The 70,457-nt window shown below is 38.2% G+C and overlaps 8 protein-coding genes across 9 annotated transcripts; 4 read left to right on the top strand and 4 right to left on the bottom strand.

The window, feature by feature from the left end:
- Positions 1-6,648: 6,648 nt before the first annotated feature.
- On the top strand, positions 6,649-7,310 carry LOC110226971. Of its 2 annotated transcripts, XM_021020075.1 has the most exons (3): positions 6,649-6,857; positions 6,927-6,981; positions 7,222-7,310. In XM_021020075.1, exons 1-3 carry the CDS (start codon positions 6,708-6,710, stop codon positions 7,308-7,310), a joined length of 294 nt encoding a protein of 97 aa, XP_020875734.1. In that variant the 5' UTR covers positions 6,649-6,707. The 2 variants fall into 2 exon arrangements, with proteins under 2 accessions (XP_020875734.1, XP_020875730.1); XM_021020071.1 differs by having other exon boundaries at positions 6,927-7,310.
- A 5,064-nt stretch (positions 7,311-12,374) lies between these two features.
- Positions 12,375-13,197, top strand: LOC110226961. Its single transcript, XM_021020005.1, has 2 exons — positions 12,375-12,703; positions 12,774-13,197. The coding sequence occupies exons 1-2, from the start codon at positions 12,554-12,556 to the stop codon at positions 13,191-13,193; spliced, it is 570 nt and encodes a 189-aa protein (XP_020875664.1). The 5' UTR covers positions 12,375-12,553; the 3' UTR covers positions 13,194-13,197.
- A 9,543-nt stretch (positions 13,198-22,740) lies between these two features.
- On the bottom strand, positions 22,741-30,572 carry LOC110227092. Its single transcript, XM_021020309.1, has 2 exons — positions 30,444-30,572; positions 22,741-23,124 (listed from the first exon to the last, which is right to left on the bottom strand). Exons 1-2 carry the CDS (start codon positions 30,570-30,572, stop codon positions 22,741-22,743), a joined length of 513 nt encoding a protein of 170 aa, XP_020875968.1.
- Positions 30,573-45,757: 15,185 nt separating this feature from the next.
- On the top strand, positions 45,758-47,927 carry LOC9299263 (oleoyl-acyl carrier protein thioesterase 2, chloroplastic). Its single transcript, XM_002863231.2, has 6 exons — positions 45,758-46,384; positions 46,527-46,660; positions 46,752-46,865; positions 47,022-47,117; positions 47,192-47,348; positions 47,435-47,927. The coding sequence occupies exons 1-6, from the start codon at positions 46,055-46,057 to the stop codon at positions 47,705-47,707; spliced, it is 1,104 nt and encodes a 367-aa protein (XP_002863277.1). The 5' UTR covers positions 45,758-46,054; the 3' UTR covers positions 47,708-47,927.
- A 50-nt stretch (positions 47,928-47,977) lies between these two features.
- On the bottom strand, positions 47,978-49,477 carry LOC9299262 (putative F-box protein At1g47790). Its single transcript, XM_002863140.2, has one exon. It carries the CDS (start codon positions 49,471-49,473, stop codon positions 48,076-48,078), a length of 1,398 nt encoding a protein of 465 aa, XP_002863186.2. The 5' UTR covers positions 49,474-49,477; the 3' UTR covers positions 47,978-48,075.
- Positions 49,478-52,731: 3,254 nt separating this feature from the next.
- On the bottom strand, positions 52,732-54,555 carry LOC9299261 (uncharacterized CRM domain-containing protein At3g25440, chloroplastic). The gene is made up of 4 exons (XM_002863139.2): positions 54,164-54,555; positions 53,690-54,086; positions 53,115-53,519; positions 52,732-53,041 (listed from the first exon to the last, which is right to left on the bottom strand). The coding sequence occupies exons 1-4, from the start codon at positions 54,220-54,222 to the stop codon at positions 52,871-52,873; spliced, it is 1,032 nt and encodes a 343-aa protein (XP_002863185.1). The 5' UTR covers positions 54,223-54,555; the 3' UTR covers positions 52,732-52,870.
- A 515-nt stretch (positions 54,556-55,070) lies between these two features.
- LOC9299353 (putative xyloglucan endotransglucosylase/hydrolase protein 1) lies at positions 55,071-56,568 on the bottom strand. The gene is made up of 4 exons (XM_021020302.1): positions 56,379-56,568; positions 56,189-56,289; positions 55,900-56,093; positions 55,071-55,455 (listed from the first exon to the last, which is right to left on the bottom strand). Exons 1-4 carry the CDS (start codon positions 56,566-56,568, stop codon positions 55,071-55,073), a joined length of 870 nt encoding a protein of 289 aa, XP_020875961.1.
- A 4,957-nt stretch (positions 56,569-61,525) lies between these two features.
- Positions 61,526-63,682, top strand: LOC9299260. Its single transcript, XM_021020870.1, has 2 exons — positions 61,526-61,612; positions 62,292-63,682. The coding sequence occupies exon 2, from the start codon at positions 62,299-62,301 to the stop codon at positions 63,580-63,582; it is 1,284 nt and encodes a 427-aa protein (XP_020876529.1). The 5' UTR covers positions 61,526-61,612; positions 62,292-62,298; the 3' UTR covers positions 63,583-63,682.
- Positions 63,683-70,457: the final 6,775 nt, after the last annotated feature.

Genomic DNA, 70,457 nt, shown 5'->3' with positions numbered 1-70,457 from the left:
GCCGAACTGATGCGCATACTTCCACTCTCCGATCTGTTCTTCGTTCCGGGTGGTTAAAGGGCCTAGAGAGCATTGCATGGACTTGCATATAATAAGTAAAACGGATACTTATGCCTCTTTGACTTTCAGGAAAGGATGGTGATCGTGGGAAGGACTTGGCTTAGGCGTGAGAGACTCAAGGCCGGGAAGATGGGTGGTGATGAATCGGGTAGAATAGGATCGATTATATGACTTGTAATAGCTTATATGCAAACTCATAAGTTGTATCGAATCCTTTTAAGTATCTAATAAAGTATCCGATTCTTTGTTTACTCTATTATCGCATATTGACTCTAAGTAATGAATCTCAGAATATCGTAAATCGGACTGTCTTAAGGAAATGGCCCTAAAATTTGACTAAGGATCGGATCACTTAATGATTTGGTCGGAGAGAACCTCTCCGGACTTAGGCAGTCCGGATCGGGGTCTTTCAAGTTGGTATCAGAGCATGCTTGGTTCTAGGACCATTAGTGCGGGTTTTGGGAATCACCACTCATCGGCTTATGAGTCCTCTCGGTAGTTGTTTCTTACTCTCTTGCGAATTACTATGACTTACCGTAACTAACTTTGAAGTTATTCGCAGATGGGTAAAGATCAACTTGAGTCGGATTCGGGGACGAATCCAATTCAAGGGGGGGAGACTTGTAACGCCCGCGATCCTCAATAGGATCGTCGGATGAGACTTGGTCCGAGAAAAGGAGGAGAAACTCGGACAAGTCTAGATTGGAGCTGCCCATCAGCTCGGATAAAGAGAATAATGAACGTTAAGTAGCCAAACCAGCTCCCGTATAGCTCAACTAAGCTCCAAGTACTTCCGGGTAGCTTAGCTAAGCTCGGGTAACTGTCGGGTAGCTCAGCTAGCTCGACCAGCTGCCGGGTAGCTCAGCTAAGCTTGGGTAACTGTCCGACGGTTGGACGGTTGGGCGGTTACGGATGACGGTTACCAACGGGCGGTTATGGACCGAATGGGCGCCTTCTAGAGAACGGTTAGAGAAACGGTTTCTGAACGAAACTCTATAAATACAAGGCGTTTGGGACGATTTCAGACACGGAAAAACTTAGGGAAAAATACAGAAACTCTCGGAGAACATTTTCAGAGAAAACACTTAAGAGAGAGTTACGATCGGTGCGATCGAAGGTGAGACGGTTCTAGACTTTGTGTCCGAACCTAAGGAGATTTGATACGTACGATCTAGCCTAGGGATTGTTCCGATGACTTAGAAGAAGTCCGGAATGATTAGGGTGATATTGTAGTATCGGGGAATCATTCATATCATGCATAAACTTGGTTCGAATGGCGGATCGGTTGAAATGGGGATGCGGCTCGGCGGAGGATCGGCGGATCTGTGAAGATCTACCGTGAATCGGCCGAACTGATGCGCATACTTCCACTCTCCGATCTGTTCTTCGTTCCGGGTGGTTAAAGGGCCTAGAGAGCATTGCATGGACTTGCATATAATAAGTAAAACGGATACTTATGCCTCTTTGACTTTCAGGAAAGGATGGTGATCGTGGGAAGGACTTGGCTTAGGCGTGAGAGACTCAAGGCCGGGAAGATGGGTGGTGATGAATCGGGTAGAATAGGATCGATTATATGACTTGTAATAGCTTATATGCAAACTCATAAGTTGTATCGAATCCTTTTAAGTATCTAATAAAGTATCCGATTCTTTGTTTACTCTATTATCGCATATTGACTCTAAGTAATGAATCTCAGAATATCGTAAATCGGATTGTCTTAAGGAAATGGCCCTAAAATTTGACTAAGGATCGGATCACTTAATGATTTGGTCGGAGAGAACCTCTCCGGACTTAGGCAGTCCGGATCGGGGTCTTTCAAATCGGCCCAAATATTCTTAAACCGACTTAACTGTGACTTCGACTCCGGACTTATGTTGAGGTGCAGTCACTTCGGACTCACTTCGTGGTGATAACCACTTCGACTGTCACTCCGACTCACGGATCTAATGGGCTTTATCCTTCGTGGGCCGTTACCTTGATTACGCGGCAATCTTTGGTTGGTCCCGAACTACTGGTGCGGGATCCGACACCAACAATTAGTCCCCCAAGTCTTTCGAAGTGCTATTCCAATTCGGAGGACTTTAATGCTTTAATGACCAAAGATTGCGTTTTGAGGAATCTTCTGATTTCCCGCCAAGATCCCGTCTGTCCTTTGATTTCGGCGTTACCCATATTTGGCCGCGTGACATCTGGCGCCATTATGACCGTATATTAATTTTTACTATTAAAGCGAAAAAACTTCTCCACTTCCCCCACGATTCCCGAGGCGATTTCATCATTATCACCTAGCTTGCGTGAGGTAACTTCTTTCATCATCATTTTTACTTTTACTTTTAAATTTGCGCTTTACTTGAAACTTCTCTCTTCTTTTCCTTCGCCAAATTTCTCCTCGTCGTATCTTGAACCTTTCATTTTCCCCAATGACTTCTGATTCTGAAAGACCCGAATCTCCGTCATTCGACGATAGGCGCTCTAGTAATGACGAGTGCACTCGCCCTGATGATATTGCTGGTCCGCACTATAGATCCACTTGTACTCTTCAATCCCTCGAGCGGTTGAGAGAGCTTTGCCGGATTCCGCCGGAAATTATGGCGGAAGCACAAATAGCTGACCCCACAGAATCCCCAGAGAACCATCGCGATGGTTACTTCAGTGTGTACGAGATTTATTTCAAGGGTTGCGGACTAACCTTCCCACTTCTGGAAGCCCTAGTTCAGTACTTGGCGGTTCTCGAGATCGCTCTTCCTCAATTAACCCCCAATCTCCTCCGAACCATACTCAGAATTATAACAGTAGTGGCGGAAGCCGGATACATTATAGGTGTCCCCGAGCTGAATGAGCTTCTAAGCGTGAGAAATTCATCGAAGAAGACAGGGTATTTCTCAGCATACCCTAATGCTAACAGGAACGTCATTTCACATCTTCCAAACAAGGATGAAATTGGCATCACCCTTGGTTCCTGATTAAGAAAACCCCTGCTTCGATTGGAAGTCTATCAGATTTACTCCCATCGAAGTGGTCCGCGAAACCTGGTAGAAATTAGGTCGCATACATTCCTCCAATTTGTTTTATTATTCCTATTGATTAAACTTGTTATTTTCACTTCGCAGCTTTCGTCGCTCCGACTCTACCAACTGAAGAATTCTTCAAGATAATCCTCGAAGGGGAAACCCTTTGGAATTCTTTCACTCTCGAACGGTTCATAGAAGCCAATCGCAAACTCAGGATGAGCCCTCCCAATCAACTTCATCGTCTTCCGCCTCCTCCCTCAACCCAGGGAATGTCAGCTCGGGCTCTTACTGCCCAGCGAAAAATGATCTCCAAGCTGATGGCTGAGGCTTGTGATGAGAACAAGGCGTTCCTTGCGACCGCCATTGACAAAAAAGATTATAGCAAAACCTTGTTGGTTGACGACGGTAGCACCGAAGGAGCCAGATTCGTCGCCGTTTTCAGATTGACACCTCGACGTGAACGTCACGACGACCGTCCACCCCAGAGGCCCCAATCTCCTAACCATGACTCTCCTCGTTCTTCCGGAGATGACTTTAGCAACGAAACGCTTAAGGATTTAATTCGCAAAAAGAGGGACAGGTCATCCCGCAGTGGTTCTTCTCCGCGAAGAGAGAAGTCAAGGGCCCGGACTGACCGTTCTCCTCGATCGTCCCCTCCTACTAAAGCAATGGGTCCTCCTCGTCCTGTCGATATGTCTTCTTCTTCTCAACATAGTGGCGAGAAGATGAACCTGGGTGCAGCTTCTCAGAAGGAAAGTTCTGAGTCTCGAGATGACTCTCCGAAGACAAGGCCTGCTCTTGTTCCTCAGATCAAATCGCTCTCAGATGTTGGTGTCGGATCCCGCACCAGTAGTTCGGGACCAACCAAAGATTGCCGCGTAATCAAGGTAACGGCCCACGAAGGATAAAGCCCATTAGATCTGTGAGTCGGAGGGACAGTCAAAGTGGTTATCACCACGAAGTGAGTCCGAAGTGACTGCACCTCGACATAAGTCCGGAGTCGGAGTCACAGTTAAGTCGGTTTAAGGATATTTGGGCCGATTGCCGAAGCCCATGAAGATCGGAATCAACTCAAATTCGAGCGTTAAGCATTAAAGTCAAAGATCAAAACGGACGCATTTAAGAGAGAATAATTGTACTTAATTAGCCATTTAATTGATATTTTTCTATGTATAAATAAAAGGGCAAATGGCCATGTAAGGGGAGTCTCTCTCGAAGAAGAAGAAATAATATAGCAATTTTTGTAGCAATCCATAAGTTTTTTTTTACACATTTATTTTTTGTCCTTCAAGAGTAATCTTTCCTATTTAATAAAAATACTTGAGTGTGTGAATCCGACTTCCACATTTTGGCGCCGCCTGTGGGGATCGAGGATTCTTGAGTGGTCAGATTTTTCTTTACTACATTTCCGAGATAAGCAACAATGTCCGGAGGAGACGCTGCTGAATTATCATTGGCCGAAACCCTTAAAGCCATGCAACAAACCATGTCGGAAATATCGCAGAAGTTCTCGAATGTGGAAAAGGCTGTCGACATGTTACAAATATCCCAGGTATCTCTTAGTCAAAACGTCAGTACAATACAAACTCGTGTTCGCTCTTTAAGTGCAGGAAACCCTGTGGGAATCCGAAGAAGGATATTCAACTCGCCAAGTTCCGTTGTGCGAAATGAAACAAGCGGACAAACAACTCCTGGTGCTACTAATAGTGTAGTTTAGCCATTGGAGGGAGAGACACAGCTCGAAGATGAAGTTCAACTTGCAGATCAATACGAGCAGGAAAACCTCGACCAGTTCGAGACTATGAGGAAGGTTAGCCAGGAACTAAAAGAAATGAAGTCAAAGTTCCATCAGGCTACGAGTTCGGAGCCGGATATCAATCGAGTCATTGAAGAAGCTAGGCGAACACCTTTTGTTCCGCGAATCGCAAGTTTAAGAATCAAAGATTCTCGGAAGCTCAAGTTGGACCCTTACAACGGATTGGAGGATCCAAAAAGCTATCTCGCAGCTTTCCTGATAGCTGCCGGAAGAGTCGAATTGGATGAAGCTGATGAGGATGCAGGGTACTGTAAGCTCTTTTCGGAAAATCTATGTGGCCAAGCTCTAATGTGGTTCACCCAATTAGAGCCGGGTTCGATCAGCAATTTCGACGAACTATCAGCCGTGTTCTTAAAACAATATTCCATCCGTATGGACAAAAGTGTTTCGGATGCCGATCTTTGGAACCTATCACAAGGATCAAATGAGTCACTTCGAGTTTTCATCACCAAGTTCAAAGGAGTGCTGTCAAAAATCCCAAGAATCTCGCAGCAATCAGCTTTATCTGCCCTACGAAAAGGATTGCGACATGATTCAAGGTTTAAAGAGGATTTAATAGTTCATAAACCAGACACAATTCAGGACGCACTCTTCCGCGCAAACAACTGGATGGAAGTAGAAGACGAAAAAGAAAATTTCGCCAAAAGAAATAAACAAGAGAAGCCAGCAATCACCGTCCCTATCAAGAAGTTCGAGTCTAGGGAGAGCAAAGGACCAAGAAAATTTGGGTCTCAACCCTTCAACGGTACTGTCGGAAAGCAATTCCAAGGGAAAGGAAGGTCAAACACTTGGGTCCGTGATTGTAGTGTCCTTAAGAGGCATCTCGCGGAGCTTTGGGCCAGTGGGGATCTTTCCAAATTCGATATAAAAGATTTCGTAAAGGAATACCACAAATCAAAGGATAACTCCAAAGATCAAAATTCTAAAAGACCAAAGTTATCCAATGAGGAAGAGCCAAGGAGTTCGAAGGGTAAGATCAATGTGATTCTAGGAGGTTCTAAATTTTGCCAAGATTCGATAAGTTCCATCAAAACACATAGGCGAAATGTTTTACTCAAAGCAAGTTTGAGTGAAGAAGTCGATTTTCAAGGTGCATCAATATCATTTGACGAAGAAGAAACGCGGCACCTCAAGAGACCTCATGATGATGCATTAGTCATTACCCTGGACGTTGCCAACTTCGAAGTATCAAGAATTCTTATCGATACGGGCAGTTCGGTCGATCTAATCTTTTTAAGTACTTTAGAAAGAATGGGAATTAGTCGGGCAGACATAATAGGGCCTCCATCTCCATTAGTGGCCTTCACAAGTGTTTTTTTTTTTTAAACAAGATATTTGCCTGAGGAGGCTTTTAAACCTTTTTAGGTCATGATCCCAAGAGGGTTTGGTTAAAACTGTGTGCGGGTTTGCAAAGTCCGCGTTTAACCTTTTGTGGCCTTGTGGTTATGCCTTCGAGATTTTTTAGGCTGATCAGACCTTTTTCTTTAGAATGCGAGAACTGAGCTCGGCTTAATGCGAGTTTCCCATTTCGGGTTTAGTCAACTCGGTAAATTTGTTGGGCCTGGGCCTTAAAAACTTTTGTAGTTAATGCGACGGTTGCTTTTTCCCTTCTCATTTCTTGAAAGTAGGAAAAGCGGCTCGCCTTTAAGGCGATAACTGCCTTTTCTCGATTTCCAAAAATGGTTTAAGTTACTAGGGCACGCCACCATTAATGATTTTTCGTTTCCAAGATAAACCCTATTCCTATTATAAATAGGAGATTGTTTACCTTTGATCTCTCCTCAAGAAACTTCATAATTCATTCGATAAGCACCATATCAATGGAAAACGAAAACGTAGTCCCCATTGATCCCGGCAGCCCGCTTTTTATATCTGGCGATGGATTCGAGCCGACAGGTGTTCTCTTCCCGCACGCCGTGTTTCACTTCCCTTCGAAGGAAAAGAAAGAGGCTTGTGATTTCTTGGATAAGGTTTAGTACTTATCTCCTCCGATCAAAACTTTCCGCTTTCTTCTTTTTACTTACTTATCTTTATTCTAGGTCGTTGACAAGCACCGTTGCTTGTGTGACGAGAGGCAGCGGCTAGGTCTCAAAAGACAAACACTAGAGGCTCGCATCGCTCGTGTGGAGAGGAAGATAAGAGCTCTGGAAAGTGACCCCTTTCAATGGGAATGGCGGAACTTTGATTCTGTTGCTGAGATCCCGAAGATGCTCCGGATGTATCTCCATGCTAAGGGAGTTCCGGGGCCCGTGAACGCCCCGGTCTATACCGTTCCATCTGATAGCGAAGAAGAAGACGAGGAGGATGCTAGCACCCGTCGGAAACGCGTTCGGGATCGGCCCGAAGTGGATGCTAAGAACAAGGCGTCCACTTCGGAAATTAAACCAGCGATGAAGGAGCCTGTTTCTGAGCCTCTTCCTTAAATGTTCCCTAACTCTTCTCCCATTTTGAACTCGTAATGGTCTTTGGCCCCTTTTTTTTTTTTTATGGGAACATTTGCATTTTTCCTTATTCTTCAAAATATTCTCGGAGATACGTCTTTTAATGCAGGGTTGGTTTAAAATCATAAATCTCTCCGCGAATCACTCCAAGGGATACGACGTTCTTATAAATTATGGTCTCAATTTCCCTTTACTCTTCACCACTCTTTTTCATTTTAGCAGGTATGGAGTTCAACCTTCGATGTTCAGAATCCATGCCCGACTTCTCCAGGATCGGAATGATAAACGAAGATGTTTCGAATGAGCCAAACAGGCAGCCTCTTTCACCTCGCGGCTCCTTCAGGTCTCAGATCCGAGCTCCGTGCGCTTTGATCAGGGATCTCCCAATCAGAGACCAAGGAACAGCGATGGCATTCATAGAGGCACTTGCGCTTCAACATCGGAAGCTTACATTGGAAAAGAGGAGACTCCGGAAGAGGATTAACCGGATGCAACGCAGGCTCTCACCCCGGAGAATGGATCGAGCTTGGAATCTTTGACTTCGCTCGAATTCCAGACTGCATGATGCCAATCCTCGATCTTACTGGTCAAGGAGTTGAAGTGTTTTGCTCGTCAACAAGATTTCCCTAATCCGAAGTGTACGATGAGGGACATTCCGTCTTATTTGTTTGAATAAACGCTCTATTTCCAATCTCCTGTATGTTCGCATAGCCGAACCTTTATTTGCTTCACTTGTTCGCTCAGTCGAACCTTTTCCTTTAATAAAGAAATAAAACAAATTTTTATTAATAGTTGAACTCGTTTCCGAGCTGCCTACGTACCCATTTCGGGATCAAGCCACACCGTAGTTCATGTACATAAAAAATGCATGTAGCTTTAAACATAAAACATCTTTAGGTTGATCACATTCCAAGGTCGCTTGACTGGCCTGTCTTCTAAGTCTTTCAGCCTATAAACACCATTCCGAACCACTTCGGTAACAATGTAAGGTCCTTCCCAATAAATACCGAATTTACAAGCACCTTCTTCTTTTTTATTGTCAAAGACGCGCCTTAACACATAATCTCCCACGAAGAACGGCCTACTTTAACTTTAGAGTTGTAATATCGGGCTGCTGCCTGCTGGTAATTTTGAATCCGAATCAAAGCCTTATCACGCCTTTCATTTATGGTATCTAGTGAAACATTAAGCATTGCTGAATTTTCTTCCTCATTTAATGGTGCTTCTGTTCGGCGTAGTCCGGGCACGTTGAGTTCAGCCGGTACTACTGCCTCCATGCCATAAACCAAAGAGAATGGAGTTTCTCCGGTAGGTCGCCTAGGGGTTGTACGATAGGCCCATAGGACGGGTTGGAGTTCCTCATACCATCCTCCCTTTAGTTGATTTAAGCGTTTCTTGAGATTGCTCAATATCGTCTTGTTCGCGGCTTCAGCTTGATCTTTTCCTTGCGGATATCGTGGAGTAGAATAACTGACTTTGATTCCCTAATCCGCACAAAAGGCATCGAACTCGTGTGAAATGAATTGTGGTCCGTTATCAGTGACTATTTTGTACAGAACTCCATGTCGACATATAATGTTTTTCCAAATGAAAGTCTTCACCGTCGAGTCCTTGATACCAACAAACGCCTCAGCTTCAATCCATTTCAAAAAGTAGTCCGTCAAAACCAAAAGGTATTTTACACCTCGAGTTGATCTGTGTAATGGTCCAATGATGTCCATTGACCACCTCATAAACGGGTATGGGGCGGAAATGGAGGAGAATAATTCCGAAGGTTGATGGATCAATGGTGCATGGAGTTGGCAGCGCTTACATCTTTGGGCGAACTTAACACAATCCGTAATCATAGTGGGCCAATAGTATCCCATTCTTTTAACTTTAAAAGCCATAGTCCTTCCTGATGAATGACTTCCACATAATCCCTCATGCACTTCGCTTATAACGATTTCGACTTCGGGCCCAAAAATGCATAATAGGTAAGGGTCACTAACACCTCGTCTATATAATGCGTCCTTTGATAGACAAAATTCCTGGCCTGCCACTTATTCTTTGGGAGCTCGTCTGTCATGATGTAGCGCTTTATTGGCTCCCTCCAGTCAGCCCACCAGTCTTTAGCCGGAATTTGGTCGACCCTGTGAAATACTCGTGGCTCTGGTTCGGGATGCTTGTTTGGTTCAAGAGTATCCTCCTCGATTAATGGCTCGGTCTCTAATACTGTTTCTGGAATCGCATCTTCTGCTAAAACAACGGGTTCCTTGCGAGATGTGTTTGATCCCGTTGATTTCCTCCGTTTGATGGGTGGAGGTTCGACCTCTGGTTCGCCACGGTCACGTGCCGCTACTCGAGATCTTGTAACGACGAGGGTTTCTTTGTTGTCTTGAATGCTTCGCTCCGAAATGCATTCCACTGGAATAACTCTTTTCAACTCAGGATCTGATGTTGATGCCAACGCGGTGTTGGTGTCGGATCCCGCACCAAAAGTTCGAGACTAACCAAAGATTGCCACGTAGTCAAAATATTGGCGCATAAAGGATAAAGCCCATTGGATCCGTGAGCCAAAGGAACAGTCGAAGTGTTTATCACCACAAGAGGAATTCGAAGTGATTGCACTTCGATATGAGCCCGACATCAAAGTCACGGTTAAGTCGGTTCAAGGACATTTGGGCCAAAAGGCGAGGCCCATGAAGATCGGAGTCAACTCAAATTCAGACGTTAAACATTAAAGTCAAAGATCAAAACAGACACATTTAAGAGAGAATAATTGTACTTAATTAGCCATTTTAAATGTCGTTTTTCTATGTATAAATAAAGGGGCCAATGGCCATGTAAAAGGGATCTTTTTCTCGAGCAAGAAATACTATAGTAATTTTTGTAGCAATTCATAAGCTTTTTACATTCTTATTTTTTGTCCCTCAAGAGTAATCTTTCCTACTTAGTAAAATACTTGATTGTGTGAATCCGACATCCACATTTTGGCGCCGTCTGTGGGGACAGAGGATTCTTGAGTGGTCAGATTTTTCTTTACTACATTTCCGAGATAAGTAGCAATGTCCGGAGGAGACGCAGTTGAACTGTCATTGGCCGAAACCCTCAAAGCCATGCAACAAACTATGTCGGAAATGTCGCAGAAGTTCTCGAATGTGGAAAAGGCTGTCGACACGTTACAAACATCCCAGGTATCACTTAGTCAAAACGTCAGTAATATACAAACTCGTGTTCGCTCTTTAAGTGCAGGAAATCCTGTGGGAATCCGAAGGAGGATATTCAACTCGCCAAATTCCGTTGCGCGAAATGAAACCAGCGAACAAACAACTCCTGGTGCTACTAATAATGTAGTTCAGCCATTGGAGGGAGATATACAGCTCGAAGATGAAGTTCAACTTACAGATCAATACGAGCAGGAAAACCTCGACCAGTTCGAGACTCTGAGGAAGGTTAGCCAGGAACTGAAAGAAATGAAGTCAAAGTTCCATCAAGCTACAAGTTCGGTGCCAGACATCAATCGAGTCATTGAAGAAGCTAGACGAACACCTTTCATCTCGCGAATTTCAAGTTTGAGAATCAAAGATTCCCGGAAGCTCAAGTTGGACCCTTACAGCGGATTGAAGGATCCAAAGAGCTATCTCGCAGCTTTTCTGATCGCTGCTGGAAGAGTCGAATTGGATGAAGCTGATGAGGACGCAGGTTACTGCAAGCTCTTTTCGGAAAATCTATGCGGCCAAGCTCTAATGTGGTTCACCCAATTAGAGCCGGGTTTGATCAGCAATTTCAACGAGCTATCAGCTGTGTTCTTAAAGCAATATTCCATCCTTATGGATAAAAGCGTTTCGTATGCCGATCTTTGGAACCTATCACAAGGATCAAATGAGTCACTTCGAGTTTTCATCACCAAGGTCAAAGGAGTGCTGTTAAAGCTCCCAAGAATCTCACAACAATCAGCTTTATCTGCCTTACGAAAAGGGTTGCGACATGATTCAAGATTTAAAGAAGATTTAATACTTCATAAACCAGACACAATTCAGGATGCGCTCTTCCGCGTAAATAACTGGATGGAAGTAGAGGACGAAAAAGAAAATTTTGCCAAAAGAAATACGCAAGAAAAGCCGGCAATTACCATCCTTACCAAGAAGTTCGAGCCTAGGGAGAGCAAAGGACCAAGGAAATTTGGGTCGCAACCCTTCAACAGTACCGTCGGAAAGCAATTCCAAAGGAAAGGAAGGTCAAACACTTGGGTCCGTGATGAAAGTTTATATTGCGACATTCATAAAGTAACCGGACATTTAACCAAGGATTGTAGTGTCCTTAAAAAGCACCTCGCGGAACTTTGGGCTAGTGGAGATCTTTCCAAATTCGATATAAAAGATTTTGTGAGGGAATACCACGGATCAAAGGAAAGCTCCAAAGATCAAAATTCCAAAAGACCAAGGTTAACCAACGAGGAAGAACCAAGGAGTTCGAAGGGTAAGACCAATGTTATTCTAGGAGGTTCCAAATTTTGTCGAGATTCGATAAGTTCCATCAAAAAACATAGGCGAAATGTTTTACTCAAAGCAAGTTTGAGTGAAGAAGTCGATTTTTAAGGTGCATCAATATCATTTGACGAAGAAGAAACGCGGCACCTCGAAAGACCTCATGATGATGCATTAGTCATTACCCTGGATGTTGCTAACTTCGAAGTATCAAGGATTCTTATCGATACGGGCAGTTCGGTCGATCTAATCTTTTTAAGTACTTTAGAAAGAATGGGAATTAGTCGGGCAGACATAATAGGGCCTCCATCTCCGTTAGTGGCATTCACAAGTGAATCAGCCATGTCCCTCGGAACCATCAAGCTACCAGTCATTGCCAAACGGGGGTCAAAGATCGTGGATTTTGTTGTCTTCGATAAGCCCGCGGCTTACAACATCATCCTCGGAACTTCCTGGATTTATCAAATGAAAGCAGTCCCCTCTACATATCATCAATGTATCAAATTTCCAACTTTTGTAGTTAATGCGACGGTTGCTTTTTCCCTTCTCATTTCTTGAAAGTAGGAAAAGCGGCTCGCCTTTAAGGCGATAACTGCCTTTTCTCGATTTCCAAAAATGGTTTAAGTTACTAGGGCACGCCACCATTAATGATTTTTCGTTTCCAAGACAAACCCTATTCCTATTATAAATAGGAGATTGTTTACCTTTGATCTCTCCTCAAGAAACTTCATAATTCATTCGATAAGCACCATATCAATGGAAAACGAAAACGTAGTCCCCATTGATCCTGGCAGCCCGCTTTTTCTGTCCGGCGATGGATTCGAGCCGACAGGTATTCTCTTCCTGCACGCCGTGTTTCACTTCCCTTCGAAGGAAAAGAAAGAGGCTTGTGATTTCCTGGATAAGGTTTAATACTTATCTCCTCCGATCAAAACTTTTTCGCTTTCTTCTTTTTACGTACTTATCTTTATTCTAGGTCGTTGACAAGCACCGTTGCTTGTGTGACGAGAGGCAGCGGCTAGGTCTCAAAAGACAAACACTAGAGGCTTGCATCGCTCGTGTGGAGAGGAAGATAAGAGCTCTGGAAAGTGACCCCTTTCAATGGGAATGGCGGAACTTTGATTCTGTTGCTGAGATCCCGAAGATGCTCCGGATGTATCTCCGTGCTAAGGGAGTTCTGGGGCCCGTGAACGCCCCGGTCTATACCGCTCCATCTGATAGCGAAGAAGAAGACGAGGAGGATGCCAGCACCTGTCAGAAACGCGTTCGGGATCGGCCCGAAGTGGATGCCAAGAACAAGGCGTCCACTTCGGAAATTAAACCGGCGATGAAGGAGCCTGTTCCTGAGCCTCTTCCTTTAATGTTCCCTAACTCTGCTCCCATTTTGAACTCGTAATGGGCTTTGGCCCCTTTTTTTTTTTATTTATGGGAACATTTGCATTTTTCCTTATTCTTCAAAATATTCTCGGAGATACGTCTTTTAATGCAGGGTTGGTTTAAAAGCATAAATCTCTCCGCGAATCACTCCAAGGGATACGACGTTCTTATAAATTATGGTCTCAATTTCCCTTTACTCTTCACCACTCTTTTTCATTTTAGCAGGTATGGAGTTCAACCTTCGATGTTCAGAATCCATGCCCGACTTCTCCAGGATCGGAATGATAAACGAAGATGTTTCGAATGAGCCAAACAGGCAGCCTCTTTCACCTCGCGGCTCCTTCAGGTCTCAGATCCGAGCTCCGTGCGCTTTGATCAGGGATCTCCCAATCAGAGACCAAGGAACAGCGACGGCATTCATAGAGGCACTTGCGCTTCAACATCGGAAGCTTACATTAGAAAAGAGGAGACTCCAGAAGAGGATTAACCGGATGCAACGCAGGCTTACTAAGGTATCAAGAGATCTTCACATCCTTGGCTCTAACCCCGGAGAATGGATCGAGCTTGGAATCTCTGACTTCGCTCGAATTCCGGACTGCATGATGCCAATCCTCGATCTTACTGGTCAAGGAGTTGAAGTCTTTTGCTCGTCAACAAGATTTCCCTAATCCGAAGTGTACGATGAGGGACATTCCGTCTTATTTGTTTGAATAAACGCTCTATTTCCAATCTCCTGTATGTTCGCATAGCCGAACCTTTATTTGCTTCACTTGTTCGCTCAGTCGAACCTTTTCCTTTAATAAAGAAATAAAACAAATTTTTATTAATAGCTGAACTCGTTTCCGAGCTGCCTACGTACCCATTTCGGGATCAAGCCACACCGTAGTTCATGTACATAAAAAATGCATGTAGCTTTAAACATAAAACTTCTTTAGGTTGATCACATTCCAAGGTCGCTTGACTTGCCTGCCTTCTAAGTCTTTCAGCCTATAAACACCATTCCGAACCACTTCGGTAACAATGTAAGGTCCTTCCCAATTAATACCGAGTTTACAGGCACCTTCTTCTTTTTTTATTGTCAAAGACGCGCCTTAACACATAATCTCCCACGAAGAACGACCTACTTTTAACTTTAGAATTGTAATATCGGGCTGCTGCCTGCTGGTAATTCTGAATCCGAATCAAAGCCTGATCACGCCTTTCATTTATGGTATCTAGTGAATCATTAAGCATTGCTGAATTTTCTTCCTCATTTAATGGTGCTTCTGTTCGGCGAAGTCCGGGCACGTTGAGTTCAGCCGGTACTACTGCCTCCATGCCATAAACCAAAGAGAATGGAGTTTCTCCGGTAGGTCGCCTAGGGGTTGTACGATAGGCCCATAGGACGGGTTGGAGTTCCTCATACCATCCTCCCTTTAGATGATTTAAGCGTTTCTTGAGATTGCTCAATATCGTCTTGTTCGCGGCTTCAGCTTGACCTTTTCCTTGCGGATATCGTGGAGTAGAATAACTGACTTTGATTCCCCAGTCCGCACAAAAGGCATCGAACTCGTGTGAAATGAATTGTGGTCCGTTATCAGTGACTATTTCATACGGAACTCCATGTCGACATATAATGTATTTCCAAATGAAAGTCTTCACCGCCGAGTCCTTGATACCAACATACGCCTCAGGTTCAATCCATTTCAAAGAGCAGTCCGTCAAAACCAAAAGGTATTTTACACCTCGAGTTGATCTATGTAATGGTCCAATGATGTCCATTGACCACCTCATAAACGGGTATGGGGCGGAAATGGAGGAGAATAATTCCGAAGGTTGATGGATCAATGGTGCATGGAGTTGGCAGCGCTTACATCTTTGGGCGAACTTAACACAATCTGTAATCATAGTGGGCCAATAGTATCCCATTCTTTTAACTTTAAAAGCCATAGCCCTTCCTGATGAATGACTTCCACATAATCCCTCATGCACTTCGCTTATAACGATTTCGACTTCGGGCCCAAAAATGCATAATAGGTAAGGGTCACTAACACCTCGTCTATATAATGCGTCCTTTGATAGACAAAATTTCTGGCCTGCCACTTATTCTTTGGGAGCTCGTCTGTCATGATGTAGCGCTTTATTGGCTCCCTCCAGTCAGCCCACCAGTCTTTAGCCGGAATTTGGTCGACCCTGTGAAATACTCGTGGCTCTGGTTCGGGATGCTTGTTTGGTTCAAGAGTATCCTCCTCGATTAATGGCTCGGTCTCTAATACTGTTTCTGGAATCGCATCTTCTGCTAAAACAACGGGTTCCTTGCTAGATGTGTTTGATCCCGTTGATTTCCTCCGTTTGATGGGTGGAGGTTCGACCTCTGGTTCGCCACGGTCACGTGCCGCTGCTCGAGATCTTGTAACGGCGAGGGTTTCTTTGTTTTCTTAAGTGCTTCGCTCCGAAATGCATTCCACTGGAATAACTCTTTTCAACTCAGGATCTGATGTTGATGCCAACGCGGTGTTGGTGTCGGATCCCGCACCAAAAGTTCGAGACTAACCAAAGATTGCCACGTAGTCAAAATATTGGCCCATAAAGGATAAAGCCCATTGGATCCGTGATCCAAAGGAACAGTCGAAGTGTTTATCACCACAAGAGGAATTCGAAGTGATTGCACTTCGATATGAGCCCGACATCAAAGTCACGGTTAAGTCGGTTCAAGGACATTTGGGCCAAAAGGCGAGGCCCATGAAGATTGGAGTCAACTCAAATTCAAACGTTAAGCATTAAAGTCAAAAATCAAAACGGACACATTTAAGAGAGAATAATTGTACTTAATTAGCCATTTTAAATGTCGTTTTTCTATGTATAAATAAAGGGGCCAATGGCCATGTAAAGGGGATCTTTTTCTCGAGCAAGAAATACTATAGCAATTTTTGTAGCAATTCATAAGCTTTTTACATTCTTATTTTTTGTCCCTCAAGAGTAATCTTTCCTACTTAGTAAAATACTTGATTGTGTGAATCCGACATCCATATTTTGGCGCCGTCTGTGGGGACAGAGGATTCTTGAGTGGTCAGATTTTTCTTTACTACATTTCTGAGATAAGCAGCAATGTCCGGAGGAGACGCAGTTGAACTGTCATTGGCCGAAACTCTCAAAGCCATGCAACAAACTATGTCGGAAATGTCGCAGAAGTTCTCAAATGTGGAAAAGGCCGTCGACACGTTACAAACATCCCAGGTATCACTTAGTCAAAACGTCAGTACTATACAAACTCGTGTTTGCTCTTTAAGTGTAGGAAATCCTGTGGGAATCCGAAGGAGGATATTCAACTCGCCAAATTCCGTTGCGCGAAATGAAACAAGCGAACAAACAACTCCTGGTGCTACTAATAATGTAGTTCAGCCATTGGAGGGAGATACACAGCTCGAAGATGAAGTTCAACTTACAGATCAATACGAGCAGGAAAACCTCGACCAGTTCGAGACTATGAGGAAGGTTAGCCAGGAACTGAAAGAAATGAAGTCAAAGTTCCATCAAGCTACAAGTTCGGAGCCAGACATCAATCGAGTCATTGAAGAAGCTAGACAAACACCTTTCATCTCGCGAATTGCAAGTTTGAGAATCAAAGATTCCCGGAAGCTCAAGTTGGACCCTTACAGTGGATTGAAGGATCCAAAGAGCTATCTCGCAGCTTTTCTGATCGCTGCTGGAAGAGTCGAATTGGATGAAGCTGATGAGGACGCAGGTTACTGCAAGCTCTTTTCGGAAAATCTATGCGGCCAAGCTCTAATGTGGTTCACCCAATTAGAGCCGGGTTTGATCAGCAATTTCAACGAGCTATCAGCTGTGTTCTTAAAGCAATATTCCATCCTTATGGATAAAAGCGTTTTGGATGTCGATCTTTGGAACCTATCACAAGGATCAAATGAGTCACTTCGAGTTTTCATCACCAAGTTCAAAGGAGTGCTGTCAAAGCTCCCAAGAATCTCACAACAATCAGCTTTATCTGCCTTACGAAAAGGATTGCGACATGATTCAAGATTTAAAGAAGATTTAATACTTCATAAACCAGACACAATTCAGGATGCGCTCTTCCGCGCAAATAACTGGATGGAAGAAGAGGACGAAAAAGAAAATTATGCCAAAAGAAATAAGCAAGAAAAGCCGGCAATTACCGTCCCTACCAAGAAGTTCGAGCCTAGGGAGAGCAAAGGACCAAGGAAATTTGGGTCGCAACCCTTCAACAGTACCATCGGAAAGCAATTCCAAAGGAAAGGAAGGTCAAACACTTGGGTCCGTGATGAAAGTTTATATTGCGACATTCATAAAGTAACCGGACATTTAACCAAGGATTGTAGTGTCCTTAAAAAGCACCTCACGGAATTTTGGGCTAGTGAAGATCTTTCCAAATTCGATATAAAAGATTTTGTGAGGGAATACCACGGAGCAAAGGAAAGCTCCAAATATCAAAATTCCAAAAGACCAAGGTTAACCAACGAGGAAGAACCAAGGAGTTCGAAGGGTAAGATCAATGTTATTCTAGGAGGTTCCAAATTTTGTCGAGATTCGATAAGTTCCATCAAAAAACATAGGCGAAATATTTTACTCAAAGCAAGTTTGAGTGAAGAAGTCGATTTTCAAGGTGCATCAATATCATTTGACGAAGAAGAAACGCGGCACCTCGAAAGACCTCATGATGATGCATTAGTCATTACCCTGGATGTTGCTAACTTCGAAGTATCAAGGATTCTTATCGATACGGGCAGTTCGGTCGATCTAATCTTTTTAAGTACTTTAGAAAGAATGGGAATTAGTCGGGCAGACATAATAGGGCCTCCATCTCCGTTAGTGGCATTCACAAGTGAATCAGCCATGTCCCTCGGAACCATCAAGCTACCAGTCATTGCCAAACGGGTGTCAAAGATCGTGGATTTTGTTGTCTTTGATAAGCCCGCGGCTTACAACATCATCCTCGGAACTCCCTGGATTTATCAAATGAAAGCAGTCCCCTCTACATATCATCAATGTATCAAATTTCCAACATCAAGTGGAGTGGAAACAATTCGGGGAGAACAAGAAGCTTCATGGACGTGTTATCTAGCTAGCCAACGTATGAAGATTCAATAGCAATTAACGAAGCCCGCAAAAGAGGGACTAAGATCAAAATTTCCTAGCGGACAGAAAAAAGATGATGTAGTAATCGAAGTGGTGTTGGAAGAAGACAAACCGGACCGGAAAATTCGAATTGGGGCAACTTTGACTGGCCAAATAAAAGAAGCTTTGATCGAACTCTTGAGGAAAAACAAAACATCGTTTGCGTGGTCAGCGACGGACATGCCTGGCATAGATCCAAGTATAATTTGTCATGAACTAAACGTGGATACGAGCTTCAAGCCGGTGAAACAAAAAAGAAGAAAGCTCGGAGTGGAGCGAGCAAAAATAGTAAATGACGAAGTGGATAAACTTTTGAAGATAAGGTCCATAAGAAAAGTGCAATACCCGGAATGGGTAGCAAACACTGTCGTTGTCAAAAAGAAGAATGGAAAAGATAGGGTTTGCATCGACTTCACAGACCTCAATAAAGCATGTCCCAAAGACAGTTTCCCGCTCCCACATATAGATCGACTTGTAGAGTCCACCGCTGGGAACGAGCTGTTAACATTCATGGACGCCTTCTCGGGTTATAATCAAACAACGATGAACCCCGAAGACTAAGAAAAAACGTCATTTATCACTGATAGAGGTATCTATTGTTACAAGGTAATGCCTTTTGGTTTGAAAAATGCAGGAGCAACTTATCAACGGTTGGTTAACAAAATGTTCCACAATCATCTCGGGAAGACAATGGAAGTCTACATAGATGATATGTTGGTTGAATCGTTAAGAAAAGAAGATCACGTTAAGCATTTAGAGGAATGTTTTGATATTCTCAATAAATATCAAATGAAGCTGAACCCGGCAAAGTGCACATTCGGAGTCCCATCCGGAGAATTTCTTGGCTATATTGTGACAGAAAGAGGGATTGAGGCCAATCCAAATCAAATTAACGCATTCCTAAATATGCCATCTCCAAGAAACTTCAAGGAAGTACAACGGTTGACTGGGCGGATTGCGGCTTTGAATCGTTTTATCTCGAATCAACAGATAAGTCATTGCCTTTCTATCAAATTCTAAAAGGAAACAAAGGATTCCTTTGGGATGAGAAATGTGAAGAAGCTTTTGGGCAGCTTAAGGCATACTTAACCACTCCACCTATATTGTCCAAACCAGAAGTGGATGAAAAGCTTTATTTGTACGTATCGGTTTCAAACCATGCGGTTAGTGGAATCCTGGTTCGGGAAGACCACGGGGAACAGAAGCCGATTTACTACGTAAGTAAATCAATGACGGATCCGGAAACCAGATATACAATGATGGAAAAACTCGCACTGGCGGTGGTGACCTCTGCTCGGAAGCTGCGCCCATATTTTCAATCCCATTCGGTTGAAGTATTAACCAACCAGCCACTCCGAACAATACTTCATAGTCCAAGTCAGTCCGGACGTTTGGCGAAATGGGCGGTGGAATTGAGCGAGTACTACATAGAATTCAAAAGCCGGATCAGTATGAAAGCTCAAGATATAGCAGATTTCCTAACCGAGCTACCAATACCTGGAACGATAGAGCAATCGGAGAACCAAACTTGGAAATTACATGTAGATGGGTCTTCATTAAAGCAAGGATCCGGAGTAGGAATCAAGTTGGAATCTCCAACATCGGAAATTCTAGAACAATGATTCCGATTATTATTTAATGCTTCCAACAATGAGGCAGAATACAAAGCCCTAATTGCCGGACTTCGATTGGCACAAGGAGTTGGAGCTAAGGAAATAGTCGCTTATTGCGATTCGCAATTAGTGGTTAACCAGTTTAATGGAGACTACGAGGCCAAGGACTCAAGAATGGAAGCATACCTCGAAGTGGTGAAGGATCTATCTAAAAATTTCTCGAAATTCGAATTAATTCGCATACCTCGGGGAGAGAATACGACTGCGGACGCACTTGCCGCGTTGGCGTCAACATCAGATCCTGAGTTAAAAAGAGTTATTCCAGTGAAATTCATTTCGGAGCGAAGCATTCAAGACAACAAGGAAACCCTCGTCGTTACAAGATCTCGAGAAGCGGCACGTGACCGTGGCGAACCAGAGGTCGAACCGCCACCCAACAAACGGAGGAAATCAAAAGGATCAAACACGTCTAACAAGGAACCCGTCGTCTTAGCAAAAGATGCGATTCCAGAAACAGTACTAGAGACTGAGCCATTAATCGAGGAGGATATTCTTGAACCAAACAAGCATCCCGAACCAGAGCCACGAGAATTTCACAAGGTCGACCAAATTCCGGCTAAAAACTGGGGGGTTGACTGGAGGGAGCCAATAAAGCGCTACATCATGACAGGCGAGCTCCCAAAGAATAAGTAGCAGGCCAGAAAAATGAAAATCGTTAGCGCGAAATTTTGTCTATCAAATGATGCATTATATAGACGAGGTGTCAGTGACCCTTACCTATTATGCATTTTTGGGCCCAAAGTCAAAATCGTCATGAGCGAAGTACATGAAGGATTATGTGGGAGTCATTCATCAGGAAGAGCTATGGCTTTTAAAGTTAAAAGAATGGGATACTATTGGCCCACTATGATCACGGATTGTGTTAAATTTGCCCAAAGATGTAAGCGCTGCCAACTCCATGCACCATTGATCCATCAACCTTCGGAGTTATTCTCTTCTATCTCCGCCCCGTACCCGTTTATGAGGTGGTCAATGGACATCATTGGACCATTGTACAGATCAACTCGAGGTGTACAATACCTTTTGGTCTTGACGGACTACTTTTCGAAATGGATTGAAGCTGAGGCATATGTTGGCATCAAGGATTCGGCGGTGAAGACTTTCATTTGGAAGAATATTATATGTCGACATGGAGTTCCGTACGAAATAGTCACTGATAACGGGCCACAATTCATTTCACAAGATTTTGATGCTTTTTGTGCGAACTGGGGAATCAAAGTCAGTTATTCTACACCACGATATCCGCAAAGAAACGGTCAAGCTGAAGCCGCGAACAAGACGATATTGAGCAGTCTCAAGAAACGCTTAAATCATCTAAAGGGAGGATGGTATGAAGAACTCCAACCCGTCCTATGGGCCTATCGTACAACCCTTAGGCGACCTACCGGAGAAACTCCATTCTCTTTGGTTTATGGCATGGAGGCAGTAGTACTAGCTGAACTCAACGTGCCCGGACTTCGCCGAACAGAAGCACCATTAAATGAGGAAGAAAATTCAGCAATGCTTAATGATTCACTAGATACCATAAATGAAAGGCGTGATCAAGCTTTGATTCGGATCCAGAATTACCAGCAGGCAGCAGCCCGATATTACAACTCTAAAGTCAAAAGTAGGCCGTTCTTCGTGGGAGATTATGTGTTAAGGCGCGTTTTTGACAATAAAAAAGAAGAAGGCGCCGGTAAACTCGGTATTAATTGAGAAGGACCTTACATTGTTACCGAAGTGGTTCGAAACGGTGTTTATAGGCTGAAAGACTTAGAAGACATGCCAGTCAAGCGACCTTGGAATGTGATCAACCTAAAGAAATTTTATGTTTAAAGCTACACGCATTTTATATGGACATGAACTACGGTGTGGCTTGATCCCGAAATGGGTACGTAGGCAGCTCGAAAACGAGTTCAGCTATTAATAAAAAATTTGTTTTATCTCCGTATTAAAGGGAAAGGTTCGACTTTGCGAACAAGTGAAGCAAATAAAGGTTCGGCTATGCGAACATACAAGAGATTGGAAATAGAGCGTTTATTAAAACAAAAAAGATGGAATGTCCCTCATCGTACACTTCGGGTTATGGAGATCTTGTTGATGAGCAGAACACTTCAACTCCTTGACCAGCAAGGTCGAGGATTGGCATCATGCAGTCCGGAATTCGAGCGAAGTCAGAGATTCCAAGCTCGATCCATTCTCCAGGGTGAGATTCAAGGACGTGAAGATCTCTTGATACCGTAGTAAGCCTGCGTTGCATCCGGTTAATCCTCTTCCGGAGTCTCCTCTTTTCCAACGTAAGCTTCCGATGTTCCTCTATGAATGCCATCGCTGTTCCTTGGTCTCTGATTGGGAGATCCCAGATCAAAGCACATGGAGCTCGGATCTGGGATCTGAAGAAGCCGCGAGGTGGAAGAGGCCGCCTATTTGGCTCATTTGGAGCATCTTCGTTTGTCATTCCAATCCTGGAGAAGTCGGGCATAGATTCTGAACATCGAAGGTTAAACTCCATACCTGCTAAAATGAAAAAGAGTGGTGAGGAGAAAAGAGAAGTTGAGACTATAATTTATAGGAATGTCATATTCCTAAGTAAGCTGCGGATTCTATCCTAGGAATGGAGTGATTCGCGGAGAGATTTATGCCCTTAAACCGATCTTGCATTAAAAGATGCATCTCCGAGAATATTTGAAGAGTAAGGAAAATTGCAAATGTTTCCATAAATAAAAAGGGGCTGAAGCCCATTACGAGTTCAAAATAAGTGAAGAAGTTAGAAAACATTTATGGAAGAGGCTCAGGAACAGGCTCCTTCATCGCCGGTTTAGTTTTCAAAGTGGACGCCTTGTTCTTGGCATCCACTTCGGGACGATCCCGAACGCGTTTCCGACTGGTACTGGCCTCCTCCTCGTCTTCTTCCTCGCTATCAGATGGAACGGTGTGGACCGGAGCATTCACAGGACCCGGAACTCCTTTAGCACGGAGATACATCCGAAGCATCTTCGGGATCTCAGCAACAGAATCGAAGTTCCGCCATTCCCATTGAAAGGGATCACTTTCCAGAGCCCTTATCTTCCTCTCCACCCGAGCGATGCGAGCCTCGAGTGTTTGCCTTTTGAGACCTAGCCGCTGCCTTTCCTCACACAAGCGACGGTGTTTGTCGGCGACCTAGCATAAAGATGAATGAATAAAACGAAACAAAAAGTTTTTAATCAAGAACCACGGATATTAACCTTGTCAATAAAGTCGCAAGCCTCTTTCTTCTCCTTTGAAGGAAAATGAAAGACGGCGTGAGGAAAAGAACGCCGGCCGGTTCAAAGCCATCGCCGGACAAGAAAAGTGGGCTGCCGGGATCAACGGGGGCTACGTTTTCGTTTTCCATTAATGTGGTGTTTGTTGAATGGATTATGAAGTTTCTTGAGAAAAGATTAAAGGTAAACAATCTCCTATTTATAATAGGAATAGGGTTTGTCTTGGAAACAAAAAATCATTAATGATGGCGTGCCCAAGTAACTTAAACCATTTTTGGAAATCAAGAAAAGGCAGTTATTGCATTAAAGACGAGCCGCTTTTCCTACTTTCAAGAAATAAGAAGGGAAAGAGCAACCGTCGCATTAACTACAAAAGTTTCTAAGGCCCAAGCCCAATAAATTTACCGAGTTGACTAAACCCAAAGTGGGGAACTCGCTTTAAGCCGAGCTCAGTTCTCGCATTCTTAAGAGAAAGGTCTGATCAGCCTAAAAATCTCGAAAGCATAACCACAAGGCCACAAAGGGTTAAAAGCGGACTTTGCAAACCCGCACATAATTTTAACCAAACCCCCTTGGGGTCAAAACCTAGAAAGGTTTAAAAGCCTCCTCAGGCAAATATCTTGTTCAAAAGAAATAATAAAGCCTCCTTAGGGAAAAACAAGTTCGAAATTAAGTTTTAAAATAAATGGGACAATTCCCAATTTAAAGTGGACGCAGCCACTACGGAGTGACAGCCACCTCGGACTCCGGCTCGGCAGTCTAAGTTTCATTCGCCTCCTTGGCTGGTGCTTGCTCAGATGGAGCTCCTGGTCCGCCCTCCACAGTACAGCCATCCTCCGGGGTGACCTCCGGTGCCGTAGGAACTTCGGGTGGGACGACATCTTCCGTCTCACTTGAGCCTGGGAAGGACAATTCCAGTCAATTTTAAAAAACATAAGGTGAGATAAAGGTAGTAAGTATCAGGAGCCAAGCGTTACCTGCCCAATCTAGACCCGATTCATTTATAGGAGGCGAAGTGAATCGGGTCTAGATTGACTGACAATCTAGGCTCAATCTAATGCATAATGAAGAATTCCTCGAAGTCCTACGGGTTGAAGGTCGAAGTGGGAAGAGCTGCCAAGCGACTCCGCTTTTCAGATAGATTAGCCGACAGTTCGGTCCTCTCTTGCACCTCGGAGAAATCTGTGTCATGGATTTGATCCAACAGAATCAGGTTGCTCTCGTGCTCCTTGATGTCTGATTCCAAATCTGTCCTAGCTTTCTCGGTTTGAATGAATCGGATGGCCCCCTGGATCAACTCCATCCCGCGTCCCTTAACCTCTTTTCTGGCTTTCGATGCCGACCTTGCCAACTCGGAATCACGTAACTTAGTGATCGCCTTGTACTTCGCGTTAAGCTCAATAAGTTGGTTATTCAGGCTATCGGCGGTTGATTCGGATTCGTGAAGCCTACCCTGAACACCAGAAAGCTCATCCTGGAGTTTGAAATTCTGGCCGTACTGGTCCTGCAGCTCCCCCTTTATCTTTGCAAGCTCGGATGTTAGACTGTCGACCTTATCCTCCAAATCGTGCTTGGAGCCGGTAGAAGAGCTTTGTTCAGCCTCAAGAGCAGAAAGTTTTTTCTTCCACGCGTCAATCTCCTTTTCCCGACCAATGACCAGCCCCTCATAATGTTCAATCATGTCATTAAGCTCACCGTTAGCCTGGCATTATGCATAAAACCGGGATGGTGAGTCATTTCGAAGAACGGCAGCACAATCGGAAAAATAAAGCGGAACTAACCCGAGATGAATGATGAGCATGAAGCAAATAGCGCTCATGAATCGCAGGGCGCCACTTGTCGAAGTCTGGCAAGATCGAACCCGATCGTGTCTTGAAGCATCGGAAGACGCTGCCTTCTTTCTCCATAGCTGCGAAGGAGGAAGAGTTGTAAAAATTGGAATCTGAATAGAGACTAAAACTTTTAAGTATGTGTAAATCACCAAACCTGAAAGCGATTTGACTTGAGGGACAAGAGCAGGCTTTAACCTCGAGGAAGCATCTCGAGATTCAGAATCTCCCTTTTTAGGAGATGGGCTCCGGACAGTCTTTGACGAACGTCTCACGCTTAGAAGTTCGTTCAGCTCGGGGACCCCAATAATGTAGTCTGCTTCTGCCGCAACGGTTATGATTCTGAGGATGGTTCGGAGGAGATTAGGGGTTAACTGAGGTAAAGCGATCTCAAGAGCCGCTAGGTATCAAACTAGGGCTTCGGGAAGGGGAAAGGTCAATCCGCAGCCTTTGAAGTAGATTTCATAGACACAAAAGTAGCCGTCGCGGTGGTTTTCCGGGGACTCCGTAGGGTCGGCTATCTGCGCCTCCGCTATGATTCCAGGGGGAATCTGGCAAAGCTCCTTCAATCGCTCTAGGGATTGAAGGGTACAGGTGGATCTGTAGTGTGGACCAGCGATGTCGTTAGGATGAGTGCATTCGTCATTACTAGAGCCGCCTTCAAAGGATGGAGACTCGGGTCTTTCGGAATCAGAAGTCATCAGAGAAGATGAGAAATTTAAAATCCGGCAAAGAGAAAATCGGCGAAGAAAGAGAAGAGAGAAGTTTCGACAAAAACGTAAGAGTAAAAAAAAAAAGTGATGATGAAAGAAGTTACCTCACGAAAGCTAAGTGATAATGGTGAAACCGCCTTGGGAATCGGGAGGGAAGTGGAAAGGTTTCCCGCTTTAATAGTAAATAATTGAGATATGGTCATAATGGCGACAGATGTCACACGGCTAAACATGGATAGCGCCGAAATTAAAGGACTGACGGGATCTTGGCGGGAAAATCAGAAGATTCCTCGGAACGCAATCTTTGGTCATTAAAGCATTTAAAGTCCTCCGAATTGGAGTAGCACTTCGAAGAACTTGGGGGGCTAATTGTTGGTGTCGGATCCCGCACCAGAAGTTCGAGACCAACCAAAGATTGCCACGTAGTTAAAATATTGGCCCATAAAGGATAAAGCCCATTGGATCCGTGAGCCAAAGGAACAGTCGAAGTGTTTATCACCACAAGAGGAATTCGAAGTGATTGCACTTCGATATGAGCCCGACATCAAAGTCACGGTTAAGTCGGTTCAAGGACATTTGGGCCAAAAGGCGAGGCCCATGAAGATCGGAGTCAACTCAAATTCAAACGTTAAGCATTAAAGTCAAAGATCAAAACAGACACATTTAAGAGAGAATAATTGTACTTAATTAGCCATTTTAAATGTCGTTTTTCTATGTATAAATAAAGGGGCCAATGGCCATGTAAAGGGGATCTTTTTCTCGAGCACGAAATACTATAGCAATTTTTGTAGCAATTCATAAGCTTTTTACATTCTTATTTTTTGTCCCTCAAGAGTAATCTTTCCTACTTAGTAAAATACTTGATTGTGTGAATCCGACATCCACACGCGGCAAGTGCGTCCGCAGTTGTATTCTCTCCTCGAGGTATGCGAATTAATTCGAATTTCGAGAAATTTTTAGACAGATCCTTCACCACTTCGAGGTATGCTTCCATTCTTGAGTCTTTGGCTTCATAGTCTCCATTAAATTGGTTAACTACTAATTGCGAATCACAATAGGCGACTACTTCCTTAGCTCCAACTCCTTGTGTCAATCTAAGTCCGGCAATCAGGGCTTCGTATTCTGCTTCATTGTTGGAAGCATTAAATAACAATCGGAATGATTGTTCTAGAATTTCTGACGTTGGAGACTCCAACTTGATTCCCACTCCGGATCCTTGTTTTGATAATATCCATCTACATGTAATTTCTAAGTTTAGTTCTCCGGTTGTTCTATCGTTCCGAATATTGGTAGCTCGGTCAGGAAATCTGCTAAAACCTGAGCTTTCATACTGATCCGGCTTTTGAATTCTATGTCGTACTCGCTCAATTCCACCGCCCACTTCGCCAGACGTCCGGACTGACTTGGACTATGAAGTATTGTTCGGAGTGGCTGGTTGGTTAATACCTCAACCAGATGGGATTGAAAATACGGGCGCAGCTTCCGAGCCGAAGTCACCACCGCGAGTGCAAGTTTTTCCATCATGGTATATCTGGTTTTTCCATCATTGATTTACTTATGTAGTAAATCGGCTTCTGCTCCCCGCGGTCTTCCCGAACCAAGACTCCACTAACCGCATGGTTTGAAACTGATACGTATAAATAAAGCTTTTCATCCACCTCTGGTTTGGACAATATAGGTGGAGTGGTTAAGTATGCCTTAAGCTGCCCAAAAGCTTCTTCACATTTTTCGTCCCAAAGGAATCCTTTGTTTCCTTTTAGAATTTGGTAGAAAGGTAAAAACTTATCTATTGATCTCGAGATAAAACGATTCAAAGCCGCAATCCGCCCAATCAACCGTTGTACTTCCTTGAAGTTTCTTGGAGATGGCATGTTTAGAAAGGCGTTGATTTGATTTGGATTGGCCTCAATCCCTCTTTCTGTCACTATATAGCCAAGAAATTCTCCGGATGGGATTCTGAATGTGCACTTTGCCGGGTTCAGCTTCATTTGATATTTATTGAGAATATCGAAACATTCCTCTAAATGCTTAACGTGATCCTCCTTCTTTAACGATTTAACCAACATATCATCTATGTAGACTTCCATTGTCTTTCCGAGATGATTGTGGAACATTTTGTTAACCAACCGTTGATAAGTTGCTCCTGCATTTTTCAAACCAAAAGGCATTACTTTGTAACAATAGATACCTCTATCCGTGATAAATGACGTTTTCTCTTGGTCTTCAGGGTTCATCATTATTTGGTTATAACCCGAAAAAGCATCCATGAAAGTTAACAGCTCATTGCCAGCGGTGGATTCTACAAGTCGATCTATATGCGGGAGCGGGAAACTGTCCTTGGGACATGCTTTATTGAGGTCTGTTAAGTCTATGCAAACCCTATCTTTTCCATTCTTTTTTTTGACAACGACAGTGTTTGCTACCCATTCCGGGTATTGCACTTCCCTTATGGATCCTATCTTTAAGAGTTTGTCCACTTCGTCATTTACTATTCTTGCTCGCTCCGCTCCGAGCTTTCTTCTTTTTTGTTTTACCGGCTTGAAACTTGGATCCACGTTTAGTTCATGACAAATTATGCTTGGATCTATGCCAGGCATATCCGCCGCTGACCATGCAAATGATGTTATGTTTTTTCTCAAGAGTTCGATCAAAGCTTCTTTTATTTGGTCAGTCAAAGTTGCCCCAATTCGAATTTTCCGGTCCGGTTTGTCTTCTTCAAACACCACTTCGATTACTACATCATCTTTTTTCTGCCCGCTAGGAAATTTTGGTCTTAGTCCCTCTTTTGCGGGCTTCGTTAATTGCTATTGAATCTTCATACGGTGGCTAGCTAGATAACACGTCCGTGAAGCTTCTTGATCTCCCCGAATTGTTTCCACTCCACTTGATGTTGGAAATTTGATACATTGATGATATGTAGAAGGGACTGCTTTCATTTGATAAATTCAGGGAGTCCCGAGGATGATGTTGTAAGTCGCGGGCTTATCGAAGACAACAAAATCCACAATCTTTAACACCCATTTGGCAAGGACTGGTAGTTTGATTGTTCCGAGGGACATCGCTGATTCACTTGTGAAGGCCACTAACGGAGATGGAGGCCCTATTATGTCTGCCCGACTAATTCCCATTCTTTCTAAAGTACTTAAAAAGATTAGATCGACCGAACTGCCCGTATCGATAAGAATCCTTAATACTTCGAAGTTGGCAACGTCCAGGGTAATGACTAATGCATCATCACGAGGTCTCTCGAGGTGCCGCGTTTCTTCTTCGTCAAATGATATTGATGCACCTTGAAAATCGACTTCTTCACTCAAACTTGCTTTGAGTAAAACATTTCGCCTATGTTTTTTGATGGAACTTATCGAATCTTGGCAAAATTTAGAACCTTCTAGAATCACATTGATCTTACCCTTCGAACTCCTTGGCTCTTCCTCATTGGATAACTTTGGTCTTTTAGAATTTTGATCTTTGGAGTTATCCTTTGATTTGTGGTATTCCTTTACGAAATCTTTTATATCGAATTTGGAAAGATCCCCACTGGCCCAAAGCTCCGCGAGATGCCTCTTAAGGACACTACAATCCTTGGTTAAATGTCCGGTTACGTTCTGAATATCGCAATATAAACTTTCATCACGGACCCAAGTGTTTGACCTTCATTTCCCTTGGAATTGCTTTCTGAAAGTACCGTTGAAGGGTTGAGACCCAAATTTTCTAGGTCCTTTGCTCTCCCTAGACTCGAACTTCTTGATAGGGACGGTGATTGCTGGCTTCTCTTGTTTATTTCTTTTGGCGAAATTTTCTTTTTCGTCCTCTACTTCCATCCAGTTGTTTGCGCAGAAGAGTGCGTCCTGAATTTTGTCTGGTTTACGAAGTATTAAATCCTCTTTAAACCTTGAATCATGTCGCAATCCTTTTCGTAGGGCAGATAAAGCTGATTGCTGCGAGATTCTTGGGAGTTTTGACAGCACTCCTTTGAACTTGGTGATGAAAACTCGAAGTGACTCATTTGATCCTTGTGATAGGTTCCAAAGATCGGCATCCGAAACACTTTTGTCCATAAGGATGGAATATTGTTTTAAGAACACGGCTGATAGTTCGTCGAAATTGCTGATCGAACCCGACTCTAATTGGGTGAACCACATTAGAGCTTGGCCACATAGATTTTCCGAAAAGAGCTTACAGTACCCTGCATCCTCATCAGCTTCATCCAATTCGACTCTTCTGGCAGCTATCAGGAAAGCTGCGAGATAGCTTTTTGGATCCTCCAATCCGCTGTAAGGGTCCAACATGAGCTTCCGAGAATCTTTGATTCTTAAACTTGCGATTCGCAGAACGAAAGGTGTTCGCCTAGCTTCTTCAATGACTCGATTGATATCCGGCTTCAAACTCGTAGCCTGATGGAACTTTGACTTCATTTCTTTTAGTTCCTTGCTAACCTTCCTCATAGTCTCGAACTGGTCGAGGTTTTCCTGCTCGTATTGATCTACAAGTTGAACTTCATCTTCGAGCTGTGTCTCTCCCTCCAATGGCTGAACTACATTATTAGCAGCACCAGGAGTTGTTTGTCCGCTGGTTTCATTTCGCGCAACGGAACTTGGCGAGTTGAATATCCTTCTTCGGATTCCCACAGGGTTTCCTGCACTTAAAGAGCGAACACGAGTTTGTATAGTACTGACGTTTTGACTAAGAGATACCTGGGATGTTTGTAACGTGTCGACAGCCTTTTCCACATTCGAGAACTTCTGCGACATTTCCGACATGGTTTGTTGCATGGCTTTAAGGGTTTCGGCCAATGATAATTCAGCAGCGTCTCCTCCGGACATTGTTGCTTATCTCGGAAATGTAGTAAAGAAAAATCTGACCACTCAAGAATCCTCGATCCCCACAGACGGCACCAAAATGTGGAAGTCGGATTCACACACTCAAGTATTTTTATTAAATAGGAAAGATTACTCTTGAGGGACAAAAAATAAATGTGTAAAAAAAAACTTATGGATTGCTACAAAAATTGCTATATTATTTCTTCGAGAGAGAGAGACCCCCCTTACATGGCCATTTGCCCTTTTATTTATACATAGAAAAATGTCAATTAAATGGCTAATTAAGTACAATTATTCTCTCTTAAATGCGTCCGTTTTGATCTTTGACTTTAATGCTTAACGCTCGAATTTGAGTTGATTCCGATCTTCATGGGCTTCGCCAATCGGCCCAAATATCCTTAAACCGACTTAACTGTGACTTTGACTCCGGACTTATGTCGAGGTGCAGTCACTTCGGACTCACTTCGTGGTGTTAACCACTTCGACTGTCACTCCGACTCACGGATCTAATGGGCTTTATCCTTCGTGGGCCGTTACCTTGATTACGCGGCAATCTTTGGTTGATCCCAAACTACTGGTGCGGGATCCGACACCAACACTCATGGTTTCCATATGTAGCTTTGAGGTACGTCCAAGTGTAGAATAAGGAAGATTTTCTTGTTTGGCTTCATTTGGCGCAATACTTTAGAGGGTAGTTCAGCACGTAGTTTAGCGAGTAGTTCAGCCGGTCTGTCAGCAAGTACATCAGCTATATGTACTTGTAACATCTTCGAATCAATTTCTTGGTGAATGATTCTTTGATGACTTGATGTTGCCTCGTTAAAAACTTTTCTAGGTAAACCCATTGGGACAAACCCTAGATAAGGGAAAAAGAGTGCAACGGTCAAATTCCCATAATATGGTGATTTGGCTCGCTGTTCTTTGATTCCTCTTGAACCATCATTAGTCTTCTTAGGGTTAATTTGCCGGTGAATAATTAACCCTAGGCCTTGTACTTGATTAAAACTCCATTTGCGCAAGAATCCTCTATATCAACCGGTTTGATACATATACCGGCTGGTTTAGTATGCTCTTAGTTTGGTTTGATTTGGATGTCCGCATAAAAAGTGGGTTAATCTAACCTTTGATAAAAAAACAAAACAATTAAACCATGTTAAAAATCATAATAGCCTATAGGGCCTAGGTGACTAAACAAAACTGAGCCACAAAAACGTGGAGGAAGAGTCTTCGTCTTGCTCGTCTCAAGTCTGGTTTTCTTAAACCGCCGGAAACAGTTTTACGATTCCAAATTATGAAAGCTATATAGATATAACCTATAATTGTTCTAAGAGAAATCAAGCTATATGGGTCATTTCACAAACCAAAACCGAAGCTCTTCACTAAAGGAGAGCATATTAGTTATATTAATAGGAATACACCATAATTTCAAAAGAACCATGCATGGGTTTAGGTCACTTAGTTTCTAGACATAAGTAAGAAGCACATACTAACAAAAGAGGTGGGGAGTTTAATTAGATTCAAAAGCACAAACTCTTTACAAACACTCATTAGCGAAGGCAGAAAAATTGTTTATAGGAGTCAAATTTTTTTGTATATAAAAAAATTATATCGACTTTATTAGAAAAAATAAAAATATCATCACAACTATACTATATATTGTAATCGATTTACTATTGTCTCGTTTGCCACAATGTAGCAATCTTTTTCAATTGGAAAACTAAACAATCATTGGAATGATATAAACGAGACGATAATACGAAGTCGTTTTCACAATATTCATAGAATATAAATCAATAATAGTTTTAAAAGTCAATAAATCAAAAGATGAGATTTTTCTTAATATACAAGCAAAATCATCAAAAACTTTTAGTTCAAATTAAAATATATATAAAATTTTACCTAAATGTTATTTTTAATGTGATTTTCAATGGATAATGGTGATTGAAAAAAAGAAGAAAATAGGAAAAATCCTAAAGTAACGAGAGATATAGATAATTAGAATGAAGTTGAACTCATTCATGTTTTTATTTTAGATTTATTTGTAACGTTTAACTCTTAAATTAATATTTAGTATAAATTAATATAACATTTTTTAGTATATAGATATTTAGTAGTTTGCTCTTAAATTAAAATTTGATGGGGGTCAATTTTTATTTTTTAATGGGGTCAATTTACAATTACCAATCAAAATTTAACTAGATTTAAAAAATCCATGGGTGTCAATTGACCCCCATGCTATAACCCTATCTCCGCTACTCAGCTATCGTTTAAGAGTTTTGATCTCTTGTTTCCACCAGTCCCCACGCATTTGAATGGGTACCATACTAGATTCTTGAGGGGTTTCTACCATTTCGAGCAAAGCATGGCCTATTCCAACTCAACGTTTTCGCCACTCAATCTCTGTTTGCATACTTTGAAGAAGGGCATTTATCAACTTCTCCCATCCTCTTTACTCCAATTGTGGATCCATCAGTCAATTAATCTCTTAGTCCCTGCAAAAACAAAAAGAGACTATATGTAAAACTCACAAAATATATATTACTAGAAAAAGACCCACGCGATGCGTGGGAATAGTTTGAATATATTTTATCGTAAGAAAACTAAATTAGTTTAACCTAAAAACATATTAGAACATGTATTAATTATAAAGAAAGTATTGACAAAAAAATCTTCCAGATTATTCATTACAAGTATTAGCAAAAAAATCTTCTAATTTATTTCTTCTCTACAATGACTTAAAAAGTTGTAATTTACATGTTTAAATGAATCATATGATTTGACAAAACATTATCAATATATTTGAAAGGCTTGTGAATTAACATTTCCAGGGATATTGGAAAAATAATGAGAGGGCTTTGTGTCAAAAAAAAAAAAAAAAAAAGAGGACGGTGGACAAGAAGTGAAAAAATTGGAGAGTTGAGATAATATTTTGTTATCTTAAAAGTCAAATACTTGTTGATTATTACAATATTACCATCACAAATAGAATTTATACCAAAATAGTACTCTTAAATCCTAGTAACTAAATAAATTTAATAACATTTTTTGCCAAATTTGTAATAAATTGTAAATTAATGTAGTGAAATGTTTTGTAACTTATGTGTATCTATAGATGGTAACAAAATTTTGAATTAAAGTACTACAAAATACTGTTGGACTACCGTTATAAAGCTAAAAAAATGTAAAGACAATACATTTATTGTAAAATTTAATAGAAATCTAATGATGTAAGATATTATTAAAAATATTTAATCGAAATTTTACAAAACTTTTCAAATAGTATAAAATATGTTAAATTATCTTTTATATCTCTTGCATCCATTTTGATAATTTGATTTATTAATTGTTTATGTAATAGTTAGTTCACATAGAAATTAGAAAGGAAATTATAAGCATCCGTAGTCATAATTATAAACGGTAGTATTCATAAGTGTTGTAAAATCGAATTTATAAGAGCTTATTCAAAATGTAGAAATTTAGGTATATTAATTTAAAAATATATAAAATATATAAAATGATGAAATAGTTATTTAAAATGTAGGCGACTTAAACATCATTAGAGCATCTCCAACTCCACTCTATTTTTTTTCTCTAAACTCTATTATAAAGCACAATTCTCTCCAACCTTACTCTATATCTCACTCTAAAATAGAGTAAAATAGAAGATTATTCTATATATAGAGGAACTCTATTTTTTTTTTACAATACCTCTATTTCAGAGTAGGGTATAGAGTGATACATTGGAGAGAAATTATGCTCTATTTAAGAGTATAGAGATTTACATTGGAGATGGTCTTACGAGGTAATTTATACAATTAATGCTCCATTAATAAAAAAAATCATTTATTAATAATAGGATGTAAGGATGTTCATTATTTAAGTGAAAAGAAAAACAAAATAAGAAAAATATGGCACATATCGCTTAAAACAAATATTAGAATATCTTATATATGTTAATTCTCGATTTTAAAACGACGGTAAAAAGGAATATATATATAAGATGTCAGAGTAATTATTGAAAATTGCTAAGTTGAATTTTGTTAATTTTTTTCAATTTATACCGCATTAATCAGAAAATTAATTTTTCATAATAATTTATTTTAAAGGAAGAAGACAAAATATGGCTCATGGTGGCAAAAAAAAGAGCAACTTTTATATATGTGTAGAATAACTTTTAAAACTATTTTTATATGAGATTTGAAATTGTATTTAGTGATTTTGAAAACCTGGCACCTATTTAGAATTGTTAGCTAAAAAAAATTCATCACCATATAAAAATATTTTTAACAAGATAGTCTACATTCACAAAACATATATATATATATATATATATATATTAGAAAATATTTTCTTTATTTTCTGATCAATAATAATAGAATTCAAATATACACAGCATATCTTACCATTATAAACGTAATAACATATGGCATTATGGACTGAAATTTACTTAGAAAAATGACATAAAAAACAAAAGAAAATAAAATATGAAGGAAAAAAGATTGGAAACCAATAAAATTAAATTTAAAGCATCAAATTAAAGGAAGAAATAGCATTTAAACAAAAACAAATCTACGCTCAAAACCTAATATATTTTTGTTTTTGATAGATCTTGGGTCTCTCATGTTGAGATTTGAGATTGATATGTCGTATTGTGCTATTCTTATAATGATGAAATAAATTATAGTAAATTAATATTTAAATGTAACCTCCACTTTGAAAAAATACATTCATTTTTAAAAATTTAATTATGGGAGTTACAATAATAGTTAATAGTGTGTTTGAATGCCATTGAATAGAGAAAAAAATTTAATACATAATTTATATGATTTAGGTTACAATTTAGTATTAAAAGGTGGATTGATGTATATGATTAAAGAATTAAATGTATTATGTTTGTGGTTTAATAAGATATAGATAAAGTCAATTTTATTAATATATTCATTATCTTTTTATAAAAAGTTCAATTTTCATGAGATTAGTAAGATATACAACATAAAATAACCATAGGGAAATATGCTATATGTAAGAAATAAAATAAAATTAAAAATATAACATATTATCGCATATACTTAGACTATTTTAGCGCCTAATAACTTGATCTTTATATTTTACTATAAATTATGTGAAAAAGATAAAATGTAGAAAAATATCTCTTAATTCAAAAATATCCTTAAATTATTTTATCATCAAATAATTTTGATTTTATTTTATAATTTGATTTGAGGGCTATTGTGGTTATTGTTCTCAAAAATCAAATAAACAGATTTATTGCACTCAATTAAAAAATATACTGAAAATAACATGTGTCGAAAGAGTAGAACGCCAAATGTCACATTCTTATAGCTTGTTTTGAAGAAATCTTGTCATATACTTTAAATTATTTTATCATCAAATAATTTTGATTTTATTTTATAATTTGATTTGAGGGCTATTGTGGTTATTGTTCTCAAAAATCAAATAAACAGATTTATTGCACTCAATTAAAAAATATACTGAAAATAACATGTGTCGAAAGAGTAGAACGCCAAATGTCACATTCTTAAAGCTTGGTTTGAACGCCAAATATATAAGATACCCTTCGTTGAAGTCATCCATTGCATACATGGAATAGATAATAAGTACTTAAATGTAAAATTTCGGTTGGTTTTTGTTAATAGACAGGAAGACAAAATTCCCATTGCAAGAAACCATTTAATAGCTCCTTCTTGCTCCATTTGTTCCTTAAATCTTGATAGACTACCACATAAACCCTTATGTAGAACACATCAACAAGATTAACATAATATAAAGTAATGTTCATCAATAGTCTTACTCGAAAGTCTTGTATTTGATTACCCAGTTTGTTTTTAATTATCTCTACCTCGGTCTGCTTTGCATGTTTTTTTAAGTCCAATTGAGTCTATAGGCGCTCTGCGATTACCTCTTAAACGAGACTGATCAGGACCAAGTCCTTGCATACACATGAGTGTGACGACTTCTTGTTTCCTAACTTGTCTGCCACGGAATTGCTTGAGTTGTCACTACAGCTTTCAATACTCTAATACCAATCCTGCCAAGGGAAAAAAAAAACACAGAACTTTTAAATGCCAGAATCAGAGACAAAAAAATGAACCATTACAAGCAGACATGGATTAAAATTCTTTGTTTGAGGAAACCTTAAAATCAAACAAAGAGTTTATATATAGATCATTGAAGTTTCTCACTTTCTAAAGAAAAGAGCAACAACCATTGTCGCTTAAGAGTAAATAGAGAAACAACAAACCATTACAAGCAGCATGGATTCTTGTTGAAGCCCATTGCGCCATGGCCACGGTGAAAGGAACGTCCGCAGATCTGAGAGTTTAGAAGTTATGTACTTGATTTGGTCAGAGAAGCCTTCATTTATTCTTCTTTTGTGGACATAAGACACCCTCTACGTTTGATTTAGTCAAAGAAAACCTATGGGAAATGTTCTACGGTTCTGAGAGCCTATCAACTACCATCCACAGTGAACACAAATCAATCCTACACCAAATTACATATAATTCGTATCAGAGAATAGAGCAAACGAAGTACCTCGTTGATAGCTAACATTTGTCCATTACTCTTCTTTACCTTCTTCTGCCTCCTTAAGAAGTACCTCAATCAAAACACATACAGGAAATAAATATCAAACAACGATTCAATTATAAAATTGACGAGAATTTATGATAAAATTATACTAACCAGAACTTTGATTTGGCAAGAGAGAGAATTGATCTCTCTTCATATGTACGTATGATTTGATTTATGCATGTCATCTAAATTTTTTAGCAAACATAACTAAATTAAAATAAAATAAGTGGAGAAAAATGATTTAACACAATTCATGGATCTTATTTTTTGGAATATGATCACTGCTTGAATTGTTTTCATGTAATCCACTGAACTTGAAAATAGTCATCTTTAATAAGAACCAAAACAGACATTGGTAATATTTGCTAGAAAATAACATTATTTTTGTTTTTTTCACATGCTTATGCTTTTATAACATTATTTTGATATGTGTATAATTTGATGTGGGTAAATTTATTTTTGTAGAAAATTTATTTAAATGTATTTAATTTGATGTAGTTAAATATATCAATTATTTGTAAAACGGATTTTTTGGCAATTAAAACAGATATGAGCAAAACGTATGATAGGATAGAATGAAAAATTTTAGAAGTGGTTATCACTCGGTTGGGATTCAATTCTAATTGGATCTCTTGGATCATGTGGAGTGTTAGTTCGGTCTCGTATCAGGTTTTATTGAACGGGAAACCTAGAGGAAATATAATTCCCAAAAGAGGTTTACGGCAAGATGATCTCCTATCACCCTATTTATTTATTTTATATACGGAGGTGCTGATTGCTAATATTAAAAAGACGGAACGAGAGAAAAAGCTGACCAGAATTAAGATAGCTAAAAGAAGTCCTTCTACTTCACACTTGCTTTTTGCGTGTGATAGTCTCTGTTTCTGTAAAGAAGATTCGAAGCAATGTAAAACGATAATGGATATTATTGGAACTTATGGTAAAGTTTCAAGGCAAGAAATAAACTTCAGTAAATCATCGGTTATGTTTGGTATGCGTGTAGCAAACCAAAAAAAAAAAAAGAGAAGTTTAAAAATTTCCTTGGAATTACTAAGGAAGGTGGGATGGGTACCTATTTGGGTATACAAGAGAGCGTAGGGGGCTCAAAAAGTAATCTTTAACTATGTCCGGGAAAGACTTAATGAACGGATTAATGGTTGGTCGACTAAGTATCTGTCAAAGGGTGGGAAAGAGACAGTGATCAAGTCAGTTGCTTTGGCTCTTCCAACCTATGTTATGTATTATTTTAAACTTCCTCAAAAGTTAATATCTAAATTAACAAGTGCTATTTCTAATTATTGTTGGAGTTCTAATGGGAGAGATCGTGGGATCCATTGGATAGCCTGAGAGAAAATGTGTATGGATAAGAAGAAGGAGGTTTAGACTTTCATTCCCTAGATAAGTTTAGTGATGCTATGGTAGCTAAACAATATTGGCGATTGATCCAATATTTGAACACTTTAGTAGCTTGAGGGCTAAAAAGTAGATATTTTATGATTCGGTGGCATCACACAAAATCAGGGAGATATATAGTAACGTCAGGTTATCGGCTTGCTCCAAGGACGACAGAAACAATCGAATGGGGTCCAAATTATAAATTGCTACAAGCACAAGCTTGGAAAGTCAAACCTCCTCCAAAAATAAAATATTTTTATGGCAAATTGCTTCGGGATCCTTAGTTACTGATATATCACGGATTTTACAAGTTTTAACCGTGATTTACGTGTCACTTTTAGAGTCTTTTTGTTGTTTCCAGTGTCTTTTTAAGTCTTTTCAGGTTTTTACACATCCGGGACGAAATTGGAGAAAAGGAATCATTCTGGAGCTAAACCGAAGATTTGGAGCTGAAGAGACGAATTCGGTTCGAACCAAGGCATGGGTGTCGACCGACACCGTTGGTGTCGCTCGACACCAAACACGGCCCAGCAAGAAGTCTCGACGGTTTAGAGTTTTTAAAGCCCGCAGAATTTACCCAGAAGACTTCTCTATTTGCAATTTTAGTCCCTGCACGTTTTTGAGACTTTATAAATAGTTTTTAGGGTTTTTCTATTTCATTATCTTGTCTTTTGCTTTTTTAATTCTCTGAGCTTCAACCCTTTGAAATATAATTGGAGAGAGCTATACTTTCAGAGATTGAATACCTTGTTAGAGAGAAGATTTATTCTAAACTCTTTTTTTTCTTTTAATTTCTTATTTTGCAATTTATTCAACATGTTTTCTGTTTCATTAATCATGTCTGAGTAATCTCCCTGTTAGGTTTAGGGATTCTCATTAGGGATTTAGATGAACTAGTAAATCAATTATCTGTTAGGATTAATAGAGTTCTTCATCTAGGTTGTTCTTAATGCTTGTTCTAGAGTAGCTAACTAGAACTTGATCATAGGATAATAGGTATTTGATCCGAGAGGGCACCTGTTACCTGAACTACTTTAGATGAGCCTGGTTTATAGGTGTGTAATAAGAATCGGCCTATCTACTAAGGTGAACTTATCAAACCTGAATTTAATGCTAGTTTAGATCTAGGAATTCGCATCGAGAGGTGGAATTACTGATACTAGGCTTGTTAGTTATCGCATCGAGAGGTGGTTAGCTATTCATTAGTGATTTGAGTTCAAGAACGGTTCATTAAAGAATCCTAATTAACTTGCTAGATTTACTAATAGTTTATTTCCTGAGAATTTCCCTAAACCTGACGCTTTAATCCATTGATCTTTTCACCCGATAATCATTGCTTGCTATTGTTTTATTTTAATTTTAATTATTTTGTTTAGCCTAATTTCGAGACTTATAACTTATTGTGTGAACAAAAGAACTTTGTGGAATTCGACCCTTAAGTACTGCAATAGATCTCTTATTTGAGAGAGTAGGCTTTAGGAGTTAATTTGACTCATACCAGTTACATCAAAATTAACACATCATGGGATATGATGTGATATTACCTATCGAAGGTGTGAGATGGCAGAGGAAATAATAAATCATGCTCTATTTGAGTGCTCACATTTTCGGAAAATTTGGAAATTTTCCTCTAAGCTCAGAATTTTCAAATCTAGATTATCTATTCAGGAGATTACCACCTCCTTCTTATTGGGGGGGGGGGATGTGGGAAGAAGCTCAATAGGACCCGATTGAATCTAGTGTTATTAGGGACACTTTGGAAAGTCCAATTCAATCTATAAGATGTCGGATTGATGGATCATGAATATCGTCAGATTCAACTATGGGCTTAGGATGGTGGCGTTTTCAAGAAAATGACGATACAATTTTGTTTGGTGCAAAGTGTCTTCGGAGGGGTCCCTCCCCCTTCACTCGGAGCTGGAAGCTTTAATCTGGCGATGAAGAATATCTTTTTAAAAAGGATTAATTGTCAGGCATCTGAAACAGATTGTTCAGAGTTAGACTCGATGGTACAGTCCCCTGAAAAATGGTCCGCTTTCTCCAATCTGCTAGATGATATTGGATTGCTCTCTGTCTTTTTTCCTCTTTTCTCGATTTCTTTTATTTATCTTTTATATAATTTTAATGTGGATTTTTAGCTAGATGAAGAATATCTTTTTAAAAAGGATTAATTGTCAGGCGTCTGAAACAGATTGTTCAGAGTTAGACTCAATGGTACAGTCCCCTGAAAAATGGTCCGCTTTCTCCAATCTGCTAGATGATCTTGGATTGCTCTGTGTCTCTTTTCCTCTTTTCTCGATTTCTTTTATTTCTATTTTATATAATTTTGATGTGGATTTTTTAGCAATATCTTCTAGACTCTTATTTTCTGAAGTTACTTTTGTAAACTCGTTTTCTCCTGGTTAGAACCAGTCATGGAGTTAATTTCTAATTAATGTTTGGTTGACAAAAAAAATAATTGATAATTCATTTTCTAAAATATAGTTATTTTCCAAGAGCCATCAAACCGACATCTTATCGATTGAACTAGGCGTTCCAAAGTTTCCGTAATAGGACTAGTTTCGATCGGATCCACCTGAGCTTCTTCCCACATTAATTTTTCACTCAAAGCAAGATTTAAAATATCTATGGGTTCAGATTGTAATCCCTTGAATACCCTTTTATTCCATATGAACCACAAAATCCAAGCATAACTATATGTTTTCTCTCCCCTTTCTAGAGTAGATGGAAGTCTCCAATAAAGATAATCTAGATTTGAGAATTCCGAGGTTAGAGGAAAACTACCTGATACCATAGGTATATCGGATAAGTCCCATACTTTCTTAGAATGAGTGCACTCAAATAAAGCATGATTTATTGTTTCCTCTGCCAACTCACACCTTTTACAAAGAATATCACATCGAACCCCTCGATGTGCTAATTTTGAATTAACTGCTAAGGATCCCGAAGCAATTTGCCATAAGAAATGTTGTATTTTTGGAGGGGCTTTGACTTTCCAAGCTTGTGCTTGTAGAGCCTTATAATTTGGGCCCCATTCGATCGCTTCTATCATCTCTTTAGCAACCCGATAGCCTGATTTTACTGTATATCTACCTGATTTTGTATGATGCCAGATAAGCCTATCTGGCTTAGAAACTCAGCTAATAGTCAATCCCCTAATAAGCTGAATATCTACTGGATCCATATATTCTTGTAAAATGGGAAGATGTCATTCTTTAGTAACCGGATTAATTAAATGGTTAACCATCAAACTTGGAAGTAATAAATTTCCTCTCCCATTTGCAGGCCTCGGGTTAACATCAGGAATCCAAGGATCTCGCCATACCGATATATTGTAACCTGAACCTAATGACCATCTAGCTCCCACTTCAACTAATCTTTTAGTTGAAAAAATACTCTTCCATCCAAATGATGGAGAATTTGGTTTTTTTGCCTGTAAAGGATGAATATTCCTGAAATATCTGCCTTTTAGCACTCGAGCAACTAAAGAATTCGGATATTGAATTAAACGCCAGTACTGTTTAGCCAACATGGCATCATTAAAAATGTCTAGCGAATGAAAACCTAAGCCTCCATCTTCTTTATCTTTACACATTTTCTCCCATGCTATCCAATGAATCCCACGATCTCGCCCATTGGAACTCCACCAATAATTAGAAATAGCACTTGTTAACTTAGAAGTTAAATCTTGAGGGAGTTTAAAACAAGACATAACATAGGTTGGGAGTGCCAAAGCCACTGATTTGATCATTGTCTCTTTCCCACCTTTCGACAAAAATTTTGCTGACCAGCCATTGATCCGTTCATTAAGTCTTTCCCGGACATAATTAAAGATTTTACTTTTTGAGCCTCCTAAGCTCTCTGGTATACCCAAATATGTACCCATTCCACCTTCCTTAGTTATTCCAAGGATGTTTTTAAGTTGATCTCTTTTTTGGTTTGCTACGCGCTTACCAAACATAACCGATGATTTACTGAGATTTATCTCTTGTCCTGAAGCTTTACCATAATTCCCAATAATATCCATCACTGTTTTGCATTGCTCTGAATCCGCTTTACAGAAAAAGAGACTATCATCCGCAAAGAGTAGATGTGAAATTGCTGGGCTTCTTTTCGCTATCTTAATTCCGGTCAGCTTTTTTTTTTTTCCGCCTTGTTAATATTTGCAATCAGTACCTCCGTACATAAAATAAACAAATAAGGCGATAAAGGACCAACTATGGGCTTAGGATGGTGTTGTTTTCAAGGAAATGATCAATCGATTTTGTTCGGTGCAATGTGCCTACGAAGGAGTCCTTCCCCCCCTTCACTCGGAGATGGAAGCTTTAATTTGGGCTATGAAGAATATCCTTTCAAGAAGGATATATTGTCAGGCGTTTGAAACAGATTGTTCGGAGTTAGTCTCGATGATACAGTCCCCTGACGAATGGCCCGCTTTCTCCAATCTGCTAGACGAGTTTGGTTTTCTCCGTGTCTCTTTCCCCTTCTTCTCGCTCTCTCTTATTCCCCGTTTATGTAATGTTAAAGCGGACTGCTTAGCCCGTTCTTCCAGACTTTTATTTTATGAAGTTTCTTTTGTAGACACTTATCCTCCTAATTGGGCAACCAATCAAGGAGTTCTTTATTAATTAATATGTGGTTGACAAAAAAAAAATATATATATATATATATATAGTTATTTTTCAGTGCCATAATTAAATTATGGTCACTTTTTAATTTAATATCGCTATTCAAAAAACTCATTTTACCATTTTACCTACATAAACAAAACTAACCCAAATTAAAACCAAATCCAAAAAAATAATTTCATTTACAAGAAAATTATGTATGGCCACTTAACTAGCATATTAAAAGTAAATATCAAATAAATTTGTTTACAAACATTATTTACAGGAGTATGCGTATTCTAATCTACTTTTTATTAAATACTACAGAGGTATATCGCATAACAACTTTTATTTTATACAATTTAATTATGTTTGTTGTTTGGCTACATAAATAATGGTACTTTTGTAAATGTTTACTAAAATAAAAATAACTAGATTTTAACCCGCGGGACGATTTATTTTTTAAAATTAGTGATTTTTAAAATTTATTGGTTGTATATTATATATATAACAAATTGTATCATTTTATAAGACCTTTATATTTTATAGTTTATAATTGTTATTAAGTAACGGTATACCATAAGACAATTTTTGTTTTATACAATTTTACTTTAATCAGGATCATTCGATATATCTAATAATGGTGTTATTAAAAAAATATATAAATGAAGATTTAACCCGTATTGCAGTAGCGGGTTAATGATTTTTAAATTTTTTGATTCAAACTCGTCCCATCATATAATCATGTCCTGCAATATAACCTCGTCCTGCAATATAACCCCGTCCTACAATATAACCGCCCCTTGCTATTTTAAATCTTTATATATGTTCAAATATTTTTAATATTATAAAAAATTTATTGATTTTAAATATATGAATTATAATATTTAAAACTTCTTAAAACCTCATCCCGTTATATAACCCTGTCTAGTCATAAAACATGTCTCGTGTTATTGTAACTCTTTATATATGTTCAAATATATTTTAAACTCTTAGTTGATTTTAAATATATGAATTATATTATTTAAGAGTTTACAATTTAATATTTCCGGTAAAATTAAGCAGTTAAAGTAAAAAAACATAATGAAACGGTATATAGTTTTAAATTTGGATGATTATTAAGATTAGATTCTTGTTCATTCAGATTTGAATTCATTTTGATCTTATTTATAATATGATTTTGAATCAATATATAAACATTTTAGCCGATATGGGACGTTGAACACACACCTTTTTTATCAATTGGGTAATATATATCCGTTTTAAAAATTTTGAATTCCAATGTATGCAGAAAAAATTGGTGTTTTTACTTTCTGTATTATATGATTTTTCAAAACAGTTAAAAAAAATTTAAAACAAAAGATGATAAGAGAATTGTATTCTAAATCTTAACCAAATATTCTAAATATCTATATTTTTAAATATGGAATATCTAGTTCATAATTTCGGATATGTTTTGATCCGATCCAAAAAAGATATGAAATATCCGGTGTAAAATTTATGAAGAAAATTTCTTATCGGGTCGGATACCAAATTTGTCGGATAATAATTTAATCCACCCGCTAAAAATGTATTTCAAAAATATTAGTATAGATGTAATTCAAAAATACTACTCCTTCCGTTTCGTTTTACTTGTCGTTTTAGAGTTAAAATTTTGTTTCATAATAGTTGTTGTTTTAGGTTTTCGCTGTAAATGTTTTGTGAAAATTCCAGTTTTATCTCTACTGTTTTAATGTTTCGGCCAATGAATTTTTTTATAAAATTTATTAATAAAGGGTAAAACAGAAAATTTAATTCTTTTCTTAATTTGTGTGAAAAAACCTAAAACGACAACTAAAACGAAACGAAAGGAGTAGTATAGATGAAAAAAAATAATAATTAATAACCTTTGTAGTTTTTTGTCGTATTGAGTCAATACTCAATACTAGGCCTGGGCAAAAAAACCGCTAACCAAATAACCGACCGAACCGAACCGAAAAAACCGAATTATATCCGAACCAAAGTTTTTAAAATAACCGAATGGTTAGTAAAATCACGTATCCAAACTAACCGAAACCAAACCGAACCGAACCGATAACCAAACGGTTAACCGAAATATCCAAAAACCTATAAGATACCTAAAAATAATATCCAAAACTATAATTATAAACTCAAAATATTAATTATTTTAGAATTAAAACAATCAAATATTTTAAATAATCAAAATATCCAAATATTGTTTGTTATATTTGTCAAAGTTAAATACTCTTTTACAAAACTGAATCAAATTTTAATTTTTTCTAGTATTTTTCTTTTTTTATATTTTCTTTTTGTAATTTTTTTTCGGTTAATTTTGGTTAGTTTCGGTTTTATTCGGTAAATTTCGGCTAATTTGGGTAAAAACCCGAACCAAATTGAACGTGATAAAAGTTTGGTTAGTTACGGTTATCTATTTAAATATCCAAACCGAACCGAACCGAAAGGTAACCGAACCGAAATTCTTAAAATATCCTAATGGTTATTATATTACCATATCCAAACCGAACCGAAACCGAATATAACCGAACCGAAACCGAATGGTTAACCGAACGCCGAGGTCTACTCAATACTATAACATGGAAGTCATAAAAGATAGAGGTGAGTGAAGAGGAGAGGTCACGTGAGAAAAACCGAACAGAGAGCTTTTTTATTCACCACACATGCCTCCTTTTAGTCTTTGCCAATTGGCCAACAACAATCAATGGCAATCTCGTAAATTTTCCAATTTTCAATTTCCACTGTCCTCGGTCTCATCGTCGTCGACAAATACAAACACCAATCCTTGATTCTCTCCTACAAACACAAAAACCCTTTGATTCTTTTCCCAAAATAACCATTACCCATCTCTCAATTTTCGAAATTTACTCAGAAATGTTGAAGCTTTCGTGTAATGTAACTGACCACGTACACAACTTTTTCTCCGATTCTCGCCGGATTTTTGTTCCGGTGCATCGCCGTACCGGACCCATCTCTTGTTTTCAGTTAAAGAAGGAACCTTTACGGGCAATTCTCTCTGCTGATCATGGAAACAGCAGCCTCCGTGTTACTGATTTTGTTTCCGTTACTTCTCCGGCGGATCGTCTCCGATTTGGTCGATTGATGGAAGATGGGTTTTCTTATAAGGAGAAGTTCATTGTTAGAAGCTATGAAGTTGGGATTAACAAAACTGCCACTGTTGAAACAATTGCTAATCTTTTGCAGGTTTGGGGATTTTGTTTGTGTTGTGTGTACTCAATACCAAACACGATTCTTGTGTGTTGCAATGTTTGTTTTATCTTTCTAATGTGATCCTAGTTCAGTGTTTTTGGTCATGTGATTGATGTTTAAGTATGAATTTGTGTAGGAAGTGGCATGTAATCATGTTCAGAAAGTTGGATTTTCGACTGATGGGTTTGCTACAACACTTACTATGAGGAAATTGCATCTCATTTGGGTTACTGCAAGAATGCACATTGAGATTTACAAGTATCCAGCTTGGTGAGGCTTTGTTTTACTTCTTAGGAAGTGAATGGTTTAAGGATTTTGTGGTTGGAGTTGAAAGTTTTAAGCTTTCTTGTTTTGGTTATAGGAGTGATGTGGTTGAGATTGAGACTTGGTGTCAGAGTGAAGGAAGGATTGGAACTAGACGTGATTGGATTTTGAAAGATTGTGCGACCGGTGAAGTTATCGGGCGTGCTACAAGGTTTTGGCTTTTCAACTTGTTATACCAAACTTTCTGAATTGTTTGTGTATTAGTAGTTTTGACATTAGTAGCTACAGAAACTGGCATATGGGTGCTTATTTAGTTATATAGATTTATGCATATTCTTGAACAGTTGTTGTTTAACAAATGTTTCAGCAAGTGGGTGATGATGAACCAAGACACAAGGCGGCTTCAAAGAGTTACAGATGAAGTTCGGGACGAGTACTTGGTTTTCTGTCCTCGAGAGCCTAGGTGACGAATCATGTTTTACTTAAAATAGTTATTTTCGAGGCCACTTAAATAGTTTCTTCTCTGTATTTTTGTAGACTAGCGTTTCCAGAGGAGAACAATAGCAGCTTAAAGAAAATCCCGAAACTGGAAGATCCAGCTCAGTATTCTATGCTTGGGCTTAAGCCTAGACGAGCTGACCTAGACATGAACCAGCATGTGAATAATGTTACCTACATTGGATGGGTCCTTGAGGTGAGTAACTAAGTATATCCGCAAAACCTTATGTCATTTATGATGAGCTAACTAATAAGTTTGAGCTTACTCCCTGTTAATGGCAGAGCATACCGCAAGAAATTATAGACACGCACGAGCTTAAAGTTATAACTCTAGATTACAGAAGAGAATGCCAGCAAGATGACATTGTAGATTCACTTACCACCTCTGAAACCCCCAATGAGGCGGTGTCAAAGCTTACTGGGACCAACGGATCTACCACGTCAAGCAAACAAGAACACACTGAGAGCCAATTCTTGCATATCTTGAGGTTGTCAGAAAATGGTCAGGAGATCAACCGTGGGAGAACCCAATGGCGAAAGAAGTCCTCAAGATGAGTTTCTTTACTCGTCTCTTGTCTCAGTGAAGTTATTTTGCTTCACGTTTGTAGTTGTATTGTGTATCCATTGATCAGATCTCTTTTTGGGGTTAGAAGAAATTGAATTATTGGTGTAGTGTTACTATGTTTGCATGTCTGTTTCGTTCGTTTTCTGTCCAAATTTTGGGCTTTAAGCCAAAACATTTCTTAGGTCTTTATCTTTCGCTGCTTGTATCTTATCATGAGCTCTATTCGCATGCGATCTACTAACACTATCTTGTAGGCCTAGTCACCAATAATTTTAATATTGTATGAATAATGCGGAAGACGAGATTAAAAGGAAAAAAAAAAGATTACAACAAAACCTAAAACACATGAAAGACATAATCACACAATAGGTGAACACATGATGTTCCTTAGAGACATGAGATTTTCAATATGATTCGGATAAGATCGGAGACAAGCCATCTCATCGTTATTAGATCCATAACAGGACCTAAATTTCTCATATTCAAGTCCATTGACACTTGTGATAGTCTCTCTCACCGGATCGTAATAAAAAACCGAAATGTCTTTGAAATATTTTCCCGATACATAGATAAACTCACCAGTACTAGTGGCACCACTTAACTTAGCACTCCCAAGCAAATCTCTTTGAGGCAAATTAGGTAAAACAAATTCATTTTTTGACCATTCTTGTTTTTCAAGATCTTGCAAAACCCATAATTTGATCATATTTGAATTATAGCAAACCCATGCTAATTTTCCTTGGTAAGTCATCAGAGATTCATCAAGCTTTGATTCATATTGGTTCGCACGAGCAGGTAATTCAATTGATTTGAACTGTTCAGACCTCACATCAAAACTCATAATGATCTCGTTCAATCTCATATCCAGCTCGATTTCTTTGATAAACGGAGGGTAAATTTTATGATATTCTTCGTAGGTTATATATGCTCTATAGTAAACAACTCCGTTGATGCAATAATACCCACGTCTAGGATAATGATCAGGGCTATTTGTTATCACCCTCCATGATTCTTGAGATCCTAATGTAAGAATCTTATGTTTTTGATATTTTTCCCATGTCTTACAAAAATCAATCGATAGTATTTTATATGTATTTTCCTTAGGGTCATATCCTAAAAAACATCTTACGTGCTTAGAGATTTTAGGTTGAGGCAAGGTTATATGTTCTTTTATGGTAGGGTTCCAGATTACAATACCCGTTTCGGTTTTGAAAGTGACCAAGCCATTGACAGAAGCATTATAGTAGTCGTATTGACAATCTTTTGTAGGGTGCATGATATGAAAATGGTTCACATCAGAATAATTCGTAGAGTTCTCATGAAATGACAATATGCAGAAGATGCAGAAGACTTGCTTCTGCTGATCATCCTTGGCCATAAAGGTAAGAAGAAGACTCTGACGCGGAATTGATGATTGTCGAGTCACAAATGAATTGATGAAATCTTGTTGGGTGGTTATAGACCACCATAGTTTTGATACACAACGAAATCTCACGATAGATTTTGCAGGCAATCTGATTAGTATCTCCCTCGTCAGATCAATGGGAATATATTTATCAGAAGATACTCCATTACCCGCTATATCATCGCCATGAAAACAAGTTGACGAAGATTTTGTAATTCTATGGATTTCTTTTTTCTTCTCTTCTCTTGTTTCCATGGCTCCTAATTTTGTTTGTCTTTTATTGTCTATCTTTATTTTTAACAGTGTATATATATTATGTAGACAGTAGATATGTAGGTTCATCATATTCATGTGGGTATCTGTTTGAATTAAACTAAAGCATATAAGGTTAGATTTTTTCCCTTAAAACATTTAATTAGAGAAACTATTGCATAATAATGTTAGATTTTTTCCCTTAAAACATATAATTAAATAAACTTTTACATACTAATCTACAAAAAGAGTTAAACATTTAACTAGATCATCAACCGTACTACAGTACGGGTTAAATTTTATTAATTACAAAATTTATATATTATATATTTTAAAATACAGTTGTGATATATTATAATAGTAATTGAAAAAATATAATTAGATTTTTGTCAGTCCCTATATATAATATTAGAATGAATATATTTTCTTTTTTAATTATACTCAATTATGGATATATTTTTTAAGATATGAAAACGGAAAATAAAATTATGTCAATAAATTAATATGGTCTGAACAATGAGTTAATTTATATTAACAACCACAAAATGAGATTGCATATAATTCAGTTAGATAAAAAATCAAAATATTATAAATGAATCGCTTCTAAAACGTAGATTATTTTTAATTAATTAAGAAAGTTAGCTTTTATTTTGAATTAATTTAGGAAATTCTTTTTTCAATTTCTAATTCTTTGGTTGTTGAAATAGAGATTTGTTTGAGGTAACTACAGAATTTACCAATTATTCGCGCAATCGAATATGTTATGAACATATATTTAGTATATAATATACCAAATTCAACCCGTGCGTGGAGTCTATATTTTTATTTTAGAATCCTAATGAAAATATTGCGTGCACAATCTATTATTCGTTATTTCCAAAATTGCTTGCACAATCTAATTTTCAAATATTTTATGGTGTCAACCTTATTTAATCTATCTGATCATATAATCTTAACATGCCGTCTATTATAAAGATCATAATTTTATATCATATAATATATTACATTTAACCCTCCACCCACTATTACTATTTTAAATATATCTTTTTAGAAAATCAAATTAAAGTATTTATAATTTTTTTTATCTTTTTCATCTATTAAATATTTATGATATTCATTAAAATATTAAATTAAACTATTTTTGTGGAAGCCCCCTTGGTCCATTGGTTGACCAAGGGTTGATTAATGCTTCTACACTAAGAGGTCTGGGTTCGAGTCCCAGATATTGTGATTTATTAACAAATTTGCAGATTAATAGAGGCAAGTGTGCAGGAGATCTCCAGAGATGTACAATTATAGCCTTGCGCCAGGATTCTACGCAGAGAATGAAGTGTCGCTAGGTCGTGGATCATTGAAGGTATTCATCAAGATCATGAAGAAGGAAGTGTAGTCTATAGTGGATCTACTAAGGGTCGGCAGAAATTGTCAGTTGTAGAATCGTCTATGTAACAGTTTTCATAATTTACAATTAATAATAAATCTAGACGATAAAAAAAAAAACTATTTTTAAATGTTCCAAATTAAAATCTTTAAAAATATTTCTTGTAGTATATAAAATTATGAATTTCAAAGAAGAATTATATGAAATTAAATAGAAATATTCAAACAGTTATAAGGATCATAACTCATTTGTTAATATAATATATTATATTTAACCCACTGCCTATTATAAATATATGTTTTAAAAAAATCAAATTAGAGTATTTATTGATGATATTCTTTAAATAATGATGATATTCTTGAAAAATATCAAGTAAAACTAATTTTATATGTTGCAAATTAAAATATTTAAAAATCTTATTATAGTATATAAAATGATATATTTCAAAAAATAAATGTATGAAATTGAATATAAATATTCAAATTCTGATCCGTTACTCAGTCGAAATTTTTGTTGAACTTATTTTTGGTTAAAAGAAATATATTACTCAAATGTGAATTTTTGACCCGTTAAATTTTTTTCTTCATAGATTTAACAATTTATATTTGTTTTTAAAAAATCAAATCTTGGCATATGCAGAAAAAATTTATTTTTATTGTTATATGGATGATATGATGATTTATTTGTTTCATAAAAATAGAATCATATAAAGATGAGAAGTGAAGTATCTATATATACATTTTTGGATCACAATTAGCAAATAAATCTTGAAGTTGAGAAGTATTTACGATGACATGCCATTAGCATTAAATATTTAGATTTGTTTTATTTAAGTAAAGATTTTTAATTGAAATTCATTTCTCATATATTTAGCAAAAGTCTCTACAAAATCTTTCCATATCTATTTAAGTAAAGATTTTGAAATCAAATATGTTCTCAACAATGTACCAAAAATCTCTACACAATCTTTTTAAAAATCTCGACTTAGTTAACTTCTGATTTTTATCTGCAAATAAAAAAATTAATTGTAACGAGTGATGTAAAAATCGGGAATGTTGATACTACAATTTCTTCTACTTCTTGTTTTTCATATAATGAAAATTATTTTTTAGAATATTTACTTAAAACCTCTAAACAAAACAAAGGGTTTCAAAAGATAGCTTCTCTTTTGGCGGGTCGACCCGCAAACCCGCAACTCTCTACGGGCTTATCCGCATGAACCTGCGACCCGTAGTGGATAAAAATATTATAAAAAAAATAACAAATGATGTTTAATTTTACGGGACGGGGTTATATAGTGCAACGAGTTTAGATCAATATTAATATTAAATAATATACTATGGATGAATCCTAAAATTAAAATCAAAATATAATTATAAAATCAGAAACACTAAACAAAATAAACAATATAAACAAAACAAATACAACTTAAAATTTTGCAAAATAATATTTTAGTTATAAAAAAGTCGACCCGCGGTGTACCGCGGGGTAGAATCTAGATTTGGAAGTTTAAGGAAGAAAATTCTTTTTTAAAACATAATAGCTCCGCGGTGTACCGCAAGACAAATCTTTCTCCTAAACTGAGGCAAGAAGAAGAAGAAAGTCAAATGTCGTTTAAGTGTATATATAGATATACCATTTAAACCTAAAACACAATTAATATACTCAAAACTATTAATATAGATATATGAATGGTACATTTATAAAATAGGTCGAAATATTATATTATACACTCTATTAATAAACAAACTAATTATATTTAGATTTTTTTTAAAAAAATTATAGCCCCGCGGTATACCGCGGGTTCAAATCTAGTAATGATTAATAACAAATTAATATGGTAAGTTAGATATCAAATCTTATATGTTCATTTTGATAGGTCATTCTTTTTTTTTTAAGTTAATAATATATTTTCGTTTTTAATAATTAAATTAATTAAATTAGTATTTGACTTGTTTATATTTAATGAGTTTGAATTAATTTACTCTTTAAATTTTTATCTCTAATGACATTCTAATGTAATAACTTACAAAGGAGAAGGTTATTAAAGGATAAATATAAATTGTACTCCCCAAATAATAGTATAGGATTAGATTTTCTCTTAACCAAGAAGGCTTACACTACTTTGCTCTTGGAATCTGCCTCTTTCTTCTTCTCTGCTTCTTCATCTTTCTTCTTCTTGTGCCGAGTAACGTACTTCTGGTACTCCTCAAGTTCTTTCTCCAGCTTCTCTATGAACTCACTCGTATGTTCAAGCGATTGCTCATACCGATATTTCTCCAAAGCCTGCAGTTTCATTTACTTCTGTCAGACAATAAACAAACAGCCAAACATAAAGTATATGGATTCATCAATATACCTTATCTTTAGAGAGGGTATCAACAGGAGACATCACTTCTGGTCTTACATAGTTTTTCCCGCGGTACAATACAATGGTGTTGTTAGGTTTGACATCAATCACAATGCCCTTACTTAACCGAGCAAGCTCTTCTGCATACTCATGAACCTGCCCGGGTTTGTTGCATGGCTTGCAAATAACTTTAACAGTCTCATGCTTTTTCCAATGTAGGTGCAAATTCAGAACCACACCTCCAAACACTCCTCGTCTCCCGACAAGTACAAAGTTCTTTCTCTTTTCACCTGTACGTTTTAAGTAATGCTGCTCTTCCTCTGTCAAACTTTCTGGATCATACGGCTCTGCTGATGACTTCGGGACATCGTATTTCCTCAGTTTCTCAATCAACCATTCTTCTTTCCTCTTGGCCTGCACAATCAACCACACCAACAAATTTTGAATAACCTTCATAAGCACATAACATTGAAAGATTCACAGTCATATACAAACATCATAAGCAAACTGATGCGAAGCTCTACGCTTTCAAAACTTGCAAGAAAGCATAATCAAAACAAAGTAAAGTGATTAAAAGATGTAACCTTTTCAAGCTTATATCGAATCCTGACTTCAGGGTTTGGTGAATTCATCTTCTTTTTCGCCTTAAGACGATAAAACCTTAACTCATTCACTTTAGCCTTTCTCGACATTTTAGCCCGTTTCCATTTCTTCTCTTTTCTTGTAGGCACAACATTGTTACCACTACCAGTAACATTGTTGAAAGCAAACCTCACCACATTATCATCTGTTCTTAGCTCTACCGTCGAATTACTTAAGTAACGCCTACTAAAGAAACCATCATACGCAAATAGATTCCGTCTCTGAGCTTGTAAAACATCAAAAGAAGCTGATTTACATGGAACTTGTAGAAAAGGTTTTGACTTTACATAAATGGAGTAATTAGGGGACTGATTGTGATGCAAGAAGAGTCCAGAGGTCCTGCAAAAAACCCAGAAACATGTCTATAAGAACTTACACAGAGAAAGACACAAAATTGATGAGGAAATAGTGAATACCATTTGGGATTTCTGAGAAATCGATGAGCGATTCCTTTGGCATAACCTAAAGCTAACATGACATTCTGTGATCTGCTTCGTGAGGCAATAACCGGAATAGACCGGTTGGTTCAAATCAGTTGGATAAGGCAACAAGAATCTGATAAGCAAGTTCACAGAAACAGAGGATCTAGTCTCAGTGTCTCTGAGCTTGGAGATTCTTGTTTTCACCAGATTGAATATAACTGAGAAACAGGCAATCCACGAACATGTAAACTGTGGAGAAGGAGAGAAATGATGCGCCGTCGGAGGTGAATGGTAAATCGGAAAACCAAGAATTCACGGCGTCGGCGAACTCACACACACGGTGACGAAGAGAAGGCGACATAAAGCGACATTATTTGTCGAGGGTTTAAGCTTTCTGGAATATACCAAACCGGTTGGTTTAATGTGTAAATGTCGGTTCAATTAATTAGCTGGGTTCTATTAGTTTTTTTTGTCATCTATTAAAGTTTTTCTTTTGCGATTGGTTTTAATTTTTTTTTTTCAGATTATAATATATTCAATCTTTTTTTTGTTGTTACTGATTTTTTCCCAATAATTTTTTATAACATCTATGTATTCAATGTCGAGTCTATTCCTTTCCAAAAACAAAAGAAACTATTTGAAGCTTGGGTTTATATTCCTAATTTAGACACTGTTACACTTATCACCAAACCAAAAAAAAACTTCATCTAATAATCATGCGATAATTTTTGTTTTAATTTTTCTTGTTAAAGGGTTTTTAACCGATAATTTAGTTATTATGAATAATAATTTTTATTTTGGTAATCATTATGAATAATAATATAAAACATATACCTTTTGATAAATAGATTTATTGATTAATAGATTAATTAATCCAAGGAATATGATTTTTGAACATATTTTACTGATTCCATTGACATTCATCAGGAGGAACAGAAAATCTAGTATGATCAGAACAATAGTCATAATTCATATACTTGGCTCTTGCATTTTTAAAAGCCTTTTGCTCGGAAACGCTTATTCCAACATATTTTCCAGTGTTCCACCAATATGCTGATGATTCACAAGCATCATTAAGACCATCCATGTGACAACCAGATTCAGAAAAACCCTGAAAATGGGCCTTAAAAGGAGCATAGGCCCAATTAATCTTTGCCTTACCACCATCAGTTGCCCATGCCTCACCGTTCCATAAGCTACTCACCACTTGCATGGGTTTTGATGGGTAGCTTACCCCTTTCTTGTTGTTTTTGAACACTCTTATTGGAATATTGTCCACGTAAAACCTATATAATCATATTATTAGAATGAATTATAATATTAGATATGAGTATTTTCTCTATAATATGACATATCACCTTCAGATTTTACATGTTTTATTTTTACGAAAAATTAATTAATCATAATTGATTATGTCTCAATAAGTAATGAAGAAAGGTTTTTTGTTTTCAAACATATTTTTTATAATGCCTTATGTATATAGTATAGTAAAGATAGAAAAAGTTATTTACACAACATATTCAATATATATCATTTTTCATCTTTTTGTTATATTTATTTTTCTCGTATTTTTGTTTGTTTGGTTACTCTATAATACCAACATATATATGATTATTAAGACATTATTCCAATTAAATTTTGTATCAGTTCTATTTATATACCAATTTTGATATGTTTGTATTAAATATTTATAGAAATGCATGAGGAAAGCATGAAGAAAGGGGACATACACAATATGGTATGGGTTCCACAGAATTCCATAAGCATGAAAATCTTCGGTTGGATCAAACCAAAGAACAAATCTTTGTTCTCGATTTCCTTGACCTTTGGTGAACACATTGGTCTGTATTGTTATTGGTTTCCCTTCTCTGTTTCCCAAGAACTCAAAGTCAACCTCATCTTGGCTATTTCCCTTTGAAGTCAACTATATACCAATACATATGGAAAATTGACTTTCTTAACAAAGTACTTAATTATTCAAGTTCATGTAAATGAAAATGGAAAGAAAAAAATACGAACATAGAAAGCGGTTACGATGCCAGCAGAATCTTTTGCCGGCAATTTGATTCTCATTTGAAAAAATCCTGACCCGTAGTGGTTTTTGGATTCAAAACCAGAACCTTTAGGTGTTAGAAACACAAAATCAATACATATTTTAGTCTTTAAAATGACATTGTTTCAAAAGTTTTAAAAAATAGATTCAATTGACCTGAAGAATGGTCCATGGAGAGCTGAACTTCTTTGCTTTGGTTGAGTTTCAAGACATGATCTTGTCCCCACGTAACGACATAGTGTTCATCGAAACTTGCTTCTTGGTTTATGTCAATGTTAATAGCTCCTTGAACCTTAATGATCAAGGACAATACTAGAACAAAACCACATATCAAAATACATTCCATCTTATTCAATTAAAAGTATTATGTTAGTTGAGCTATTTTAAAGGAGCAAAGATCTTTCCCATTTATAGTTGTGTATAGTAATGGGCTAGTTTTGTAATCTAATAGGTTTTGCGTAGGTGAATTGCTATCTTTATAAATTTATAGATAGTAAGTTATAGATTTTCTACAATATATATTAAAGTTCTATATATAAATGCATATCTCAATACACTTTAGTACTAAGTACTAACTAATAATAATAAAGGGTATATAGTGTGAAACTTAAGGAAAAATTTTCATAACAAAAAAATTTTACCTGCTCTTGAAATGTTGCAGGAATATACACGACATTTTCAAAATTCTACTACACACAGAGAAACAAAGAATTTATCTCAGTTTAATATCATGCGTAATCGCTTTTTGTCAAGGGGGAATTGCGAAAATAGGCACAATTCAGCAGGCAGTTTCGGATTTGGGCATTTATTACTGTTGACATAAATAGTTCTGTAAAAACTGGAGATGGTAGGACGATTTTGCCCTTATGTCAATGAGCGGGAAACGAAGAGAATATATTGTGAGTGGGAGGATGACGTAAGTGATATTAAGGCATAGATTAAGTTAATTAAAAAAATTATGTGGCTGTAAGGTGAATTATGAACAGGACGACGCAGGTTTTTATGGTGATTCTGTGGACAGAAATTTACTGTCCCCAAGTTGTTTGGTTTCTAGGGTTTGTCGAGTTAGATAAATAGAGGTAAAGAGAATTAGAAGTTGAAGTAAGTCCTGTGATACAGCTAACGAAGGAAGAATGGTAGAGATAATCGACACGAATTCGCCGGAGGTTAACGGATCTGCAAATATGGTAAGTGGAAAATAATGTTGTTTGTTGTTTTGGGTGATGAAGTGGCTGGCAGTATTTTATACCAAACGAATGTAGTGTAGGAGGGAATTGTAGCTTCTCGAAACAACCTAAGTTGGGTTGATAGTGGATGGTTAGACTGTGGTTAGGAGAATGGTACGTAAGAGTAAATGGTGAACAAATTTTTAATATTATGGTCTATCAGGTAGACATGATACTTACGAGACTCTGTGTCATCATTTTCCTTACTATGGTATATATTAATTTTGGGATTTGTCAATATTGCAGGGTAAGGAGACACTCTTACTCGTTTTAGTGGGAAACTGGGAATGCTCTACTGATGGTTGGTGGAAGTTTATTGTGGAAACAAACTGTGTTGCTCAGTGCGTGATGGTTTCTGAGGATATGAGCTATGCAGCAGTTAAGACACGTATTGAGCAAGAGTTTGCAACAGAGATCGAAGGTGTAGTCAAGAGAATGTCGTACTGCCCCCCGTCTGAAATGTCAATGTTTGCTTCTGGTAAAACCCCACCAGTCTCCATAAATAGTGACAGAGGCTTGCAGACATTCTTGAAACTCAGGGCTGCCACTAAACCTCTGAATTTGTTGGTTACATTTGGTTGCGGAGCCGAAACTGATCCTAGACTGCTGAAGAAAACTGCAACTGCTGCACCAATCATCAACCTTGCTGACGGAACCCCTTCTATACAAAGTGTAGATGAAGTGGACTCAACATACAATGCTGTCGGACTTGCGACTGCATCATTGGGAACATCTGCTGCTGATGTTAGGCATATAGTCCACGATAAAGCAGATATCGATCTAAACAGCCTTTATGATGATGAGATGATTAGGCAGCTTGAAGCTGTTGAAGAAATGGCAAGGCAGGCACAGGGTTTGAAAATTAGTAAAGGAAAAGAGAAGGTGACAGAGTCAGAGCATGTAGGAAGCGACTATAATGAGACTCAGGATTGGGAGATGTATGTCAGAGCGGAGGAAGAACAGTATCAATATAATGTATGGAATACATTGCGAAGCCAGGAATACAGGCCACTGCAAGTTGGCGAAACAATGGTGATGGGAGAGAGTTCAAATGCTATAATAATGTGTTCTGTACCTGAGAGTACGACTGATGAAAGGTTGGGAGGAGTAGATGAGGTTCCTGCAGTCATCGACAACATACAAGTAGAAGACGATAATGTTGTTACTGAGGGACATGATAAGGACTGTGAGGACCAATTAGATGAGGCAATTCAGCTCAGTCTTGCAAATATCTACAATGAAATTATAGCTGCAGATGTTGTCCCATCCCATGACTGTGCACCTTGCTTTGGAGATCAGTTCCTGGATACGCAAGAGGTGCCACAAGGTGTATATGATCCTGAGAACGATGCAATATTTATTGGAAGAATATTCAGAAACAAAGCTGAGATGCAAACATCTTTAGCTATCTACGCTATTAAAAGGTTCTTCAATTTCATCCAAGTGAGGTCTGATAAGGAGCGATTAATTGTGAGGTGTGTCGATTTGAGGTGTCCGTGGAGGGTATATGGTCTCCGTTCATCACCAAATTCTGAAAACATGGAAGTGAGGACAGCCACCCTGACACACACATGTGACATTACATCCCGTGGGCAGTATGGAAAGAAGGCATCTTGCAAAGTTATAGCAGAAGTGTTGAAATCAAAGTATGCGAATGGAAAGCTCGGTCCAAGGGCTGTAGACATTCCTGATATAATATTGGATGAGCTGCGTGTTTCGATAAATTACATGAAGGCATGGCATTCGAAGGAGAGAGCTGTTATTGAAGCTCGAGGAACCGCAGAAGACAGTTACAAGCTTCTAGTGGTGTATTTACACCTTTTGAAACAAAGCAATCCCGGGACAGTGTATGACGTTGTCACCACGGGATATGGGACATCTAAGTGTAAGTTTAAGTATTTGTTCTTCGCTATTGGAGCGTGCATTCATGCAGCACAGTTCATGAGAAAAGTTATGATTATTGATGCAACTACAATCAAAGCAAAGTTTAGAGGTTGTTTGCTGACTGCTAGCTTTCAAGATGGAAATTTTCAGATACTGCCTCTGGGGTTTGGAGTGGTCGATTCTGAAAATGAGGATGCATGGACATGGTTTTTCACACAACTTGTATCCATTGTTCCAGATGCAGATGACTTAGTTATTGTTTCTGACAGGCACAATGCTATCTACGCGGCGATGCGTAAAGTGTATCCAACCGCAAAGCATGGATCATGTGCGGTGCATCTTTACCGAAATGTCAAGAGCAGATACAGTAGACAGAAAGGGCTTGCTTTGTTGGTGGTGAAAGCAGCTACAGCATACACAGTTGGGGAATTCAGAAACAAGTTTGATGAAATTGAAAGGAGGAGTCAGTTGTGTGCAAATTATCTCAGAGGTATAGGAATCTCTCACTGGTCAAGAGTTTATTTCCAGGGAAAAAGATACAACATTATGAGCAGCAACGTTGCAGAGAGTCTTAACGCTGCAATGGCCAAGGCTTTAGAGTTTCCTATTGTTTCAATGGTTGAAACAATTAGGATGATGTTGATGAGATGGTTCTACTGTAGACGAGTGAAGGCAAACAAGCATCTGAGTCCAGTGACACCTGAGGTGGAGGAGATACTTATGAAGCACCTATCAGAGTCTGGAGGATTAAGTGTTGCACCTGCAAGTGAAGCCTATTACCAAGTAAGCAATAGCAAAGGTGTAGCTTTCATTGTTAATCTCAACGCAAAAACATGCAGCTGCAAGGTATTTGAAACACTTGGTATTCCTTGCTGCCATGCGTTGGCTGCTGCAAGGGCTCATGGAGTTCCAATACCAGAGATGGTGGATAACCATTACAAAACTGGGGAATGGGTTAACGCGTATAGTGCTGTTGTAATGCCTGTACCTAATGTGGAGGACGCGGATGTCCCACAAGAGTTAGTTGATGACGAGACCAACCCTCCCCAGGTGAATCCAGGACCAGGCCGTCCAAAAAAGAGGAGAATCCCGTCTATTGGCGAGACAGTGGTAAGTTGTCGTGTTTAAAAGTACCAAACCTTTAAATTTGGGTGAATGACTCTTGTAATCTGTGTAATCTATTATAGGGACGAAAGAAGAAGCGCTCGAATGGACCAAGTAGGTGTAGCAGGTGCTTTGCGACAGGCCATAACAGGGCAACATGCCGCAACCCTATACCATAATGTAAGCTTTGTTTACTGTCATGTCATGTGGCACGTCCACAAATAACTGTTGTTCTGAATCAAAACTATTGAAATTTTATGTAGGATAAAGCTGAAAAGAATGGGAGTGTGGAAGCAGGTCTGTATATTTGTGTAAATAGAAGCATATGGGTAGTGAACTTGGTAAGAGGATGGGGAGGAATGCAATCACTTAAAACACAAAAAAGGCGTGTTGTTAAGTTACTTGGTTTTTTGGTGATGTAAATATAAGCTAAAAGCTTGCCAACTGTATGAAGCGGAGGCCAAAGAAGGCTCAACGTTGGACTGATTTTCCAGATGATGTATTATAGTGGGGACAGGAGTGGAAATGGTGCAGGCTGGTGAAGTTGTTTTTGGATATCCCTTTGAAACACATGTGGATATGCACCAAGTATAGTACAAAGCCTCCTGTATTCGCTAATTTTGGTTTGTTAGACTGGATAAAAAGCAACAATGTAATGAATGGTTTGTATGTGAAATATTATCCTTATGGTTTGGTGTAATAAGTTAAGCAAAAACATGGATAAAAAAGAAAAGAAAAACTGAGGAATTGTTCATACCAAAAACATTAAACAAAGATCACATCATACGAAGCCTATACCTTGTGATTCAGCTTTGTAGCCCTTCATGAAAGTTGTAGGAAATTGAATTAGCTTTCCAACGGTGGTGAGTTTTACTGAAACGGAGTTGCGGAGCAAAATTTACAATCAGATCGGTTTACAACCGATCGACGAAACCGAGCGGCAAAATTGCAATAATCAACTAAACAGATCCGATCGCTTGCAAACCGATTGAGAAACCCGATTCGCGACTCCTTCTTCTTCTTCTCAAATATTCCGCCGTTTCTCATTTAATTTGAAAACACAAAAATCTCTCTATCTCACTCGATTCTACTCCGATTTTAATGATTTTTGGCTCTAACCCATACGATTTTTGACAACCTTTCTGATTTTGGCACTCAATCATTCGATTTAGAAAGGTATGTCCTCCAAAATCCCAATTTACAGTCCGTTTTTGGAAAAATCAAGGTGAAAAATCGAAAATCACTTCTCCCTGCTTGAATAGCTTCTTCTCAACGGTTTGATTCTAGATTATGGTTTCCAATGGTCAAGAACACATGCTTTGATTGTTTAATTGATGGATTAGACTTCATAAGTCTTGTTTGATTTTTGATTTGAGAAGCAAATTGCCCATGCTACTTCAATAGAGAAACCCAATCGATTTTGGGTAGATTATGTGCTTAAAATTGATGAGTGTTGCTCATATAACAAACCCATTGTTTATAATTGGTACAAAGTTTGAAGAATTTTGAATTTTGATAAATTTGGGTTTTTGAGTTTGGTAATTCTCGAAATTTTGGTGATTTTTGGAGAAATAGCTGTTGATTTGGGTTACAATGAGTTCAAAAATTGTTAATATAAATGACTAACAAATTTGGAGTTAGAACTATCTGATTTTGATCAATTCTTGTATTGATGTTGAGATTTTTGACTTGTTTTGTGAATATGTGTGTGCTTTTGTTTTGATTTTGTGTGTTTTAAGAGTGTTTTAAATTTGTTTGGTTCATATTTTTGGTGATTTTGTTTGATGGGATTGATGAAATTATGCGATATCTTCTTTGTTGGAATCCTCATTGTGAAATGTCTTATATTTTGTAGGATACACATGGCTCCGAAAAAGAGACAACGTCCAGGAAAAGTGCCCATGACTGAAGAACGTAGTGAGCCTCAAGACATCCAATGGACACACGGAGAGAAAACATCACGAAGCGATTTCGAGAAAATCAAAGTCCATCCAACACGCTTCGTTGACAGATTTTTCCTGCGACAAATGGGACTTGCAGAAGGAGTGGATGACCTCCTTCAGCGCATAGGCATGTCTTGTCTGAAAGACATGTACTACCCGACATTCGAAGAAGAGACCAGGGACTTTCTCTCAACGGTTAAGGTCGAATACGAGAAGCCGAGGGACAAGGTTGCGAGTCAAGGTTTGATGACCTTCAAGATTCGCAACAAAGGCTACGGGCTTACCATATTTGACATATGCGAAGTCTACGGGTTTAGCAAAGGGGAAGCGGTCAATTTCGATACATTCCATGGCGCAAATAATTTATGGAACAGAATTGCGAATGGAAACTACAAAACACACGGAGCGAAGATGACGGGGATCAGAAATCCGGTAATTCGATATGTTTGCAAGCTGTTGGCAAACACATTCTTCGCAAGGAAAGACGCTGGAGCAGTCACACTAAAGGAGCTATGCTTACTCTACCAAGGGCTCAAGCATCTTCTGATAGACATGCGAGGAGTACTTCTCGAGTATGAGTTTGGGGATGAGATCAACTATGGGAGCATCTTCGCAAACAACCTGCTGCAATTCAAGACATGGGCAAAAACCACGCCAAATCCAGATCTTTACATTGGAGGTATGCTTACTCCTTTGTTCAAAAAAGCCGGTGTAGATCTTAGCAGCAGTCGCGAGCTCCCTGATATGGCATATTTGAGTAGAGACTATCTCATCTTGTCTCGGTTCTTAAAAGCGACAAGGGACCTGAACACGCTCCATTACAAGATACAACTCCGTGACAAGACAAAGAAGATCTTCGTGCTGCCACAACCAGATAAGACTAACATTCTTACTTTGACAAATGTTAAGTTTGAGGTTGGCGAGGAAGATCTTTTACAGGAAGACCAGGGTCCAATGGAGCTAAGCGATGGTGATGGTGAAGATGCTGCAGAACCCAGAGACTACTTGGAAGAACTAAACATGATACAAATGCCCGACATAGAGTTTACAGCAAGAACAAAGCGGGAGAAACTCATCCAAGCAGCATATAAAGCTCAGAAGAAGATAAATGAGCTACAGAAGAAGCTCATCGGCAAACTGTTCTGGAAAGTGAAGAAGCTGCAACCGCCGGATTACGTATCGAGCGAAGACGAAGATGAATGAACTGAGACCACAGTTAAAACAAAGGTCAAACCATCCTATCATAAAATTGTCTTTTTCATTTTAGTTTTGCTGTTTTTGGTTTTTATTTGTAGACAACACTCTGAAACAACAAGACGGTGTAAGACTAGTTAGATAGTAGATATATAATTAAGTAATGTTTGAGATTTAGTTAGAATTAAATTCATAATTAATTTATAACCTTTTTTCTTTTAACAGACCTAGCTTAAACTTGTAGACATCAAAATACCAAAAAACCACATAAATTGTCAAACAGATTCACTACAGATAAAATATTAAATAGAAAGAAAGTTTGCAAACTCTTGTGCAGAGTTGCCGTAGTAGTTGATAATAAACAAAAAGAAAATTAAAAACATTAAGAGTTCAAAACATAAACTTAAAACATAACACCAAAACATTCAGAGTTCTTCAAAAGAGCTAGCCACCGTAGAACATGCACAGATATCCCTCACAATAATTAGTTCCCCTCAACCATCTCCATCATGACATCTTCCTCATCAGTTGAAGTATCTTCGAAAGAGCGCCTAACAGAAATATTGTTGCATTTATGTTAACACTGAAAAATGAAAAACATAAAAGAAGTGTAAACTATAAACGATACTTACAGGTAGCTTGGTAAGTCTAGCTCATAGAAAATGGGATCAATGTAGAGACGTGAACAGCAAGATTCACTCATTAAGACATTTTTTCCTATAGTACAATAATAAACACAGTCAATATAACACTGCAAAAATAAGTTCAGCAAAAGCAAAATCTCATTAAAACCTACCACAGTAGGATGAGATCCTCCAGAAACGCAAGACTGCAACTATCTTATCATAGTTGTAATCTACAGAGCTAATTCTTCTGGACCAAGCGTTGATAAAGAACTCACACCACTTACCAATAGCAACGCATTTGATAGTCTCACCCCTAGATTTCATGTAGCCATCAAAGCATATTGTTTTTAACAGATATAACATGATAACAAACTTCATTATCTTGTACAAAATTAGACAGAAATATAGTAAACTTACACATTGTTAGCAATCTTGAAACAGACATAGCGAGCTTCATAATCTGTCTCACCAGGACGACAAACAAAGGGAAACCTTCGAATGGTGGACACAGCAGAGATCACACCCATAGCATCTAAAAAAACACAACACAAAATGGTTGGAAAGACATATAAATAGATAACTATATAACTTCAACCTACGCTCTTTTATTACCAGTCACATAGGTTCCATCATCTGGATGAGGGTTGCTGATAGAATCATGAGTCATAAAGTCAAAGAAATTGCTATAACACCTAGATCTAACAGGCCACATTGTTGTTTGTCTGATACACCTAATCTGAAGTGGAAATGGTGCAAATCTGGCTTGGTATTCTGAGGGTACGACTGGTTGGAAGTCAGACATGTAATACCACAAACCTTCTTTGAGTCCAGGTTGAAAGTTAAACATGTAGTTGTTTCTAGCAATTGTTGCATCGCAGAAATTACCCTATACAAACAAAAACAAAAAAGTAAGAGACGAAAGTAAATGGATGATCTTCACTATGTTTTAAAACAGAAGATAAGAATTACAAACAAACCTTTTCATCTGCGAGAATCATGGTGGTTACATCACCATTCAATGGTGGATTGTGATGCCAGATACGCATTATCTTAACATAAACCCTCCACTCTGTAGAGTTAACACGAATTTGGGATAAAAGATGCATATCAACCATGTTTTTTAACGAATCTGCTCTGCTTTGAGAAGGGAAGTTACAGTGTTTCTTTCTCAATTCTAAACGATAGGTCTACTTGGTTATATAGAGAAATTAATGAAGAGGCATAATAAATTGTTAAAGAAAATAAGGGAAATCGAAACGTTATTAATAGTTTTATTAATATACTCTATATTTTTTAGATTATAGGGAATCATTAATAATGAGTGAAAAGTTGTCAGTTACCAAAATGATTACTTTTGAAGATTGCATGTCAAATATGAAAGATTGCGTGTACATTACATATAGACACTATATATACATCTAAGAATTTTAATATCCTAAATATATCAAGTTATACGGAATCTTAGCACTTCACATATATGTAGATGTATATATATTATGCTCTCTAATTAATTAGGTTTATAGATGAATTATAGGATAAGCACGAAAGACTATATTTGCAAGGTTAAGTAATATAGATTAAGACTATAATTTTAAGAAATGATAAATTGAAATAAAATAGCATTCTTCTGTGGTTTGTGTATATATTTCAGGACACTTGGAGTTGCAGGAGAGCACGAGATCAAACCGAAGGAAGCCGAGCCAAAAAGGCAGAAATGGAGCTCCGATCCGTTTACAACCGATCAGACAAACCGATTGGCAAAACAATGAAAAATCACTAAAGAGGCTCCGATCGATTTTCAACCGATCAAGAAACCCGATCAGTAGTGTTAAACGAAAAAATATCCGATCGGTTTCCAGCCGTTCGGGACAACCGAGCGGCAAAACACGGAAAACGGTCTAATGAGCTCCAATCGGTTTGCAACCGATCAAGAAAACCAATCAGAGATGCAGTCGACAGTTTTCCTTTTCACCTCACCTAGTGCGAACTCCACCACTAGAAATACTCATTTTAGTGTAAAATAACATCTATCTAGACTTTTGTAACTCTACTAAACTCTCTCTTGCTTTGCTTTGTTGCCTTGCTTGTTTAAGTTTGCTATTGTTTCCTCGGTTTATGAACAGTAAGTTTGTTTTTTCTTTCATGTAAAACGAGGTCAACATGAGATGGCCGGTTAGCTCTTGACTACAAGTATATTACAAACTGGTTAAATATATTACATGGAGATTGGCAGATAAAAAAGATATATTACAAACATAGAAAGCGTGAAATGTTTGGTACAGAAACAGAGAATTTGTGACATAATATACTACAAGTGGTAGCTAATTCAATCTTAAGGATCTACCGAATGTCAACATGAGATACTGAAGCTTATTATTACACATACGATCGGTAAACAAAGATGGTTAGCAGATAGAACGTATGATAAGCGAGTACCAGAAACCAAAGCAGTCTTTGCAAACATTATCAGCGGCACAATGGATAACAGTGCAATGCGGGATATCGTCAAGAGGGTAGTGGAAGCTATTAAAGTAAATACCAGCCCCAGCAGGCCCCATTCTAACAATTTGCTCCATAACCGTATCAGCAACGACAACAGCATCTTCCCAGCGAGGAACGAGATTCCAAATGTGTGAAATGGTCTCAATTCCAGATTCATATTGACCAGCACATATGCGGAAGACACCAGTGACAAATGTTGCAGATATGGAATCAGGATGGGACATAGCAACCATTGCAAAACCACTCTCTGTTGGCCCTTCTTGACAAAGAATACGTAAACCCTCAAACAGATTGGCGTCAACATTTCCTGCTTCAACGCAAGCATAGAAAAAGGGACGGTAAATGGACTCTACCTGGACCATAGAACTCTCCGTCTTGAACTCAGAAAGATCCACACACTGCAGTACAAGGGGAGAAAAAACTGCATTTTTGGTTTCCTTAGTAGAAGCGATGAGAGGGCCTAGATACCTAAAGCCATATTTCCCAACGCGTGAAATAATATTGACAAGTAAATCTTCTGGAATGTGAACCATTACGAGAATTGGTATAAGGAAATACGTGAAGCTAAAGATAGATAGAAGGAAGACTTGTCATGGAGTAAGAAGTGTGTCTTTAATTAAGGTGGTTGAAACAGGGCGCCAAGTGGAAACACTTGGAACTTCGATGATAGTGAAAAGCGGTTCCTCCAACGACAGACCTGACTTATCTTGTCCATCATCTGAAGCTAAACATCATTTAATAGGGATTTTGTAAACAAAATCAGTAAAAACAGATAAGAAGAGACAGAACACTAATGACAGATGTCTAAACAGGGAGTAGTTGCGGAGTGGTTAAATAGATATTCAATGCAGAGCTGAAAGATAGTGGGTTTATGCAGTAGTGTAGATGAGCTAAATCAGAAATAGGTTCGTAATAAATAACGTAAAATAAGGAAGAGAGAGGAGTATAAAAATAGGAGTTAAGTCATCTTCTGAGAGATAGAGAGAAAATGGTTTATTTTCCCCCAGAGATACTCATAGAAATTGTAAAGAGGCTTGGAAGACATGGATTCAGAGAGCTAGGACCATTCATTGCAAGTGGAAAGGAAGGAAAAAACGCTGTTTTTTCCACAGAAGTCTTAGTTGAAGCCGACCTCGATGAGTTCATTTTCGTGAGCTCCCTATCAAATGAAGGCACGCCTTTTCGGTCTTTTTTCATGAAATGCTTTGATGCAGGAAATGCGACGGCCCTGTACGTCGAAGGGCTAAGACGGTTGGTAAAATATGGTCCATCAATAGAGAGTTTGGAGTTGCTCCACAGAGCCGAACGTCCCATCGTCTATGCCGCATTTGCATACGGAATATTTGCAATTTGTGCTGGTCGCTACGAAGAAGGTAGGACAGCTATGCATATTCTAGCTTTGAACATCTCCTGGTTGGATGAAATGGTGGAGATTGGTGAAGCAGTCATGGCCCAAATTGCGGACCTCGAACCCCCTCTCTCTGGTAATTACGTTGGTACATATAGGTACCCAGAAGGAGACATACCAAACTGTGTTCATTTTGCATGTACTATGACTGACGTCTGTTTCGACTGCCTACCTTATTGGTACTCTCACAGAGTCCGGCAACTATGCTGAATTATTTATATTTCTGCTTATAATGTCTACTATTGCTTTGTGTTAGGGACTTGCAACTCTATAAAACATTTAAATGTCGAAGCCTAGTGGCTGTAATGTATAATTATCCCTGTTTAGGATTGTTGGTTGCTCTCAGTTTTTATAATATCTCTACAGAACTTAAAAGTAGTTATTTAAATTACAATGGCCCTGCACTAATTTGAAAACAACCTTGTATATTGAAATGTAAAAAAGACAGCTATAACTCCAATAGCAGATGTTGAAATGATGTAATGAATGAAAATATATTAGTAGTAAACCCATATAAAGTCTATCAATTATTTGGTACAGCAAAGAAACGAAAATATAGCTATACCCTAAGTATAGACTACTAAACCCAAACACAATGCACACAATGCACACAATGCATAGAGCTTACAGCAAGAACAAAGCGGGAGAAACTCATCGAAGCAGCATATAAAGCTCAGAGGAAGATAAATGAGATACAAAAGAAGCTCATCGCCAAACTGTTCCGGAAAGTGAAGAAGCTGCAACCGCCGGATTACGTATCGAGCGAAGACAAAGATGAATGAACTGAGACCACAGTTAAAAAAAAGGTCAAACCATCCTATCATAAAATTGTCTTTTTCATTTTAGTTTTGCTGTTTTTGGTTTTTATTTGTAGACAACACTCTGAAACCCCAAGACGGTGTAAGACTAGTCCGGGGGAGGACTACGTTGTTGTTATTTGGATTTGTCTATTTTATTTTGTGTAATTTTGGTTTTGATTTGTTTGATTTTTGATTTGATTTTATTTTCATATAAAAAATTAAAAAAAATAGAATTTCCTAAGAAATTGTTTTAACATGCACCAAAAAAAAATTATTTCTTCAAAAATCATGTCTGAACTTCAAAATTCTAAATGCATAATCTTGTTCAGGAAATTAATTTGAGCTTATTTGATAACTTGTTTGGTTGAGGACAAGCAAAAAGCAAGTCCGGGGTGGTGATATACATGTATTTCACCATGGTTTGCCCCATGATATTTGTATGTTTCATATACATATTCTTTGAATAATAAGTATATTATGGTCATTTTGTGATATATTGAGTTTTATAGTACTTTAAGAGTTGTCGAATGTATATTGCACATTCTTCTGTCGTTTGTGTATATATTTCAGGACACTTGGAGTTGCAGGAGAGCACAAGATCAAAGCGAAGGAAGCCGAGCCAAAAAGCCGGAAATGGAGCTCCGATCCGTTTACAACCGATCAGACCAACCGATTGGCAAAACAATTAAAAATCACTAAAGACCGATCGATTTGCAACCGATTTAGAAACCCGATAAGTAGTGTTAACGAAAAAATATCCGATCGGTTTCCAGCCGATCGGGACAACCGTGCGGCAAAACACGAAAACGGTCCAATGAGCTCCAATCGGTTTGCAACCGATCAAGAAACCCGATCAGTAATGTTAAACGCAAAAAATCCGATCGGTTTCCAGCTGATCGGGACAACCGAGCGGCAAAAAACGGAAAACGGTCTAATGAGCTCCAATCGGTTTTCAACCGATAAAGAAAACCGATCAGAGATGCAGTGGACAGTTTTCCTTTTCACCTCACCTACTGCGAACTCCACCACTAGAAATACTCATTTTAGTGTAAAATAACATCTATCTAAACTTTTGTAACTCTACTTAACTCTCTCTTGCTTTGCTTTGTTGCCTTGCTTGTTTAAGTTTGCTATTGTGTCCTCGGTATATTAACAGTAAGTTTGTTTTTTCTTTCATGACAAAACAAGGTCAACATGAGATGGCCCGTTAGCTCTTGACTACAAGTATATTACAAACTGGTTAAATATATTACATGGAGATTGGCAGATGAAAAAGATATATTACAAACATAGAAAGCGTGAAATGTTTGGTACAGAAACAGAGAATTTGGTACATAATATATTGGAACTCATAACATAGATGAAACAACAAGTAAACTAAACCCTACTTATAGACTACTAAACCCAAACTAAATTGATTAAGAAATTTTACATTTATATTGGCGCATAATATAATACATCAACGGCCCAGACTAATAGCAAAATTAGCTTACAACAGGGAAGGTAGGAGAAGCTTACATAAATATTAAAGAAAAGTATAGCACATGG

This window comes from Arabidopsis lyrata (genome assembly GCF_000004255.2).
Source record: "Arabidopsis lyrata subsp. lyrata unplaced genomic scaffold ARALYscaffold_9, whole genome shotgun sequence".
Lineage (NCBI taxonomy): Eukaryota > Viridiplantae > Streptophyta > Magnoliopsida > Brassicales > Brassicaceae > Arabidopsis > Arabidopsis lyrata.
This window is presented reverse-complemented; position numbering and strand designations above follow the sequence as displayed.

What these genes read in the sequence shown, in the direction of transcription:
- LOC110226971 (XM_021020071.1), top strand. Translation starts at nt 6,708, where the DNA reads ATGGAAAACGAAAACGTAGTCCCCATTGATCCCGGCAGCCCGCTTTTT. An exon ending in CTTGTGATTTCTTGGATAAG is followed by an intron (nt 6,858 to 6,926) that starts GTTTAGTACTTA and finishes TCTTTATTCTAG; the next exon opens with GTCGTTGACAAGCACCGTTG.
- LOC110226961 (XM_021020005.1), top strand. Translation starts at nt 12,554, where the DNA reads ATGGAAAACGAAAACGTAGTCCCCATTGATCCTGGCAGCCCGCTTTTT. An exon ending in CTTGTGATTTCCTGGATAAG is followed by an intron (nt 12,704 to 12,773) that starts GTTTAATACTTA and finishes TCTTTATTCTAG; the next exon opens with GTCGTTGACAAGCACCGTTG.
- LOC110227092 (XM_021020309.1), bottom strand. Translation starts at nt 30,572, where the DNA reads ATGTCCGGAGGAGACGCTGCTGAATTATCATTGGCCGAAACCCTTAAA. An exon ending in ACACGTTACAAACATCCCAG is followed by an intron (nt 23,125 to 30,443) that starts GTATCTCTTAGT and finishes TCTTTATGCTAG; the next exon opens with GTCGCCGACAAACACCGTCG.
- LOC9299263 (XM_002863231.2), top strand. Translation starts at nt 46,055, where the DNA reads ATGTTGAAGCTTTCGTGTAATGTAACTGACCACGTACACAACTTTTTC. An exon ending in ATTTACAAGTATCCAGCTTG is followed by an intron (nt 46,661 to 46,751) that starts GTGAGGCTTTGT and finishes TTTTGGTTATAG; the next exon opens with GAGTGATGTGGTTGAGATTG. An exon ending in GTTATCGGGCGTGCTACAAG is followed by an intron (nt 46,866 to 47,021) that starts GTTTTGGCTTTT and finishes CAAATGTTTCAG; the next exon opens with CAAGTGGGTGATGATGAACC.
- LOC9299262 (XM_002863140.2), bottom strand. Translation starts at nt 49,473, where the DNA reads ATGAATATGATGAACCTACATATCTACTGTCTACATAATATATATACA.
- LOC9299261 (XM_002863139.2), bottom strand. Translation starts at nt 54,222, where the DNA reads ATGTTAGCTTTAGGTTATGCCAAAGGAATCGCTCATCGATTTCTCAGA. An exon ending in TTTCTCAGAAATCCCAAATG is followed by an intron (nt 54,087 to 54,163) that starts GTATTCACTATT and finishes GGTTTTTTGCAG; the next exon opens with GACCTCTGGACTCTTCTTGC. An exon ending in TTCGATATAAGCTTGAAAAG is followed by an intron (nt 53,520 to 53,689) that starts GTTACATCTTTT and finishes TTGATTGTGCAG; the next exon opens with GCCAAGAGGAAAGAAGAATG.
- LOC9299353 (XM_021020302.1), bottom strand. Translation starts at nt 56,568, where the DNA reads ATGGAATGTATTTTGATATGTGGTTTTGTTCTAGTATTGTCCTTGATC. An exon ending in GCATCGTAACCGCTTTCTAT is followed by an intron (nt 56,094 to 56,188) that starts GTTCGTATTTTT and finishes ATTGGTATATAG; the next exon opens with TTGACTTCAAAGGGAAATAG. An exon ending in TGGAACCCATACCATATTGT is followed by an intron (nt 55,456 to 55,899) that starts GTATGTCCCCTT and finishes ATGATTATATAG; the next exon opens with GTTTTACGTGGACAATATTC.
- LOC9299260 (XM_021020870.1), top strand. Translation starts at nt 62,299, where the DNA reads ATGGCTCCGAAAAAGAGACAACGTCCAGGAAAAGTGCCCATGACTGAA.